This window comes from Zingiber officinale, chromosome 2A, assembly GCF_018446385.1.
Source record: "Zingiber officinale cultivar Zhangliang chromosome 2A, Zo_v1.1, whole genome shotgun sequence".
NCBI classification, from domain to species: domain Eukaryota; kingdom Viridiplantae; phylum Streptophyta; class Magnoliopsida; order Zingiberales; family Zingiberaceae; genus Zingiber; species Zingiber officinale.
In genome coordinates, this window is record NC_055988.1 from 134,366,393 (window position 1) to 134,438,481 (window position 72,089).

Below are 72,089 nucleotides of genomic sequence, written 5' to 3' on the forward strand. Positions count from 1 at the left end.
TAGTCGGCGCTGCTCCATGTGTCGGCAACCACGAATCTGAAACTAGGGCACAACACGATGGACACACGGTGCCGACGCGCGAAGAGATCAGGTTGTGGCAGTCGGCTTCCGGCTAGAGCACGGCGTGGAGAAGGCCGGCGACACTGTGGTTGGCGACTGAGGAGCAAGCTAGGGCACGAGGAAGAAACTAGGACTTGAATCCTCCTTGCTCCTGGCCGGAAACAACCCGAGCAGAGACGTGCTGACGGAGAACCTAGGGCACAGTGAGAGATCGGCTGCGGGGTCTCGGATGCCGGCGGATCGGTCACAGGGGAGAGAGAGTTGGTCGGCTCTTGCTCAGGTGCTGGCGAAGTCTAGAAGATGAAGACTCGGCGCCGCACGGAGGAGAGGATCGGGATGGAGAGGAAGGGAAGAGGAATTAGAAGAGAGGGGATTGGGGAAGAAAAGGAGAAGAGGAGACGACGGTTTCGACGTAGAGGAGGTTAAGGCACACGGAACTATTCGGTGGGGAGAAAAGGAAAAGGAAATCAAAAGAAAAAAAAAATAAAACCAAACTTTTCCTCTTTTAAATGGGTACCATAAACAGACTTTCCCGGTGCTCAATTTTGATCCTCGTAACCTAAGTCATACAAGTTCCGAAAAAATTTCGAAAAAATCCAAAAAATTCCCTTTTTATTATCTGCCCTTTTTCGGTATTTTACATTCTCCCTCACTAATAAAAATTTGATCCCCAAATTTCGTTATCTACCATCAGCAAGTACTAACAATAGATAGAAAGTATAAATGTTGAACGGTAAATTAAATCACATACCTCAAGTGAAAAGGTGGGGGTATCGAGATCGAATCGTATCCTCGAGCTCCCAGGTAGCCTCCTCATCGGAGTGATGCTGTCATCCGACTTTAACTAGTCGAATTATCTTGTTCCGCAACTCACACTCTTTCTGGTCCAGAATCCATACCGGAACCTCCTCATAAGTGACGTTAGGCTAAAGGGGAACTGGCATATCAGACAGCACATATGTTGGGTTAGCTACGTATCTCCTCAGCATAGATACATGAAATACATCGTGCACGCCTGCCAGAGCCGATGGTAGCGCCAGACGATAAGCTACCGCTCCAATTCTCTCTAAGATCTAGAAAGGTCCAATGTATCGCGGAACTAGCTTACCTCTGACGCCAAACCTCTTCACCCCTTTCATGGGTGAGACTCACAGAAAAACCTATTCGCCTATAGAGAACTCCAGGGGTCTGTGTCTCCAATCAGCATAACTCTTCTGGCGGTCCTGCGTCTCTAATATCCTCCGCCTGATAGTATGGACCAACTCTGCCTCATGCTGAGCTCTATGAGGTCCCAACAGATGGGCCTCCCCAACCTCATCCCAGAGGGTGAGTGTCCGACAAGGCCTACCATACAACGCTTCAAACGGTGCCATCTGGATAGCCGAATGAAAGCTATTATTGTAGGCGAACTCTACCAATGGCAAATAGGCCTCCCAACTACCTCCAAAATCCAATACACAAGACCTTAGCAAGTCCTCTAGAGTCTGAATGGTCCGCTCTGACTGTCCATCTGTCTGCGGATGGAAAGCTATACTGGAACGGAGCTGAGCCCAAGGCCTATTGCAGACTCTGCAAGAATCGAGACGTGAACCGGGGGTCTCTATCCGAAATAATAGTCAAAGGGACACCATGTAATCTGATGATGTCCCGGCAATACAGATTTGCCAGTCGTTCCAGAGAATCAATCTTCCGGATCGCTAAGAAGTGCGCCGATTTGGTTAATCGATCAACGATTACCCAAATCGCGTCATGGCCTCGTCGTGTCCTCGACAAACCTACTACAAAGTCCATGGTAATGTGTTCCCATTTCCACTCAGGAATAGGAATCCGCCGAAGTAATCCGGCAGGTCTCTGGTGCTTAGTCTTCACCTGTTGACAGACAAGACATCTAGCTACAAATTCCACGATGTCTTTCTTTATACCGTTCCACCACTAGGAACGCCTCAAATCTCGGTACATATGGGTACCGCCTGGTTGGATCATAAATCGAGAACGATGAGCCTCTTGAAGTAGCTCCTGTAAGACCGGGTGAGATTGAGGTACGCAAAATCTGCCTCAAAAGTATATAATGCCCTCCTCATCTCGTGTAAACTCGGTCTGCTGCCCGGAAGCTATCTGGCTGCCAATGAACTGCAAATGCTGATCACCAGCCTGAGCCTCTCAGATCCTCATCCTGATCGACGAGTGAGCAACCATGGTAACTAGAATACCCTACTATATCTGTCCCTGCTCCTGAATGCCTAACTCGGAGAAATCCTGATCAAGTCTGTAACTGAAACTCGGTGGCAAGCCAAAGCCCCTCTGGACTTCCTGCTGAGTGCATCGACAACCACATTAGCTTTCCCCTGGTGGTAGCTAATGGTACAGTCATAATTCTTCAGGAATTCCATCCATCTCCTCTGTCGGAGATTAAGTTTCTTCTGGGTCAAAATATATCTGAGACTTTATGATCCGTGAGAATCTCAAAGGTAATGTCGTATAGATAATGCCACCAAATCTTCAAAACAAAGATGATGGCGGCTAGCTCCAAATCATGTACTGGGTAGTTCTTCTCATGCTCCTTCAACTGCCGAGAAGCATAGGAGACTACCCTGTTGTGTTGCATCAAAACAGCGCCCAAACCCTATAGAGAAGCATCGGTGTAGAGTACGAATCCGTTCTCTCCAGAAGGTAAAACCAAAGCTGGAGCCGACACTAATCACCGCTTCAACTCCTAGAAGTTGGTCTCATAGTCCGTTGTCCAAGTGAACTTCACTCCTTTCCTGGTCAGGCGTGTCAGTAGCATAGCAATGCGGGAGAAACCCTCGACAAAATGTCGGTAATATCCGACCAGTCCTAGAAAACTGCGGATCTTCTGCACTGACTTCGGCTGCTCCCAGCTGGTGAAAGCCTCGATCTTCTGAGGGTCTAATGAAATACCTCTGCTAAATACCACGTGTCCCAAAAAACCGATTGAAGATAGCCAGAAGGCACACTTGCTGAACTTCACATATAGTTGATGTCGTCGAAAAGTCTCCAATATTATGCGAAGATGTTGTGCATGTTCCTCCTCGGAATGCGAATAGATCAATATGTCATCAAGGAAAATGACAACAAACTGATCTAGATACTTCATAAAGATGTGGTTCATCAAATCCATAAATACCGCTGGAGCATCGGTAAGCCCAAATGACATTACCAATAACTCATAATGTCTGTACAACAGACATCTCAACTAGAGATCCCCAATAACAAGTCTGAAATCTAATCACTAACTACAAATTACCAAAGAATAGATCATCTAATGTGAGAACAACGCTTCATCACAAGAAATACTACATATGTGGGAGCAATGCTCTACCACCAACAAGGCAACCTATATAAGAGCAACGCTCCAACACAACAATCCAAAATATGTGGGAGCAACGCTCCACCACACACAATCCAAAATATGTGGGAGCAACGCTCCACCACAACCATCTAAAATATGTGGGAGCAACGCTCCACCACAATCAATCCATAAGTGAACAAGACATTTAACTATCCAACTAGTGACTGCACGAAATCACTCTATCACATATCACTGTGAGCAACCAAGGGCATCACAATCCAGTAAGCAAATCAAATCCATCGTCAACTCTATCAACATCGTAGTGGGTCACCCACTAATAGGAAAATTAGTTGACAAGTCAATACAACAAATGACATAATGTAGACACTCCACATAAGTAGAATGATCATGATGCTACCCACAATACACCTGGCACATGTGCCCACACAACATAGGTATGATCGACATAATCCTCCAATTAGTACACACCAAACATACTCATAACACAGGTATAAATCAGCGTGATACCTCCCACAATGCATACCGAATCCGTGTGCATATATCAACGTAGGTATAATCGACAATACACCTCAAACAACATTCACCTAACATATATTTACACATATGTCAAGAGTATAATCAACGTAATACTTCCAACAAATCTTAATAGACACGAGTGTACACTCAGAACAATCATAACCAACAAGATACCTCCCATAAAACACCAAACACATGTACACATACCATAACACAGATTTAATCGACATGATACCTTCAATAATACGATCAGACACGTACACCTAACTACATAGCTATAATTCACAAGGAACCTACAATAACCATATCGAAACATGTATACAAATACTACCTGCAATGGACAGTCTACCACAGGACTCCTACCACATATACAATCATATGTATACGCAACATAGATATGAATAATTAGCATATTTAACTCAATCAACCTGACATTCCCTATGCTACCTTCTAAGTTATCCAACTAGGTACATACAGTCAAAAATTAAAGTTCACATGGAATAGGATACATCAATCCTCTATAGACTGACCCAAATCGTCAATGGTATACGGTTAATTCAGTCTTTTCCACGTCAGTACAAAATATGTACTCAAATGTGCTCTAGATACCTAACTAAGCACAAATAACCCAAAGATTTGAACCTCTAAAAATAGAGTATGACAATCCTCTACTGATCAGACCAACAAAACTAAATCAGTCATCTACTAACTAATCAAAAATACCTTAAATCCTCCACAAGCAACTAAGGTATATCAATCCACGACTGCCCAAATCAACAAGTGTAAATCAGACTTCTTCTGACTGATCTAACAAGAGTAAATCAATTACCTATTGATGAAATTAACTAAGATAAAATGATATTCTACTGTCTAAGTCAGCATAAATGTATAGATACTATCCATTATCTAGCTAATAATAGCAAAGGCTGATAAGTGCCTCCATCTCCTAACCAACTAGTAGTAACAGAAGCTAAAACTACTGGTGATATGATATGAAAAATCGTTAGAGACTATAACCCTTAATCTCTATTAAGGTCGACCAAGATCAGTGGCTAACCCATCACATGTAATATGTGCTACAACAACCAGACAGGTACTAAATAAAAAGTGCTAATACATGTCATAACTATCATAGTCAACAATGCCTACACTAGCAGAAGTATATGATAACAATATACCAACATACCTCCTATAGCTTGGAGATATCCTGCTGCTGCCTATTCCCAAAATTCGAAAAGTTACATCGAGAAAACTAAAACACGAAATCCGAAACTCGAGATATAAGACTCGTAAACCGTGCTCTGATACCAAATAAATTGGTATCAGATAAATCTCGAAAATATAGAAACATAGTAAGTATCGTATACCTGGCTCTGATACCACTAAATTTTCATGCCCTAGAAGAGTCCCTGTCATAAGAAATTTCGACAACATCTCCCTTGTACGGGTGACAATATGAGACATATCTACAATGCCCTCAGGGCCACATATACCTCGGCCAACACGGCCGGAATAATAACAATAAAATAACTAAACAACCGCGCAATTATATATGTAGTAGCCCACTCGGCTGTACTAAAACCAAAACACAACGAAAAATGATAGAAAACCAAATACAAACCAAAATACAAGACTGCTAGCCGACTAGGCTTACACAACCATCAAACAACACAAAACACTCCATAACAATACTCCAACGCCAAAACCAGAATATACAATGCTAAGTACTCTTAATACACAAAACAAATAAAAACATAAATGACACCGGTAAGTTTTCAAATGTGACGTGGGAACCGGCAGACAGGATACTCCAAGTGACTCTGTAAACAACCTGGTACCTGAAAATAGTATCCACGGGGGGGGGGGGGGGGTGAGTTTAACAACTCAGCAGATACCTAGTTGACATGTATAGTAAACTATAACAAATAGTAATAACTATGGAGTACAGTCTTCTGGACAAAAGCTGGAAATGCACAATAGAAAAGGCTGAAAAGAACTGTACTCACCAGGGCCTCCTATCAGAATAATCAGGTCGTCAGACCGAGAGTATTATAAATTCTGTATGCATGTCAAACATATGCATCCATCCAAATGTAGCATATAAGTGCAACAAACACAATCAGTAAATGCTTAAATGCGTATGATGCCAATGATGGGTCCTGGTCACCCCTGACGCCAGTCAGCCATCTCACACACGATGGTGAGACCGAGTGGGTAGAGCTGTGACAACCATGCACTCTGCCATCACTACTCCTGATGAGTGACCGAGTGGACGGGATGCTGTCGGAGTACACCTATCCTTCTACCCCAAATCATAAGTGGGGGAGCGCAATGCTCTCATCTCCCGGTGCACAATGACGGGGAGGAATCTTTGACTTGCTACCACGCTGCATCACACTACCCATGAGCGGACCAACGGAGCACTGATAGAGCAAAACTGACGTGCTACCACGTTGCGTCACGCTACCCATGAGCGGACCAGCAGAGCACCGACAGAGATGAAACTGGCGATGTGCTCAACAATAATGGAGCAGATTATCACGCAGCATGCAATCATGCGAATGATGCATGACACTAAGCATGCCAGAATCCTGAACAGCATAGCAATATTCATATATATATAAAATGTGTACCATAGGACAATAATAAGTAAACTTATTATCCTGAAGTGCATAATAAGTAAACAAAACAAGCATGTAACAAGTATCGGGTAGCGACCAACCAAAGTAAAGACGAACATAATCATTACTAAAGGTTATAACCTACTAAACATATCAACATGACATTATAAAAAATAAGTCAAGGTAGCCGCCTCTAATAGGAAGGTCCAATCCAGTCCAAATCCGACGTCGAGATGCTCGTCTCGTGTTAAAGTCCTGTGATACATGGTATCCAGATTTAGCTAATTACATATAAATAAATTAGCTAAATCAAATCCGCGAGAAGCTAACATAAATTCAGATCCAATTATAAACTTTAATTGGATCATCTAACTTCTCAATCGATTCTAACCAATCCATTCGAATTAGGACTTACAATAAGCATAATCAATCATAACATCTTACCCAATTTAGCCCTAATTCAACACATATATCAAATCTCTACCCTTGCCTCAAGTTCCACAGTCGTTCGAGCTGCTGGAATCAATAGCTACTGAATGGAGTGGCTGGTCAGAACCAAGAACAACCCCACAGCAAGTCCTACTTCACCTCACGATCACAATTACAGTCTTGAGTGTTGATCCACAACACACAACACTTGTTGGATACTTCACTGCTCGAAATCAAGAAGAGAAGATTCACTTATCAACACCCATCAATACTACTCAGAAATCAACTACTCAATTTACTAGTTAGGGTAGAACACTTACCTCCCAGACCACTGCTGCTTTGGTCGGATCCAGTAGCAAGAGGAAATCTAGGGCACGCGAACAGGAAATCTCCAGAGATAGTTGGCGCTGCTCCATGTGGCGGCAACCACGAATCTGAAACTAGGGCACAACACGATGGACACACGATGCCGACGCGCAAAGAGATCAGGTTGTGGCAGTCGACTTCCGGCTAGAGCACGGTGTGGAGAAGGTCGGCGGCACTGTGGTTGGCGACTGAGGAGGATCGCAAGCTAGGGCACGAGGAAGAAACTAGGACTTGAATCCTCCTTACTCCTGGCCGGAAACAACCCGAGCAGAGACGTGCCGGCGGAGAACCTAGGGCATAGTGAGAGATCGACTGCGGGGTCTCGGATGCCAACGGATCGACTGCAGGGGAGAGAGAGTTGGTCAGCTCTTGCTCAGGTGCCAGCGACGTCGAGAAGATGAAGACTCGGTGCCGCACGGAGGAGAGGATCGGGATGGAGAGGAAGGGAAGAGGAATCAGAAGAGAGGGGATCGGGTAAGAAAAGGAGAAGAGGAGACGGCGGTTTCGGCGCAGAGGAGGTTAGGGCACGCGGAACTGTTCGGCGGGGAGAAAAGGAAAAGGAAATCAAAAGAAAAAAATAAAACCAAACTTTTCCTCTTTTAAATGGGGTACCATAAACAGACTTTCCCGGTGCCCAATTTTGATCCCCGTAACCTAAGTCATACAAGCTCCGAAAAATTTTCGAAAAATTTCTAAAAATTTCAGAAAATTATCTTATTATTATTTGCCCTTTTTCGGTATTTTACAGTACACACTGCAATAACATGTGAGAAAGGAAGCCCTGATATCTAAAACTCATCGCAATCACATCTACCTCTCACCATGTTAACTATATAAGAGGATGGTGAAATCATTACCTTCATTTTTGTTCTGCTATATAGATGTACTGCATAGTATCAAATTGTTCATCTTCTAATTTCAATCTCCTTCATAGCAAATGACGTTAAAGGACTTACAGAATCAGGCACTTCCTCTCTTTGATTATAAAATAATTGTGAAACTTTCCTTCTTGTGTTGTTTATCAATCATGTTATTGTGAGTTCTTGAGTGCCTTTGAACAATGCATGCATGCTTTCATAACAATTTGTAGTCAGCATTACGTATCTTCTACCAAAAATTGTGCATTTGTCCATTTTATAGATTCAACATTTTGCAGCCATTTATAAGTGTCTGTCTGTTTCCCTAACATCCTTTGCATGATTTGATCATACTAAAAAATTATATTTGCTATAGCTGCAGCCCAAAACAATCCTAATACAGGTCTATCCCGAGTGTATGTTACCATATTACAAGACAGGTGATAGAAATATAATCTATGATGAGCAGTAGAATAAACTTTACTCATTACAGATAATATTCCCTAATGTATGTCAGATATTATTATCATAGTTGATGAATCAACTGCAAGAAATATCTTTAGGTAATTTAGAAATCACTCTCAAGATGACTCACACTCAACCTTAGCAATTGCAAATGCAATTGGCATAAATTTTGCATGACCATCTATTGCTGTGACTATCAATAAAACATACTATAAGAAAATTGGGATATTACAAAACTTAAAAGATAATATTTTTTTGAAAAAACATTATCTTTTTTTACCATGCTTATAGTGAAAAGCGTTGTCTATATTTTTTATTTTTTATTAAAGACAACACTTTTTTAAATAAGTATTGTATCAAATTAGGCTAGCTTGTATTTGTTTGTATCAATCTTCTTTGGAGGGTTGGCCATTATTCTGTATGTTTACATTTCTGTTGGTGTTGTATGTCAAAGGATTTCCTTTGCTTCGACATACAATGAAAATGAAAATAGAGGTATGGTGGTTGGTGGATGATTATATGTTCCATATTGTTTGTTTGCCTCTGGCTTTGTTGGGAGGGCATGAACAACAAAATTTATTCATCAATTGTCATACTCAACTAGAGGCTCCAGATGCTTACGGTAATACTAACTTGCTCATTGAGCCTATAAACCTTCTTTATTACTTTGCAGTTCATTTAGTATGTCACACTTGTATAAGTTAACTTCTAGTTCTATGAAGAAGGCATGATGAATGATCTCTCTATCAATCAAGTCCTGTAACTAAGATTTTCCTAATAATTTGCAATATAGTGGGTTCTTGAGTCATTAGGTGGATGGGAAAATGAGCTTGAATTTTGCTGCGAGCTTCTTGAAGATAATGTTTTCAACAATTTAGCTTGGAATCAGGTAAATATTTTGAGGTTTTATTGGCTTACTGTCTTGTGTATTATATCTTTGTAGTTGTAGCTTTATTGGGCTCCTTTTGCCTTATAGAGTTGTTGCTTGCTAGATTATTGGACCTGATAATTTATAGGTTTGAAAGGGAGCCTTGGTATAACGGTAAAGTTGTTATCATGTGACTAAAATGTCATGGGTTCGAATCTTGAAAACAGTTTTTTGTAAAAAGCAGGATAAGACTATATACAATGGATTATTCTTCAGGATCTCATAGGGTGAGAATTTCGGCACCGGACTATTTTTTTTTCATATATATAATTTATAGGTTTGACTTTGCTGTCAGTGCTTCCATATAATGCACTTTTTGTGCCACTGCCTATGTATGATTCTTTTTGCTTTATATAGATGTTGCTCTCTAGGTTATTTCGTCATACGATTTTAATGTTTTAATGTTCTATATTAACAATATTGGTCAACAATGTTGAAACATGTCTTGTTGGTTGCAGACTGATAGGTTATTTTGTCATACTTGTACTTGCTCAATTTCTAGTTATATCAATCAAGTACATCTCTTATTGGTTATATGTGATATTTAAATTTATGGGTACATGGAGAAATCATTTTCAAAACTAGAAATCCTAGAGGCATTATTAATCTAGCTCCTAGAAAATTATGTGATCAAGATGTTTGTCATTCAGTTTAAACTTGCCCCTGATTTTTTTTTAAAAAATTCCTATAAGTTTTGATGCAATGTTAAAGTTATTGTTGTACGAGAGTACTAAACAGTAGTAAATTATACCAAAATAGCAAACATGCAATAAATAGGTAAATAAAAGAGTAAGATTCAGAAATTGGTATCTTCCGGTTGAAGCGTCGGCGTGTTGATTGTCTTTAGAGAATTTATTGCCGCCCATGGTGCAGAGACTCTCCGGCAAAATCCTCCAACCACTCGCGTCGTCCGTAGGTGCACTCCAAGACGAACGATGCACTCGGACTCAACCTCAGATCGCGGAACCATGCCTCAGGACACACAGAGAGAGGGAAGAAGTGTTGGTGCAATATCCCTCAGGTCAAGGTTGACCTGGTTGACCAAGTTTGAGTCTTGGTTTGAGTTTCGATGTTTGACAATACAAGACTTCGATGAAACGGACAAGTGCAGGTGTAATTGTTCATGTGGGGAGATTGTTGGTGCAATTCTCCACTGATCAGGGCTTGATCAGTTTTGGTTGTAGAAGAGTCAAGTAGGTCAAGGTTGACCGGATACTTTACTGGGAAAGTCCTAACTGAAATGTTAGGCAGAAAGAAAATCCTGGTGAGTAAAGTCAGGTGAAAGACCTAGTGAGTGAAGCTAGGCAGTGAGAAAATCCTGGTGAGTGAAGTCAGGTGAAAGTCCTGGTGAGTGAAGGCAGGTGAAAGTCCTAGTGAGTGAAGCTAGGCAGTGAGAAAATCCTGGTGAGTGAAGCCAGGTGAAAGACCTAGTGAGTGAAGCTAGGCAGTTGGAAGTCCTGGTGAGTGAAGCCAGGCAGATGAGAAGTCATGGTGAGTAAAGCGAGGCACGGGGAAAATCCAGATGGATCTGGTTAAAGTCCAAGTAGGTCAAGGGATTGACCGGATACTTGGCAAAAGGAGAAAAGTCCAAGTGGGTCAAAGGGATTGACCGGACACTTGGTGAGCGATTTCTAGCAGGTTAAGGGTGACCGGATATTAGGCATGATGAACCAACAGGTCATGGTTGACCAGATGTTGGTTTAGGAGACTTTAGACTTGATTTTAGGGAGAAATCATGAGCTGGATCGATCAGCTGATCGATTGGCTCATGCCCAATCGATCGGCCAATCCATGGGGTGAGTCTTCGCGACAACCTCCTCCCAATCGATCAGTGGATCGATTGGGACATGTGCGCGATCGCACAGAACAGCGCTGAATCGATCAGTCGATCGATCCAGATACCCCAATCGATCAGTGGATCGATTGAGAGTTGCGACTTCGCACGGTAAGCCCTGGATCGATCAGCCGATCAATGCAGGCAATTTACCGAGAGCACAGAGACACTCTGGATCGATCAGCCGATCGATCCAAAGTCTCCCCGATCGATTGGGAGCAATCCAATCGATCGGGATCCGACCGTTAGCGTCGATAAAAGTCGCAGGCGTTCGATTCCTTCGAAAAAGAAAAACTTAAGAGACTTACGATTCATCTCCGATCCTCTTCAGCAGCTCTCCACACTTCTTCTCCACTCTACCGTCAGTTCTTGAAGGGTTCTTGGAGCAAGGTTGCTAGTGATCCAAGATCAAGAGGTGGGCAACAACAAGAAGTTAGGGTTAGGGTTTTTACTGCATAACTTGTAAGGTTTTGCTTGTATTTTGTTTCCCTTTCCTTCTTCTTGTATTGAGAGTGTTGTAGGGCTTCTCCGCCTTTGGTAGTTACCATAAAGGAGTGTTATTCATAGTGGAGGGTGTGTGTGTGCGTGGATCCTTGGACTAGTCACCTTTTGTGAGGTGGATATCAAGTAAAATCCATTTGTTAGCGTTGTATGCTTTTGTTTCTTTGTATTTCCGCTACACATCCTTAAAGAAACAAGCAACGAAGCACATGAGCATGCGACGAGCTATTCACCCCCCTCTAGCTACTTTTCGATCCCAACAAGTGGTATCAGAGCGAGGTCGCTCTTCACCGGAATCATCGCCGGAAGGGGCAAACAAAACAAGCAAAGCTAGAGGATGAAGAAGTTGGAGCAAATTTATCAAAGTCAAAGAATTCAAGAAGCTCAACTTCAAGATGCAATTCCAAGATGGACTTGGATTTGACACAAGGGTGGCTCCACTGTACACATCTACAAGCTTCGATCTTTGGAAATCAAGGATCGAAAACTTCTTAATGGTGGAGATAGAGCAATGGTTTGCTCTTATGGAAGGCTTCGAAGCTCTAACTAATTCAAAGGGAAAAGTTCTCAAGAGGAGCAAATGGAGCCCGGAGCAAGTCCAAAGGTGCGAAGCAAATAACAAGGTAACCAAATTATTGGTTAATTTATTGCCTAGCACAATTCTATACAAAATTGGAGAGTTCAAGGATGCCAAGGAGCTATGGAGCAAATTGACATCAATTCATGAGATCCCCTCCACTGCACCAATCCAAGAAAAATCCAAAGAGGGTGACTCATTAGAGCAAAATCAAGAGGAAGAGGAAGAGGACTCCGAAGTTAAGAGATGCTCAACTTCCGAAGAAGAAGAAGTCTAAGAAGCATCATCCTCAAAGGAGTACAACCAAAAGAACAAGGAAGGAGCATATTCCTTGTTTAATGTGCAAGAGGATGAAGAAGAAGAAGAAGCCTCCACCTCTAGTATTGAGGGGGAGCAAATTTCGGTGACACCGGATCAACGAGAAGAAAAAGCCTCCACATCCGGGTAAAAAGAAGAAGAGGATGAAGAAGCTTCCACCTCCATAAGTCAAGCTAAATCAAATGGAGGAGTATCATCTTCGGATCAAGAGGAAGCCTCTACTTCCAAGTCAAATGGAGGAGCAAGTGTCACCCCTACACAAGAAGGTATAAATAGTTCGGTTAAAAATAAAAATCATATTATATGCTTTGAGAGTAGGGAGAATGGGCACTACAAGAGCAAGTGTCCCAACTTGGCCAAGAAGAAGGGCCACGTGGCATCCAAGGGCAGGGAGAAGCCCAAGGAGACCATCCTTGGAACAAAGAAGAGCAAGGAGCACATTATGTGTTTCTCTTGCAATCAAAAGGGGCATTACCGAAGTCAATGCCCTAAGGGGAAGAAGGTGGTCAAAGCCAAAGGAGGAAGCTCAATTCAAGGGAGAGCCTCCAAGGTAAAAAGAAAGGTAACTTTTATTGAGCATACCCCTCCAAATTATGGTGAAAAGCATGCTAGCTCTAACTTATATCATTTTAATGCTATTTACCATGAAAATAGGAGGCATGATAAAGTTAAGAAAAATCATGTAGCTTTTCATGCTAAAACCTCTCAACCTAGGGCTAGGAATGTAGATAAAAATCTAGGCAAGAACACTAAGATCAATAACTATACACCTAGAAATAAAAACGCTCAAGGATTAAATAGAAAACCAAAATCTAGGGATTTATGGGAAGAAAATCAAGTCTTGAGGTCAAGACTTGATAAAATGGAAAAGACCCTAAAAAGGATGGAGAATATCCTAATAGGGCAAAATGAGCAAAACCTAGGGCTAGGAGTATCAAAGCTATCCAATGGCCATAAAGGTTTGAGATACAAACCAAAGGTCAAGAAGAATGTAATTTCCTACCATAGAGTTTCATATAGTTATGGAACAAACCCTAGGTCTAGTGGTCAAGTCAAGAATACTAGGGAGGTCATCCCTAAGAGTAGTTTTGCAACAAATATGACTAAGACTTCTAAGAAGTCTAAGAAAGTCACAAAGAAGGTCACAAGGGAAGCAATCCCTAGAATTTACCTAGAAAATGTGACCAAGGCTTCTAAGAAGCCAAACAAAGTCACTAGAAAGATATCTAGGGAAGTTATCTCTAGTGAATACCTAGAGCACCCAAGGAGCACCAATAGGTTTTGGATTTCTAGGAGCATTTTCTCTACCCCATAGATGGGTTAGAGAGTGTCAACTCTAAGAAGAAGGGTAGTTAACCAAACTTTAAAGAAATTGACACTCAAGGAACATTTTCAAGGTTATCATTAATCTTTGAAAACGAAATGGATTTATGATTTACTCTTTAGAGTAAAATGTGCAAAATCAGAGAAGTATTTATTTTATTTTAAAATGGCACAATTTGGGAAAATATAAGAAATACCAAGTTGGGATTTTGGTATTTTCTTAATGTTACTCTTGTGGAAGAAAAATATGCCAACATTTGAGGAATAAGTTTAATTTCAATTGGCATAAATTAATCAAGAGATTAAAGAAATGTCAAGTTGGGTTTTGGCATTTTCTTGAGGAAATTGGGCAATCTAGGTCTTAAATCTTATTTTAGCTAAGGCTTAAGGATACTTAGGTAGACAACCTAGGTATGTTATTTATTATATATTACCATGCTTTGTTTGCTCATTATATGCCATGACATCATGATTATTTTTGCATTCATACCTTATGATGAAAAACACAAAAATACCATGTCATGACATACATACATCATGTAGTTATAGGAATCTTTCTTTTGAAAGCTATCTCATTTTGATGTATGACATAACATATCATGCATTATTTTTAATTCCTTAAAAATTAAGGACAAATGACATTTATCAATAAGTGACATCCGAGGTGGATGTTCAATATCCATAAAATGCCTAGATAGATATGCATGATCCCTAGATTAGGGCAAAACCAAATTTTACATCTCACAAAGACCCATAATGTGACTTATATGTGTTTTAGTGCACATTAGATACAAGTGAGATGTTAGGATGATGAACAAAAACTCAAGATGTTGATTTAGTGCATTCTTTTGAGTTTTAAGTTCCTCAAAACACATAGTTATGTGTTTTCCCATCATTGGGAAAGTTAATATACAAATCATGTGCATTAAGTGCAAGGAACATGGTGGGATATTGGTTTTGAAAAAAATTTTAAAAATGATTTTGGAAAACCTTGGTGAAGGTTATCTTTTGATAGTACTCACCATTGAATAGTTAGACACAAACTAGAAGAAAACACTAAAGTTTTTGCAAGATTTCTAGTTTGTGTCAATCTTTGAAAATATGATATATTTTCATAGAAAACTATTTTTCCATGATAAAATATACCCTAAATAATGTCTACACAAATTTTCACGATTTTTAAAATTTTGTAGAATTTTCTAGGGGTTTCTGAAATTGGCTGAAATTGACTTTCAGCAATTTCAGGTCTCCAATTGATCACCCGATCGATTGGAGTGCCTTAATCGATCAGCCGATCGATTGAGAAGGTCATTCTCGCGAGCAGAAGCTAGCTGGATCGATCAGTGGATCGATTCAAGCTGGTTTAATCGATTGGGACCCAACTCCAATCGATTGAGGAAGCTGATTTTGGCTGGGAAAGCTTGATTTCAACATTCCGAACCTATTTTAGTCTAGGTAACCATTCCTAAACCCTCAAAATACATTTGTATACATAAAAAGGATGTTTTCATATTGAAAACAAGGATGGATTGGTTAAGAAAGACTAAATTGAAGTTTAAGCTGAGGTTTGGTTTCATTATTGAATTTATGGACCTCAAACTTCTAAATTTGGGTTTCCTAAAAGTTTAGGGATTCCAAGTCATTGTTGGTGCAATGATAGAAGTTCACGACCATGTCTTTAGGGGGAGGTACTTTTTAAAGACATGAAAACTATTTTTTTATACACCTTGGAAGGTGGTTAACCTTCTTTAGTAAAAAATGCTCAAGGTTGAGCATTAGATTACAATAGAGAGTGGATATCTTCATTGTTTAAGTTATAAATGCTCAAGGTTGGGCATTTGTCTACATTGGGGAAGAATGTGGAGTTAAGGATAAATGAAGGGTATAGGACCTTCATTATCGTGTTGATCACAACAAGTGAAGTTGTGAACAACGATGAGCAACTCTTCAGGGGGAGAGTCTCAAAGGGGTGAGTTTTCAACAAGAAGTGTATCAACAAGTGAATTTGTTTGATGTGTGCCAATAGGGGAAGAATGTAGGCTTTAAATAAGGCCTTCATTATCTAAGAGGGAATCTGTCTTCTCAGAGGGAGAATGTAGGTTGTAACTCAAGCCTTCATTACCTAGTGGCATGAAGGAAGTTGAGGCTATGGAATTAGCCTAACTTAAATATGGTATTGTCAAAAATCATCAAAAAGGGGGAGATTGTTGGTGCAATATCTCTCAGGTCAAGGTTGACCTGGTTGACCAAGTTTGAGTCTTGGTTTGGGTTTCGATGTTTGACAATACAAGACTTCGATGAAACAGATAAGTGCAGGTGCAGTTGTTCAAGTGGGGAGATTGTTGGTGCAATTCTCCACTGATCAGGGCTTGATCAGTTTTGGTTGTAGAAGAGTCAAGTAGGTCAAGGTTGACCGGATACTTTACTGGGAAAGCCCTAACTGAAATGTTAGGCAGAAAGAAAATCCTGGTGAGTGAAGTCAGGTGAAAGACCTAGTGAGTGAAGTTAGGCAATGAGAAAATCCTGGTGAGTGAAACCAGGTGAAAGTCCTGGTGAGTGAAGCCAGGTGAAAGTCCTGGGTGAGTGAAGCTAGGCAGTGAGAAAATCCTGGTGAGTGAAACCAGGTGAAAGACCTAGTGAGTGAAGCTAGGCAGTTGGAAGTCCTGGTGAGTGAAGCCAGGCAGATGAGAAGTCCTGGTGAGTAAAGTCAGGCATGGGGAAAATCCAGATGGATCAAGGTTGACTAGACATCTGGTTAAAGTCCAAGTAGGTCAAGGGATTGACCAGATACTTGGCAAAAGGAGAAAAGTCCAAGTGGGTCAAAGGGATTGATCGGACACTTGGTGAGCGATTTCTAGTAGGTTAAGGGTGACTGGATGCTAGGCACGATGAACCAACAGTTCATGGTTGACCAGATGTTAGTTTAGGAGGCTTTAGACTTGATTTTAGGGAGAAATCATGAGCTGGATCGATCAGCCGATCGATTGGCTCATGCCTAATCGATCGTACAATCCATGGGGCGAGTCTTCACGACAACCTCCTCCCAATCGATCAGTGGATCGATTGGGATAAGTGTGCAATCGCACAGAACAGCGCTGGATCGATCAGTCAATCGATCCAGATACCCCAATCGATCAGTGGATCGATTGGGAGCTGCGACTTCGCATGGTAAGCCCTGGATCGATCAGCCGATCGATCCAGGCAATTTACCGAGAGCATAGAGGCGCTCTGGATCGATCAGCCGATCGATCCAAAGCCTCCCCGATCTATTGGGAGCAATCCAATCGATCGAGATCCGACCGTTAGCGTCGATAAAAGCCGCAAGCGTTCGATTCCTTCGAAAAAGAAAAACTTAAGAGACTTACGATTCATCTCCGATCCTCTCCAGCAACTCTCCACACTTCTTCTCCACTCTACCGTCAGTTCTTGAAGGGTTCTTGGAGCAAGGTTGCTAGTGATCCAAGATCAAGAGGCGGGCAACAACAAGAAGTTAGGGTTAGGGTTTTTACTGCATAACTTGTAAGCTTTTGCTTGTATTTTGTTTCCCTTTCCTTCTTCTTGTATTGAGAGTGTTGTAGAGCTTCTCCTCCTTTGGTAGTTACCATAAAGGAGTGTTATTCATAGTGGAGGGTGTGTGTGTGCGTGAATCCTTGGACTAATCACCTTTTGTGAGGTGGATACCAAGTAAAATCCATTTGTTAGCGTTGTATGCTTTTGTTTCTTTGTATTTCCACTGCACATCCTAAGAAACAAGCAACGAAGCACACGAGCACGCGACGAGCTATTCACCCCCTCTCTAGCTACTTTTTGGTCCCAACAAGAAGGAGAAGAGCAGAATGTTCGAGTGATTCTGAACGAGGAACAGAGGTGCAGTATTTATTCACTTTGAAGCAGTAAGCATTGCTTCGCTAGTGAACAAAAGCGTCGATTCCGCGGGATACTACTTCGCCAGCGAACCAAAGCGTTGGTTCGAAGTGCGTCGCTTCCTCACGCGCGGGACAGAACCAAACCTCGCCAAAATAAACCAGGTCGCCTGTAAGCGTGAGACCCACGAGCTGGGGATTTGCACCCCCCCTGCGCGCGATGATCGCGTGCGTCGCGTCCGGTTTATGGATTTCCGACTCGAACCCCCCGAAACCACCTATTTTGGGCTCGACCCGCGCATGCGTGTAGGTCCCCTTAACTTTGCTAAGCAAGGATGGAAGACATCCATATATAAGGTCTTCCAACCTTCTTAGCTTATCAATGTGAGACTAAATACATTCACATATGCATTACCATAACAACTAAAACCAAGAAAAATACTTTGAATTAAACACAAAACTCAACAAAAGTAGTGTTAAAGAGCTTGAGAAGTTGGGCTCAAAGAAAAGTGTCATAGGTCAGTCAGTGAAGGATGTTTTACAAAACTTTGTGGATGATGATCTTGTTATTAGACACTTTTGTGAGTTTATTTCCCTTCATACAATCCAAAAAGGGTTTTGCTTTTGTATAAACTTAACATGAATACAAAGTTAATTTATGGATTATGTGTACATATTGTTAACTTGGATTGTATGAAATTATATCTTTTGCTAAATATATAGTTATATTTTTAAAACGATGGTGGGTACTCATATTTTTGTTTGAGGATATTTATATTTACTATTTGTAAAGTTTGTGGATATTTTTTTTTGTATCTTTTGCTAAAAGAAATTATATTTTAAAAAAGACAATGCTTTCTATTCATTAAAAAAATATTGTGTTTTGCTAAAAAAGACAACGCTTTTTAAGCATTGTAAAAGTATTATTTTTGCAAAAAAAAAGATAACGCTTATTAAGCATTGCAAAAGTATTATTTTTGCAAAAAAGACAACGCTTTTTAAGTGTTGTAAAATTATTGTCTTTGTAAAAAAATGACAATACTTTTTAAGCATTGCAAAAGTGTTATTTTTTAAAAAAATGACAATGCTTTTTAAGAGTTACAAAAGCGTTATTTTTTCAAAAAATAATAATGCTTTTTAAACATTGCAAAAGTGTTGTCTTTGCACAAAACGACAACACTTTTTAAGAGTTATCTTTGAGTGGACTTTTAACAACAGTACTTTTAACAAGCTTTTTCAGCCACATAGATAACACATAAAGAGTGTTATCATTTAGCTTTTTTCTTATAGTGACACTTGGAAATTTGCCACTCAAGTGCTTTGCATCAATTCCTATTACTTTATGAAAGTATGTTTGGAAAACTCTACCACATGCACCAAAGGCCTAGAAATAATGTTGGATATTTTTTTATCAATGCTTATTTTCAATGCAATGTATATTTTAGGGTCTTTATATTTTAGCTCCTATAAAAACCTAGGGACGTTACCATAATCCTTTTCAAAATCACAAATCACCTTTGTTAGAGCTCTTTGATGTGCATTATATACCTTTTTGTATGTCTGAGAAGCTATAAAAGAAGTTGTGCGTGCAGGATGATCGGTTATTCCTAAGTTAAGACCGTACTAGTGTTCATCTAAATATTTTGTAGCAAACAACTCTATTTCTCCCCTTACAATTATTGTCCATGTGTAGTTTTCTCAATTACAAATTGCTTTAACTTTAGTTTTCCTCGAGTCCTTTATTTTGTAAATGAGATGTCTCTTCATAACATACTTAACAAGTACATCTTTAAAATATTTTTAGATTGGGAATACCTATACAAGAATCGATGGTTTTTTAAGTTACTAATATTGTCATTGAGTAGAGTGAAGAATATAAAAGTTAAAAAAAATACATTACATCACTACTTCAACTGAGCGTAGATTACATTATGAAACGTAACAAAAATTTCATTATATTACTATTTCAAATAATTTTTTAAAACTTATTACATATTAAATTTTATATTATCTTACCAATAAAAAATTCATTACTCTCGTCTGCTTCTTGCCTTTGCAACACAACAAGTGTTGAGTTCATTACATAGACATCTTCATTACATAGGCATCTACAACTAATGGAAACACATCTTCAAGGTCACTATATTCATTGAAGATCATTGACAGATCTATTAAATATTTCATGTCATTCGCTATAAATTCATCAATGCAGACATCCCTTCCAATTCATGCTAACATTCTAATGTTGTAATATTCTAGTTGAGTCCATGTATCTTCAAACATTTGTTCCGAACTCTATCATACAACATCCTTAATACTAACAACTTCTTTCAAATTGTATCTATAATTCATACTCTGTAGTACTCACCACATCACTAGTAGAATTGGAAAATGACATTTTACCACCACTGATATTTATGTTTGATGTATCATCACCAAGTCAGTTTTATTTTTATGAATAAATCAATTCCATCTTACGTGAGAGCACTTCATCAAAAAATGAATCCCTACATTATTACAATCGTAAATAACAATCACTTCTATTAAATATATGAATATTTCTATAACACACTAATCAAGTGAAGGAAGTCAATAGATCATCACATGTTCCTAAATTTGTAGTTACATATTTCAAAATTTAACATTTTACAAATAAGCAATTTTAATCTCATAACCACATAATTTATTGATTTATTAAGGGTATCACCAATGAAACTTTAAAGATAAAAAGACAAATAATAAAGTCCAGATGCATACCATTAATAACACAAGATAATCGATATTTTACTAAACCACGTTGGCAAGATTCCATATAATGCTAATCTATGTACATATTATTAATTCATTTATAGATTAGTTGAAGAAAACTTACATGCTATTCACAAGATTGATTAGAGCGTAATTATTATGCACTTTAACTATCATTGTTACTATGATTGGTTTTTCTACACTGACAAAAAATTATTATGCATTTTACGAAGATGTCTCCAACTATAATATTAGTAAGGATTGGGCAATTTGAGATGTTACCATTGCCTACGTGATTTACAGATTATCTAGACTGCTGGTTGATAGGATTTAACGAGTGCTTGAACTTTTTGAAGCTAGCATTACAATTGCTTACACCCAGCGACCAACACCTCATTTGAACCATGTTACAATACAATAACATAGAACTACAAAGGCACTACTTGGAGCGAGGTCTTGTAAATTTCAACTTCGTGGTCAAGAGGGAGGCATGTGGTCAAGAGTAGCTACCTTATGTGAACCGTCGGAGACATAAATTGCAATGTTCGCTGAAGAACAAGCTACACTAAAGCTATATTTGTTTGATTTTCTCTGATTGCCTTTTCTGCATATAATAAGCTAAAAAGTTTGTCGAATATGAAATTCCACTGGAGCAACCATTTTAACCTATGCTTTGTTCCCCATTTTCTATGATAAGAAGCTGCACCATTCTTCAAAAAACATTCAACACCGGCCCGACGTTTGTTAGTTTCTCTCCGTTCAACTTTTTTGCTAGTATAAGATCATCATTCTCCAAAAAAACTGAGAAGACGTGAGAGCAGTTCGGAGTGGTCTTTGCTTCGAACACACGCGAGATTGTTGTGCCAATGGGAGCATGGGTAAAATGGGAAATGAACCCACGCGAGGCTACATAGTTTGGATAATCCCAAAACCACCTACGCAATTTGGGTAAATCGCATAACCAGCTACGGTTTGGGAAATTACCATAAAAAATTTATTTATAAATTCATTTCTAATTTATTTTAAATTTTGTCTCAATTTTTTCTCATGTGTTATATTTTATTTAAGTGAAACGGATTAGTAATTTCATAATAAATCAGTCTTTAATTTATTAAAATTTGAAAAGATTTCAATTTCACTTTAAAAATCTCTCTGAAATCTGTTTTCTAATAGTGTGTACGATCCATTAGTATAAACTAGAGCCGTCAATTTGTGTTGAGCTCAACAGGTTGGTCCGTTCCGCAAAACAATTTAAGCGGGTTGAGTTCGAATTTTATCAACCCAAGTCCGTCATGGACTAACCCACCTAGGCCCGCGACCCGCACGGGTCGGCCCGCGATGGGCTTGGGTTGGCCCGCGGGTTGAGAAACACATGTAAGTTAAGTTTTTTTGCCAATTTATTATCTTTCTTTGTTATAATTTTGAAATAAAAATAATACTTTTTATCCCACATAACTACTCGTTTGTGTTCATTTATATGTAAAATAAATGTTTATGAATACATTTAGTTGATGAAACATTTTTGAAGTAAAACGTTGAAAATATAAACAATTTTAATTTTTTTAAAAAAAATTGATAGGCTCGCGGGTTGGCCCGCCTAACCCGCAACTCACCTTAGATTGGATTGGGTTGGAAATTTCTCAACCCGCCAAGTTGACAGGTTAGCCCACACCACCCTGTCAAATGGTTGGCCCGCCATAGGCCAACCCGTCCCATCATGAGTTGACCCGTTTGACAGCTCTAGTATAAACTATTATTCTATGATAGTTAGGTGGCACCTTATTGGATATCATGTATGTCATTAAGAACTAGTATTGTGGTTTATGTCCATTGAGCTTTGACTTTCATGAGAGAAAATAAAATACTCACTTTGAGACAAAGAAAGCCTCATGAGGTGTATTACATAGGCATACATTAGAGATCTTACATACCTATATAATTTATTTATTACATTTTTAGGAGGCTCTTCTCCAAATTTTATTAATAGTTGTACTTTTTCAGAGCCTTCACTCATATTCCATGATCCAGATAATTTAGACTTTTCTGATGAATAATCCACTAATATCAGTTGAATAATTATAATGACATAGAAAGTTAAAGTGCAAGTAATTAAATACAAATATACCAACAGCTAAAAGTAAAATCTTAAATGTTGGTTGTCAGGACAACTTCTGCGAGTTGTGGAGAGCGTTTCAGTGCAACATGTAAGTAGAAGAGTTGTAGCAAAAAATGGTGTTTTGATGTTGCTAGTTGAAGCTTCTTTTATAGGCCCCGAGCATCTCTACTGAAGCCTATCTAATCCTACTTCAACTCTAAGTTATCCAACTTTGGGCGCCTAGACCACCTCCGGGGGCTTGGACAGCTGACATGGCTACATCTCGACGAAGCTCTATCCATCTTATATCTATCCAATCTTGGACACCTGAACCAACCTCGGACCCCTGGACTTTGATGTGTGTTGACCAAGCAGAGCGTGCCAACTCATCTGCATGAGTGACTGAGTTTGGTCCAATCTAGACGTTTGGACCTACTTGGGGCACTTGGACCTCTAGGAGCCTAGAAGTTCTTTTTCTAGCCAACTTGCAGCTTCAATTTCCTGCACCATAGAGTTAGCATAACAAGTATAATATGAATTAAAAATATTAATTAGATCTTGTCTTACCAAGACTAGGATCAAGTCTTGGTCTCAACTTAGACTTCTAAAATGGATCTAAGTTAGACCAGCGCCTAGGACCCCATCGGGGCTCGTCCTCACTGGATCACTCTCCTCAAGTGCTGACCTCACTTACCATATAGGCTTTCTCAACTCTTGACCAACTAGGTCTTTCTACCAGATGCCCCATCTGAATTTCAGTCAGTTGTTAGATTCTGCAAACCCAACTAGATTTCCTATCAGATATTAACCTATCTAGTCTTTATGCTAGTTTTCAACTGGACTTCAGCTTGGTATTAGGTTCTATCAAGTCTTTCAGTTATGCACACTTAGTAAATAAGTTAAAGCATACAATATATAACTTTAAATCATTTGTCGTTCATCAAAACCCGAGTTTGATTATTAATGCAAATTGTACCAACAACATCTGCCACCAGAAAACCTATCAATAGCATACTATGCATTGTAGAATGTCATAACACAGAAGATGATTATCCCAAGTGTAGATATCCTACTTTAGATTTGGAAATGAAAAGGGAAAGAGCAAAATAAATTCAAAGAAAATGATCAAGAAAGGAAAAATACCCGGAGCTTTTATAGATTAAGGGTTTGCCGAGTTGTTGAAACATATCGAGGGATTGGATCCTAGGCGGATTGAACCCTAGGCAGAGAGGGCGACATGCAACGAGAATGCTCAGAGGAAGGATACTGCTAAGGAGAGGAAGGATACCACCAACGAGTGCATTGAGAATAAAAAATGACGATATCTACTGCCAAGGAGAGGGTACCAATGTCTCAACCGCTAGGGAGAGGGAACAAAGATTTTGGTAGGGAGAGGGAACGAAGGTTTTGGCGGTGGTGAATTGAAGAGGAAGTCCGCTCGGCTGGACTACCCCCGCTCAACAGTGTCCTTAGGACCCGTCGACTCATCTCTTTCCTTGCTTCTTGACAGTCATCGATTATCCCATTTTGACTGGACACGAAGCCCGATCAACAAAACCAATGCTACTTAGCTTTCTTTGTTATCAGAAGATAATTTTATCCGGTTGAGGAGAGCCTGATTTACTTATCTCCTAAGCTAGTACTATCCGCTTGATAGTAACCATTCCACTCAATTATACCTAGTCCAATCGATCAATTTAGATACTTCACATAACTTTATCTTCCAGTTCAATCAGTCTCCCTACTTTGACCTCTTCTGATGGGATCCCTTACCATTATCGGATCAGTATGACTTTCAGAAAAAGTTTCTAAATCTGTCATTCAAATAAATAACAGAAATTCATCCTTGACACGTGCGTTTTTATTTTTTTTTTTAAACGAGAAGGTATAAAGATTAAATTAATTGACCATTACCAAAAAAATGATGAAGCGCTATGGTCACATAATTCTTTTTTAAATGGCGTATTACTTATTAGATATAATAATACTAATTACTAGACATAACGAAGAGCTAGTGAGAATATAAATATAAATTAACAGGATGTGTTTATGGTTCTGTTAGAAATATTTATGTTAAAAAGTGCTGATAAAATAAAAACAAAAACAAAAGAGTGAGAACAAAATCATTCTTCGGTTAAAAAATTGATTAATAAGACAAAATCCGTGATCGGCAGGATTCGAACCTGCGCGGGCAAAGCCCACATGATTTCTAGTCATGCCCGATAACCACTCCGGCACGATCACTAGGTGTCTTATAATCCACTGATTAAATATATAGACATAGGCATTTTAATGGCCAACAGAATTATAGATAACACGATTGTTCTAGTATGCGACTCGGTGACCAGAGTTGGAACTTGGAAACTCTCAGTAAGCCATGAACATGCAGATAGTATAGACAACAAACGCTAGTCAGAAACTTGTAGGAAAATATATGAGGATATTTTGACTAGATGACATGATTTACTCCCCGGCCGGATTTGATGGATTTGATGTCGTTGTGATATGAGGCGTCGCTTATGGAAAGTTTAAGTGGAAATATAAATGGAAAGCTTACACAAGAAAAAAAAAATGCCCAAAATAACCACGGAAATATTCTGTCCTAGAGGCATAGTGCGACAATAACAGAATATGTACCATTGTGTATATATTAGTTATTTATACTATAACGATGGATATTTAATATCCCCCGCTACTAATCAAATGGTGTGAAATTTCTGTTGAGGTATTTGCAACGAAAAGTTAAATTTTTGTCACAATTAGTAATGGATATTTTATATATCCGTCGCTAATTGCTTATCGAAGAGTATCGAAGAAAGTATGATTGCTAATTGAAATATCCATCGTTAATGACGACGGAAATTTAATTTTAAATATCCGTCGCAATTAGTGATGGAAAATTAAATTTCCGTCGCTAAACTCTGATACAGTGGTATATGACTTTTTCATTTTTCCTATTTTTCTTATTTACATATAAATATAATTCACTTTAACCATCCCAAGCAATGATTTTCACAATAAACTCATAATACATAACAACAAAATTCACAACAACTCACTATACATCAACAATTACAACATAACAAACTCACAATACATAACAAACACAACACATCACAAACAATACAACGATTCATATGAACTAAAATGAACAATATATAGACAATAGTAAATTCAAACACAGGTCTAAATCTAATACAAGATAAAGTTTATCATCTTAATCCAATAAGATGATAAGTTTATCATCTAATACAAGACAAGGTAATCCAATACAGTACATCACTATTAGAAATATTATCTATTATGATATTTTCTTTATGACATTTAATTTTAAATGTCATTATAAATAATTTTTAATGGCATATAACCAAAGATGATATTTTTAATATTAAAATATCATTTTAGGTTATTTATGGTGACAGATTTTAATAATATCATTATATAACCTATATACTTATAAGAGTTATATGAGTTAGCGTTTATTTTTTCCGCAGCCGCATCATTTTTTTTTTGCCCGAGCCATACTGTTCCTTCACGGCATTGATTCTTTCTCTCGCGCAATCCCTAATTCTCATCGTCGCCGCTATTCCTCCTGAGCACCAATTCTTTCTCCTCCTTAACTTGCTCTTGCCGTCGCCACTCCTCTCACCCACGCTCATCATCTCTATTGCTACTCCTCACCCTTTTTCCTCCCTAATTAACCCGCTCTCGCCGTCGTCGCTCCTCTCACCCACGTTCACGCATCGTTGTTTGCGCCGCCTCCAGGCACCGCCAGCGGCCGGCCTCCAACCGCCTAAGCATCCTTGTCGCCACCGCCTCTAGCCGCCTAAGCAATATGAAGTTTTATAGATATTTCTTTGTTACCTGATACCTTTTGTTTTTGTGTACTTTTGATGAATGTTTTGTATTTTGAATAAATATTAGTAATTTATTGTGGGATCTTCTAAATGTTTCTATTTAATGTTTTAATAAAATATTATAATTGATATTTAATAATATCATTATAGATTATATAAGATAACAGTTCAACATATCCTTATAAATTATCATTACTAACATATTTTATTATCTTTAAATAAAAATTTAAAATATTTATAATTGTCAGTATAAATTAGTTTAGGTGACATTTATATTTGTCCTTATTTAGATAATAAAAAGGCATGCATAAATGTCCATGAAATATTTCTTCGTGACATTTACAATTGTTATTATATTCCTATATTTAAGATACTTTTGTGGTTAGCATAAATATTTTATAATGACATTATACTATAGAGGGTCTATGCTAATACCGCATTTCAATACATTTTTTTGTAATGTCACCATAGCTTTAGTGTCATTAAAAGTATACTATAAAGGCGTTTATGTGTGTCCTTAAAGACCTTAATTCTAGTAGTGCATCACAAGGGAAGTCATGGACAAAATCATCTCTGGTCCTACATAAAATTTTATTAAGATTAGTTATGAATAAAAAATGTGATGTTAAACTACAAAAGAAATAACTATTTATATTAACCTGATAAGTAGTTTAGCCAGCGGATATTATTTAAAAATACATATATGCATCCCTGAGATAAAAATATGTAAAATTTGAAAATAATCATGGAAATGTATAATACAATTAAAGATGCATATAATTATTAAGTTAAGATAAATGGTACATACCTTAAAAATGATTTATTCCACGAGGGAATTGCCGGAATCCTAGGTCTCTTGGGGCTCCAAACGATGCGGGCGATATATTTGTGAATCCAAAGAGAACGTCACTGCAAATGCTTGCATATGACGAACTAGCGCCTCATTCTAAAGAATGGGGATCCTTACTTATGAAGAATGGGGATACTTACTTCTGAAGAATGGGGAACCGAGACTCGAGAGCCCCGATTGGTACTTTGAGCCGATCAACCTTGTACCTGGAGGCTTGTCCCTGAAGTGATAGCTTGAGCTTTAGAAATTCGATCGAGTTTCTTCTGAGCTTCGCCTTGTATGTTGATTCTTTATAGATAAAGATACTGAGCCTTATAACTCTGGTTAACTTTATACCTGGCTACCCATATGCAGGAGGACGGGGGAATGAACGGTAAAAGCTCATATGTTTGACCGGTTGCCTATTAAGTCATACTCTGAGAGTGAAAGGTTGAATTTGCAGGACCCGGCCAAATATATTCCCAGCTGGTCCTGTGGCGAACAAGTCCTCTCTTAAACCTGAGTGGATAATGGACGATCGGATATACACTAAGTGCCTTAGTTAGGAGTAAAATGCTAGGTTTTTAGGATCCGACGGAAGCTAGGGTCGATCGTCCTTGAATTGGAACCTTAGCGCTCGGTGAGGAGCAAAAGAGGAATATGCAAGCTGTCCTCTCTCCTTAACTTTGATTGTCATGTCACATTGTCTTTGACTTCCATGTCACCCGGGGTCCACGTTTAACATCTCGTATCATCTATGTCCCTCTTGGCCATCGTCTTCTCCAATGACGATAGTCGAGTTAACAAGTCCTTATTTTCATCTGATAATTCTCATACCTCACTAGATGATGAGGAGACACTAGGATGACCCCTTATCCCTGGAGTCTTCATCCACTCATAGATAACTTTGGTCTGAGAGTCAAACCCATAGAGGAATGTCTTCTTCCTTCCACTGATGACATCACAATAAATATCATTAATTACATCGATGAAAAAAGGTTATAACCCCTCTCTCTCTCTCTCTCTGCCAGAGGCTGAGACACCTCAACAACTCTAGCGAATATTACTTTCTATGACAAAATAATAATTTTATTAATCCTCACATAAAATCTATAAATTTAAATTCATAAAATTTATTATTCTTACGTTTTAAATTCATAAAATTTATTATTCTTACGTTGATTACTAAGTATCGACAAATGCCCTGTTATTTGTTTCTTGCATTTTTATTTATTTATTTATTTATTTATTTTACATTTTTGATACTTATTATAATCTATTGAGTTATTTTAAGACTTTGTATACATACTTGATTGTAGATATGCTACAAGTATTGTCTAGTGTTATAATGATAAATTCTTACCAGCACAAACGGCACAAAGGACGACAGACAATTGTAGCACCGAGGAATGAGTCACAGCAGCAGTAAAGTAATAGAAATTTTGGAGGCATGAATTTTGCATGATCGATGGAATTATATTTAAAAAGGATGAAAGCATTTGCATTCTTTCAGTTGCCAGGTGAATTTGCATCAAAGAGACAGGCCGGGCATAACGAATTCACAAGTTGTGCGGAAACATGGGCGCGCTTCATTCTGCAAGCAGATCGGTGAGTTGAATTACAATAATATACGACACCGCCTTAAAGAAAAATAAATGATACAAAGTTGGCGGTCACGTCGGACGCCAAACAAGCTTCGCTGATATAATGAGATTGTTTTTCATGGTAGCAAAGGAAAGGCAGATTAACGTCAAAATTGAGGGAGACCAGGACTAGCAGCAACCGGACCTGCAGGCTTCGCTGTCAGATGGGCAATATAATGGTCAAAGGAATTGGGCTTGTATCCTTTCTATGTTTTCTTCCCACCAAATTTTTGCACGCATCTCCCCGAACTTCTCTCGACTGACACATCAGATTTCAATTATTCAAATACTTTCCGTGTAAAATCTATAAATCAGATAAGCAATTATGAACCTGAATCTGACGCGGCGAAGCTCTCGAGTGCCATCGGACAATTCCCGGAGGGTAATGCACACTCCAGGCTCCACTTGCTCCACCCATTCGGTCACGTCCAAATCGCTAGCGTTACTGATGGAGACGGAGGCGACCTCATCTCTGGACGACGTGGTGGTTCTAGATGCGTCGATCGACGAACTTTCTCCCTTTACGCCCGTGACGACGCCGGTCGCGGGAGCGGCGCCGTAGGCGGGGTTGAAATAATGCGAAAGGAGGAGATGCTGGGAAGGGTCCGGCACTGGCGGAGAGTGGTAAGGTCCTCCTCCTTTAAGCCCCATCGATATCCCACCATGAACAGACCCAGCGACAGGCGGTGGTAGGCCATACGTGTTTCTGATAAGGCCATCCTGACTCCCGAGCCATTGGTGATCGTGTTGTACCACCAGCTTAAATAATGTTTTTTTTTATCGTTTTAAAAGAAAGATAATAATAATAATCGTTATTTAACCAAGTATTTAAAGGAGATCAATGTTGGTACGTACCTCGGCTTCGTCGGACCTGCATGGAGGAGTAGGGAAGGCCTGGCGGCTAAACCGACGGACATTGTATAGCTGCACGACCCGGTCGTAGTTCTCTCCCCACCATCTCTGCGCCTGCCATTTGTCAAACATCTCTCGGCTGCATCGTCGTTTGCATTGCAACTAATTAAGATGAGTAGAGCAATTGATCGTAGAAATTAATTATTAATTAGAAAGTCTAATTACTTGAAGCGGATGCGCTTGAGGTCATTGCCCGCGCCGCCCGGGAGGGAGACGAAGGTGATCTGGACGCCGGGATCAACCTGTGCCGTCCACTCCCTCACCTCGCCTTCCTCTTCCTCCACTGCAAACTCTCCCTCCTCCGCCAGCACATTGTAACTGGAAGATAAGCCACACACAGACACTGAGCTCGAGCTGGCTTCGGCGCGGAGATAGTCGTATCCGCGACTGCCACCGTCAATACAGGATAGTCCATCTCTCTCCCCATGGTCGGGACTATGGTGAAACCTTCGTGTGTGTTTGGCAAAATCCGTGCTTCTACCTTTACAATGGCGATGCGTGCCCGAAAACTTTAGCACCATGTCCTTCAACTGTAAATTAATTAACGCATTGAGATGTATGCACTGATAAATGATTAATAAATCAAATCAGCCTTGATGCTATCGAACAGGATTATTATCACTCTGTGTTAGGCTAGGCCTATTGATAACACTTTAACCGCTGCTTAATAAAGGCAGAACAGAATGGTAAGTGATTTCTAAATGTCCATTAATTTATTAAAGATTCTGGTCTATGATAACTACCCTTCTCTCTCCGGCTGACACCACACTGGCCCATCAGACGCTGGTGTGGCCGGCAAATTAATTAATGCGGATACTCAATGAACCATGGGAACTTTTTTACTTTTAAATCGAACATACTTTATACTCACGAGTAAAACAATTGCCTAGGGAAACTGGGGACACGGGCGGAACTTAACTGAACTGTATATGCGACCAAGTAATTTATTAACATGGCGACGCTGGCAGCTAGCGTCCTGTGATAGGGCGACCTAAGGTCTACCCGGTTGTTGAGAGGGTTCAGCAGATACAGGCCGCTGCACATGCTCTACTAGTAGTGGTACCTTCCATCTAGGGGGGGCCATCGACCTCTACGTCAATATAATTGCATGCCTACCAGACACTAACAATGGTAAAGTGAAGAAAGGAAAAACCCTGCATCAGGCCCTCTGTCGGCTCAATATAAGCTAATGTGGGTGGTAACAAACAGAGAAGCTGCTGGGCATTATATAAGATGCGACAAAACTTGTCAGGTACATAATAGCCAACAGAGAACAGGGCTTTAACGAAACAGCTAAAGACCCAAAGGCAATTTTAATTTACCGTAGGTAGGTCCAAAAGGTAGACAAAGACCCCAGTAAGAAGATCTCTCGCTCTCGCTGCCATGCAGTGAAGATTTATGAAAGGACCACCACTCACTTTATTCCTTACTTTGATGGCCGTCCAAGGGATCTCTTTCCAACAGAGCACTCCTTTCTAAGAAGACAGACCCTAGACGAAATCTTCTACCCACCGCACTAGTTACTTTTCCACTCGGACTAGTGGAATATAACTGATTAAATCATCAAAGTAATTGTTCAGTCTAATATGTTCAAGAATTAGAATGGAGTGGATGAATGAATTAGTATCTGGGCTGGTGCAAATTACTCAAACCACCATATCCAATACTAATGGTTTCGCTTCAGGCAGCAAGTTTGCCAGTAATATTCCTAAAAAAGCACAAATATATTCCTGCCTGCCTACAACCTGCCAAATAACCCACTATTTCCCTTATTCTCTCTCCTGTAAAGACAAAAACTATGTACAAGGTGATATAGGACTCCTGTCAATAAATAAACTAGGGAGGCAGATTATAGACCAACAGTGATTGAAAAGAGAACCTGAGATGTGAGGCTCTTGACCGTGTCCTTGGCAGGGGACGGCCGCGCGGCAGAGCCGTCTGCGACATCTTCAGGCTCGTGTTTGGTGCACGCTATGCAAGCCAGCATCGAAGACTCCTGCCCCTACAAAATAATGCCAATGCAAATTGCCAATTCAATACAAAAAGGTCAAATCTTACCGTTCAAAAAATATGAGATGCTCCCGACAAACTTCTCAGTGATTCCCTTCCCTGATATATCATATATAGATGGGTTCTTTCGAGCGAGCAAGAGAGGACAGTCCATGTCTCGCTCTCCCTTGTTAATAGAAGGCACAGTGGACGAGTTATGATCGTACTATTGCTTATAAAATGGAAAGAAGCGGCTGCAGTTTCCATTCATGTGGCTGGACAAAGAGCGAGACAAGGGATTCTAGCCACTGACACGCGCCCAACAAACTCCTTCTCCTTGCCCCGAAAAAAAAAAGAAGGAAAATCCTTCCCCTGTTTCTTCATCTCTCATTGCATTGTGCCCTCATGAGAAATGGAGAAGTAGTAACAATGGAAAAGATAACTCACCGCGGATTCGTTAAGGGTTTAATTTGTCGCTCCTTGACGCAAGCCTTTGACGACGATCGTTAGAAGATCAGAATCCGTTAATTTCAAAAACTGAGCAAGGATCTCTGAGATGCCAAAAAGATAATGTCGAAGAAACCTGATGGCGGTAACGAAGAACAGGATTCATCAATCCTAACACAAAACTACATCAGGGAAACCGAAAACTGTAACTACCTTTTTGCCTTGGCAGATGTCCTCGCTCCTCGACTCTGACATCCAAATTACCTCTCTCCCCTACAAACGTCTCACCGGAGAACGAACATGACAACGTCAATCGAAGCTATTCGTACTCCGCACTCGGGAAATTAAACCAATTTACCACCACAGTCGCAAGGCGGGTTAGGCATGCAACTGGCTCAAATGAGGGAAGGAAATTAAAATGGCTGAAGAAGCATGCCCCACTTCGCCGGCCTATTTATAGCGTAAGTCACTGTTTAACTATAACCAACGCCTACGCGTATTGTGTTGTCCCTTCCCGGCTGTCAGTCCCACAAGCCTCCTCACGTTAACGGCCGCTAGGAGCTCCGTCAGCACTGCTGCTGCTGGTGGTGCGGCCAACAATATCTTATTTTCGGCTAAATATCTGAGCCGTCCGTCACCCGCATGATTTTTGCGGGCGAGTGGTCTTGTCATCAACGATGGATCCCATCAAATGGAAGGAGCTGATCGTGTCGCACAGACCTTGAAGCGGGCGGGGACTGGGTTGTGTAAGTTGCGACCGTACGCTACGGATGCATCGGAGCGAGAGCGCGGGCTCGCTCTTCCTCGTCTCACCCATTAAAGTACGCTTTTCTTTTACTTTCTTTTTTGCCCGAATGCAAAAGAATGTCAATGGCAAAATTAGTTTACATAAATTTAACCCTTACGCATTAATCTATATGACAGCGGTGCTCCATAACAAATGCATGCAACCGTACGGTCTCCCTCGGGTTAAGTAAAAGCATTTGGAGATTTGACGGATTGACCTTCGTCCTTCTTGAGTTGTCCAATTGTTGCCTTGTTGGTAGTCCGCACCAGTCCTGATTTATATAATAAGGGTTGCTGGAATGCCTTGCTCGCCGTATGTTTTTTTTCTCAGTTTTCATTGGTGAAATTTTCGCCCATAAATTCACAATATATTTTAACTTGTGTCCATGAGCTGATTTTTTGAAAGTGATTTTTTTAAACTTATTTTAGAATTGATAAAGAAACTTAAATTCAGTTTTCAAAATTATTTAAGAATAATTTAAAATAAATTGTTCTTAATAATTATTTAAAATTTGAATTTATATTTAATTGGAATAAAAAATTAATAATGCTTATCTCATGTGACCTAATATCACTGTCCTGATTAGATATAAATAGATAAATTATAAGAAATATTTTTATCCTAGGATAATAATCTTTTGTATAGAAAATATTAGATATTTAACGAGACATTTTACACTTGTTATAAATTGATCCCAAAATTTATAAAAGTAACTAACATGTAGTTACCAACTTTATATTTAAGAGTCTTCAAAAGATAATGTAATGTGCATGAAATTCAAATTTAGAAGTGAAAGATTTATGGTTAGCAAATGTGTACATCAAACCAATAAGAGTAAGACTAAATAAGATTTGATTAATAATAATAAAATAAAATAAAATAAATTTTATTTAAATTTATATAATGATATCGTAAGGGATAAAGCTCAATGATATAGAAATATCTATATAGCTGACCACTTACTAGGATAATTATTGTTGTTCATATATTTATAATTATTGCTTTAAAAAAAATCATCATGAATCAGGAATTGATCAATGGAAAAAAAAATATATATAACACTTGTTCGGTTGACAGAACATCATGTTTGGTCGACTAATCCAGATCTGATCCAACTAAGTAGCCTTGATTTTTGAGTTTTCGAGTTGATTGAACCTCCAAATCAATTGACTAAACCCTAATATTTCCTTGTTAGTCTCATCCAATCAAATAAAATTGTTGCGTGATCCACCTAATCAATCAACTGATCCTTGAGGTTTCCTTCGTAGCGCAATCTCGTCTTATCTGATCCTTTGTTTCCATAAAGGTTTGATCAATTGATCCATGGGATCGGTTGATCGATACTTTGTTTCCTTTCTAAACTTCGATCAAACATAGGTTATGCTTGTCTCTTATGTCTAATCAATCAAACCTCCGAGTTCGGTCGACTAAACCATTCGGTCTACTGAAAATCCTTATTTTTTATAAATCGAGTTAACACAATAGTAGTAATGCTAAATATTATGCTTCGGTCATTCAAATACATTGGTCCGATGGACAGCACGCGGTCGACCGAAAACCTTATTTCGATCACACTTGTTTAGAGTTCACTCCTCCAAAACTTCTTACTATATAAGATTTACTCCCGTAGGGCTTTCCACTACAAGAAAAAAGCCTAACAACAACGGTTTTTCACCGTTGTCGTAGCCCCTTTCGGACTGTTGTTAAATGTCGTGTTGTTAAAAGGGGTGCCTAAAGACAACAGTTTTTAACCGTTGTCTTTGGAGGCAAAGACAACTGTTTTACAACGGTGAAAAACCGTTGTCTTTTCATTCAACGACAACAGTTGTTCACCGTTGTCTTTGAGCGTCTACCTTTAATAGCAGAGTTTTTAACAACAGTTTTAAACTATCTATGACAACGGTGAAAAACCGTTGTCTTTTTTAGATAAAAAATAAAAAAAATTAATACACAATTTTCCAATATTATAAATCATTCAAAATACTAAATTTCAAAATAAAATTTAATATACAATTTTCTAACATTCAAAAATAATATCTATAATATTCTGAAGAAATTTCATAAGCAACCAACAAAATGATAACACTATTAAAACAAAGGTAGAACAATATAACACGAGATTTTCTACTTAGATGTCGGTGAAGAGGAGGGACTGCAACTCCTAGTGCTCCTTAATTTGTCAAAGTCTCTCCATTTTTTTTTGACTTGTCGGCATTCTTCCCAGTACTCTTGAGGACACATATTCGACTAAAGATATATATTACAAATTAGAAACTAAACTGTACACGTGAATCTAATTGCACTGCATAAATGTTACATAACCATAAAAACCATTTGATCTAGTCATTTAACAGAAGTGCAAAAAGCGTTATCTATGTAACATAAATGGTAACCTCTTGAAACAATATAGTGGCTCTTAAAGTCATGAACACGTTAAGGTTTTCACCAACTATAGTAGGAATGGCTGTAGTAATTACCTGAAACAACATAAATATGTTTTTATTTGATTGTATAGTAGGAAGAAAACATTAAGATTTATACTGCTGCTACAATAGGAAATCATATTGCTACTCAGTGTTCAAGCCTATCTATCGCAACCATCAATAAAAACATCAATCAATATAAGGCGCACAAAATTTGATCTCTTGCATCAAGTTGGTAGATCATACCTCAAAGTCTTTACGAATGATTTTGTCCATGTTGCAAAGGGTTAGGATCTTGAATCTGGTTCTCCAAGTCTTGCTGCCTTGTGTCATCTCCATCTTCAACTCCAACAATGTTTCTGGCTTCATTCTGCTGCTGACTTTGATTAAGTTGGACCGAGCGCAAAGTTCTCCTAGCCCTCCATCTTAAATACTCAATGAGCAAAGAGTTCATACTGATTGAAATACCAAACCCAGTAAATGAGGAAAGTAAAATGGAGAACACAGGGCTTACTCCTAGCTATAGAATCAACAAGAGGATTTTCAACTTCTGTATTAAAAATTAAACAAAAAATTTGGGCTACCAAATCCATCTGACGAATCGCATCACCTTACCACACTATAGAAAACATGAGAAAAGAGGATCACAAGTGCAAATTGGAACGATGCATAGGCCCAAATGTAGCTCTGGCTCACTGTAAATAAAACACTCAAATTCATGGTTTGACATAAAGCATTGTAAAAAATACAGATTCAGTACAACAATGTGGCAATCACACACAACGCTATTAAGGTTTGTTGTATGATAAAAAAAATGGATACTGAATATATGAAAGCTAATAGAAAATATTGGAAGAACCTGAAATTGCAAAACCATAGGAAGAGAAAGATGAATTACCCATCGTTGAAGCTATCATGGATGCGAGAAGACCTAGAACACAAGCAAATGGCAAAGATATGGCAAGAGCATGGGGACCCAATTCACTAACCTGTTAGAATAAAGTTTTAGTTGAAAGTAAATGTAAACTCATGAGACTAAATTGAACAAGTGCGTTGGAAATCATTAAAAAATCAAAAAATAATAATAATACAAATTGTATTTAAAAGTTGAATAATCTTACTAAGAGTTGCTCCAGGAAGCAGAAATAGGCAAGCATGCTGACCATGACAAGAATAGGGACGTCCTGCAATACCTTGTCATGAAAATGAAGAAATATCAGTTAAAACTAACATATACCCAAAGGTCAAAGGCATATATCGCCACAAGATTAAGCCAAAACCTGTAAATTGTTAAATAATGATCTATTGATTATAGTAATGCTTTTATTAAGGTACAACTTGCAGGTCAATGAGAAATTTCTAATATATTTAAGGCATAAAAATACCCAATATAATAATGCAGCATGGCATTATGGTAAATTAGTATAATCCTTCAGGAAAGAAACTTCCTCGAGATGTTGTTGTATAACCGATATAGCCAACAAGACCATATATAACATTAAATTGGCAAAGAAACTTCCTCGAGATAGTTTCAGAAGAAATAGATGATCTGAAATATCCGCCAGACCAGATCTTCATGCTGAACATAAATCATAGCAGCTTTAGGATTCTTAGAATAAGACAGTATTATTATCTTCCTCCTGTGTTCTACATTATGAGAATATTATGAAATATTTTGGGTATGCAAAATCAAAAGCCTAGGACCTTTTGGTACCAACAAAACTGAAAAAAAAACAATAAAAAAAAATTGCAGTTTAATCAAGTTGCAAAGAAAAGATTAGGAAGGAGATTAGAACAAGAGAATGTTAGCTATTTTTTCATCCATTAGCAACAAAAAAAAAAGATGCATTTTATATAACTCACACAAAAAAAAATCACTTTACGAAGAAGATTAGAACAAAGAGAAGATTAGCTATTTTTTCACCCATATCAATTGATCCTGTCCGAGCACTGAGTCGACGGACGCTGGGGACGTGACACGCTTCGCTGCCTCCGACTGGTGGTGTAGCCCTTCGACGAACCTGCAAGGAAGCCGAGCCGGGAGGGGTTTCCCGGCGACGGCCCTCCGACGCTTAAGTCAGGCAACGAGAGAGGCAGAGTAACGAGGCTACAGTAGAGATGTGTGCATACCTTCGTCGATGTCTGGGGTCTTTATATAAGACCCCGGGGAAGCGCAGACACGTTTTCCAATGCGTGCACGCTTCCCCAAACATATCTTAACAAGCCTGTGTCAGAAAAGTACCTCTGGCGCAATTCCACAATCGTCCGAGCATATCCCGGATGTGAAGGTGGAAGCTTCCACCGTATGATTCTGTGTACGGCTCGGTCGCCAACTATGCTGCTTGTCGGCGGCAGGTGTCTCGAGGATGATGTTATCCCCTGTCTCCTTTGTCCTCTTGCGTTCCTTGTCTGTTCCGGGGCCGAGCGAATCGGCCGCTCGGCAGGCATATTACTTCTGCATCGGTCATATGCTCGGATGAGACTGCTCCTGCCTGTGCTGCCTTGTGCACCGGCCAAACGGACAGCCCGCTCGACCCTTGAAACCTTTTTACCTTGAGCCTCAGAAACCCGACCCCTAGTCGGGTTGTCTTTCATTCGGTTCGGAGGATTCACGGTCGGTCGGCCTGCGGGGCCCTGTCGGTAGGCCCGCTCCGTCCGGTCGGCCGGTCTCCGGGTTGACTATCTTGACCTTTGACCTCCACGTGCCGTTGACCCCCCGCCGACGAGGGTACCCCGTCCTTATTACCGGATCACATGCCTCCCCTTCAAGTCTAGTCGAAGGAGGCGGCAAGTCCGACTGACTAGACTATGAATTTGGTCGAGCGACATTCACTTCGTCACTCCCGAAAGTGTATTTACGATCGGCTCTAGGAGGCCCCCTCGGCCGATCGGCGAGTTGATGGCTATGCCTTGTAGTTTTGATCTCCATTTGTTGCTTGTCGTGCTACTGTTTCGGGGGCGGTCGGCATCGTCGGGTCTCCTCGAAATTCGTGTCAATCCTCATTAAGTTGCCCACGCGCGAGTAATGACGCTCATTAAATGCTGTCCAATCGTTGATCACCACTTAGCATGTCCGTCGTCATCGTACGGTGGGGGCGTAAGCTTCGATGGGACATATGTCGGTTCAAATGCGACGGTCCGATGTCCTCGCTTCTTTCGATGACCTGGATCGGACGGCTGTGGTGAACCGAGACCGGGGTTTATGAAGCGCCGACGCTGACCCCCCTTCCATCGCTCTTGCCTTCGCATTTTTGGTGCTCCCTCTCGCAAACATCTTTCCGACGTTCGCTCGCCTCGGTGCTCCGACGAACCTTCGACCTTCTCCTTCATGCTTTGCTCTCAGTAAGCTTTCTCCTATCTCTATTTTCTTCTGTTTTCTCCCTTATGGTAGTCTTTGCATTCGTTCAGTGTAGTTTCAGTCTCCTCCCTCAATCCTTTTATTTTTCTTTCCTCGGTCCTTCCTTCCTCACTACTGTTCCGGCGATAGCTAGCACCTCGCAGCCTTCTGATCCTTCTCCTGGCCTATGGTATATGACCATGGTTAGCCAGTTCGATGAAACTGACGCAGGAGGCTTCCTTAGCAAATTTGAACTGCCTCCTGACCATAGACTAGTTATAGCCACCTCTTCCGATCGGCCCTCTAATCCGCCGAGCGGCACTGTTTGCTTCTTCCGCGACCAATTTATGGCCGGTCTGCGCTTCCCTCTACACTCTTTTATCCGGGAAGTTTGTAATTATTTCCGCATCCCGCTCGGCCAACTTGTCCCCAACTCTTTTAGGTTGTTGTACGGCGTAGTAATCCTCTTCAAGCTGCACGACATTCCCTTAGTCCCCAGAATTTTCCATTACTTTTACTACCCAAAACAGTCCGAGTGGGGTACTTTTCTTTTCCAGTTGCGGATCGGTCTCGTCTTCTTCGATAAGATGCCGACCTCGAACAAGCACTGGAAGGAAAATTATTTTTACCTTCGCTTTCCGGAACTGCCATCCTTTCGCACCCAGTGGCAGACCACCGTGCCGAGCCAACCTAACCTCGGTAAATACAAGAGCCAGCCGGACTATCTTCATGCGGCCAATCTATTAGCTGGTCAGAGGTTCAACATTAACAAGCTACTCCACGAAGGGGTGTTGTATATATTTGGCTTGAGCCCGATCTGAATGAAGCTCCCGAGCAGCATGGCTAAGCACTTCCCTTGTCTTTTTTCCTTTTGGTCTAACTGATTTATTCTTCTATTATGCAGCTGACATCATGTGGTGCGCCAAGGTTGCCGAATGGCTGAAGTTGAAAGCCGCCGAAATGGAAGCCGTGGTAGCCAAGGAGATGGCTGATCTAGGCATCGCGCCAGTCGGCTGGCATGAAGACGAAGGCACTCCAACTGAGGCCCGAGAGTCTGCCGATCAGGTCACCGCAACTGGAATGGCAGGGGATGCTATTTCTTCGGCCGATCAGCAGCCTACATCTGAGGACGCGGAGCGGTCGGCAGGTGATTCCCCACTGATAGTACGCAAGCGCCTCCGGACGACCATTGCGCATGCTAAGCCAGTGATTGGGCCAGTTGACGCCCCCTTAGAGACGATCGACTCGCTACCTGCCGCGCATGAGGCCATTTCTTCTGATCGGACTCCCTCCCAGCTCGACCAGCCAGCAGCTTCATCTGGAGCGCCACCCGTTAGTTCTGTGCCCCGGGTCCGACTTCGGCTCAAGCGCTCGGACATTATTTCTGCGCCGATCGGCGAATCGTCCAGCCGAGCCATTTCTTCCCAATCGGATCCGAGCGGTCGTCGAGTGATCCAATTCGTCCTCCGTCTTCCCACCGAGGAGTTCCTTTTGGCGACGGATCAGCCCAGTGCTCCCGAGCATCAAGTTACTATTCAAGGGCCGCTCGCCAAGACATGGGAAGATGCGAGGGGTCGGGTCGCCTTGATGACTCCCGGTCAGCTAGCCGACAGCCATATGCAGCAAGCCACCGGGGTATGTTTCCTAACACGCTATTATGACGGCTTCACTAGGTTCCTGACATTATCCCATCCGAACGCAGCAATGGGCGGAGAACATTGCGGTCAGCAATCGTCTAGCCGAACTGGAGGAGGAGTTGAAGAAACTCCAAATTTCTGGAGGGGCGCCGGCTAAGGGGCCCTCGTACGCCACGCTCAAGTCCGAGCTGGCCAAAACAGAAAAACTGCTAGCGGCCGAGCGGCACAAGTCTTCCGGCCTGGAAACCAGGGTAGCTGGACTTGAGGTCCAAGTCAAGTCCCATGACCACCAGATCATTGTGGCCACCAACAGAAAAAATAGGGCCGTTGCTGATCTGGACGCAATGAAGGTGCAGGTTCGGGTGCTGGAGCAGCGCGTCACGGAATTGACCGACCTGCTATCTGCTGAGAAAGAGAGCCGATTTGCCACTAAAGCTAAACTGCAAGTAGATCTGAAAGATCTTCAGGAAGCTCTCGACACCTCCCGAGCGGCGCTGAAGGAATACCAAGACGGAGAGTCCGACCGCTTCGAGGTGATGAGACGGAACTACCTTCGATCGGACGCGTTTGGTAACAAGTTCAGCGATCGGCTAGTCCTGTCCTTCGAAGAGGCCATCCGGGCGACAATTGTCTACCTGAAAGCCAAGGGCCATCTCCCTGAGGACACCGCTATTCCTCCTCGAGACCTGGCCGGCCTGCTGGAAGCTGTTCCGGAGCCCATCTTCGAGCCCTGGAGTGAGGAGCGTTTATGATTTTCTTTTAGTATTTTTTGTAATTCTTCTGATCGGCTCTAAGGGCCTGACTTTTAATGGAGATATCCCGCCATTTTATTAGCTTACTTTGTCAATACTTATATCCTCCGATCAGATCGCGACCTACTATCGTTCACGTCTCCCCCTTTTCCTTCTCGTTAATCGTTTCTCGTCTTGCCTTGCTTTTCGAAGGGTTTTTTTAACGAAGTATCCTCTATAATGGGGCCGCTCGGTTGGACATCTCCACGTCTTTAAATGGAATTCTCTTTTGGTGTTTGCAAGTACCTTTGGTCACTCGGTCGATCGACCTTTTGGCTCACAGGCCGACCTTTTTAGCATCTTCTCGCTGATCTACCCAGATGGAAGCACGTTATTATTTTCTTGTCCCTATGGCCAGGGCCCGTCGCTTGCTAGTGTTTATCATCGAGCCGAATCCCGCATGACTTGTCGCGTCTGCGCAAGACAATTTTTAGGCCGGGGGGGGGGGTTTATAGTCGCCGGTTCGACTCTAGGGTTTAACGTCGGAGCTCGACGGTCTTCAAGCCGGGGGGTTTATAGTCGCCGGTTCGACTCTAGAGTTTAACGTCGCCGCTCGACGGTCTTCAAGCCGGGGGGTTTATAGTCGCCGGTCCGACTCTAGAGTTTAATGTCGCCTCTCGACGGTCTTCAAGCCGGGGGGTTTATAGTCGCCGGTTCGACTCTAGAGTTTAACGTCGCCGCTCGACGATCTTCAAGCCAGGGGGTTTATAGTCGTCGGTCCGACTCTAGAGTTTAACGTCGCCGCTTGATGGTCTTCAAGCCGGGGGGTTTATAGTCACCGGTCCGACTCTAGAGTTTAACGTCGCCGATCGACGGTCTTCAAGCCGAGGGGTTTATAGTCGCCGGTCTGAGTCTAGAGTTTAACATCGCCGCTCGACGGTCTTCAAGCCGGGGGGTTTATAGTCGCCGGTCCGACTCTAGAGTTTAACGTCGCCGCTCGACGATCTTCAAGCCGGGGGGTTTATAGTCGCCAGTCCGACTCTAGAGTTTAACGTCGCCGCTCGACGGTCTTCAGGAATGAGCTTTTAGTTCAGATAATATACGCCCGGTCGAACGACACGGGGTCTTCTCCATCGAGCCTATGGCTCGGATAATATACTCCCAGCCGAACGGCACGGGGTCTTCGCCATCGAGCGTTTGGCTCGGATAATATACTCCCGGCCGAACGACACGGGGTCTTCGCCATCGAGCCTATGGCTCGGATAATATACTCCCGGCCGAACGGCATGGGGTCTTCACCATCGAGCACTCGGCTCGGATAATATACCTCCGGCCGAACGACACGGGGTCTCTGCCACGGCATCATTCTGCTACCCGCTTTGTGCGCCAGAATCATGCCTTTGCTTTGTTCTCATAGCTTTCATTCCTGCAACCAAATAATACATTCGAACAAAATATTCAAAATATATTACATCAGTGCACCTTTCATCCAGCCCGATAGGGCTGGAGGTGGTTTGCGCTCCACGGCCTCTCTAGCCTTCGTCCATCCTCATCTTCCAAGTAGTAGGCTCCCGATCGGAGCTTCTCGATGACTTTGAACGGTCCCGCCCAGGGAGCCTCCAACTTGCCTACGTCCCCGACCGGCTTGACTTTCTTCCAGACCAAGTCGCCCACCTGGAATGCTCGAGGAACCACGCGACGGTTGTAGTTCTGCTTCATTCTCTGCCCGTAGGCCATCAGCCGGACGGACGCCTTGTCTCGCTCCTCATCGATCAAGTCCAATTCTAGCTGCCTCCGCTCGACATTATCTTCGTCGTAGCTCTGGATCCGGGCGGACTCTACGCCGATTTCGACTAGGACGACCGCCTCGCCTCCACACACCATATGGAAAGGTGTTACTCCCGTTCCCTCTTTAGGGGTTATGCGAATGGCCCATAAGACTCCCGGCAGCTCGTCCACCCAGCTTCCTCCCATGTGGTCGAGCCGAGCCCGAAGAATTCTGAGTATCTCCCGGTTGGCTACTTCGGTCTGACCATTGCTTTGGGGATACGCCACCGACGTGAAGTGCTGCACAATGCCATACCCCTTGCACCATTCCTCGAACTGATTTCCGACGAACTGTCGCCTGTTGTCCGACACGAGCCGACGTGGAATGCCGAACCGACAGATGATATTTTGCCAGATGAATTTCTTGACCATGTGCTCGGTTATCTTGGCCAATGGCTCAGCCTCCACCCACTTGGAGAAGTAATCTACTGCCACAAATAAAAACTTCCGTTGCCCGGTCGCAATAGGGAAGGGCCCTACGATGTCCATGCCCCACTGGTCGAACGGGCAAGACATGGTGGACGCTTTCATTTCCTCCGTCGGCTTATGCGAGAAATTGTGGTACTTCTGACAGGAGAGACACGTTGCGACGGTCCAAGCGGCGTCCTCATGTAGCGTTGGCCAGAAGTATCCGGCCAGCAGGATCTTCCTAGCCAAAGATCGGCTGCGCGGATGACCTCCGCAAGATCCTTGGTGGACCTCCTGGAGAATGTACTCTGTATCTTCTGAGCTGACGCATTTTAGCAGCGGTCGGGAGAAAGCCTTTTTGTAAAGCTGATCTCCGATGAGAGTGAACCGACCGGCCCTCCTCCTTAGTAGCTGAGCTTCATCTCGATCGGACGGTGAGGCCCCTGAGCGTAGAAACTCCATGATGGCTGTTCTCCAATTGCTTGGGAATGTGAGGCCTTCCATCCGGTCTATATGCGCTACCAAGGATACCTGTTCGATTGGTTGTTGGATGACGACCGACGATATCAAGCTTGCGAGCTTGGCTAATTCATCTGCTGCTTGGTTCTCCGCTCGGGGTATCTTCTGGATCACTACCTCGGTGAAGCCGGTCTTGAGTTTCTCAAAGGCCTCTGCGTACAATCTGAGTCTTGCATTGTTTATCTCAAAGGCGCCCGTGAGTTGCTGAGCGGTAAGCTGGGAATCCGAGTGGATCACGACCCGACTGGCTCCAACATGCCGTGCGGCTTGCAGTCCGGCTACGAGGGCTTCGTATTCCGCCTCGTTATTGGTTGCCCGATAATCTAGCCGGACGGATAAATGCATCCGCTCTTCCTGAGGCGACAGGAGCATGATCCCAATTCCGCTCCCAAGCCGAGTGGACGATCCGTCCACATATATTTTCCATGTAGCTTCAGGCTCGGGCTTTTGTACTTCGGTCATGAAATCTGCCAAGGACTACGCTTTGATCGCCGAGCGGGGTTGGTATTGGATGTCGAATTCGCTAAGTTCCGTTGTCCACTTGATGAGTCGTCCGGAAGCTTCAGGGTTCAGGAGTACCCTTGCGAGTGGGCTATTTGTCATCACAATAATGGTGTGCGCCAAAAAGTAAGGGCGCAACCTCCGAGCGGCGAGTACCAAGGCGAAAGCCAACTTCTCAAGACCGGTGTAGCGAGACTCAGCATCTTTTAAGATATGGCTTAAAACGTACACTGGCTGTTCCTCACCACTCGGCCTTACTAATGCTGAGCCCACAACATGCTCAGTTGAAGATAAATATATGCGGAGCGGCTCACCTTCGGCTAGTTTCGCCAACACGGGTAAGGAATTCAGATAAGTCTTCAATTCCTTGAATGCCCGATCTCACTCCTCGTCCCATTGGAACTTGGTGGCTTTATGGAGAATCTTGAAAAATGGCAAGCTCTGGTCGGTAGTTTTAGAAATGAACCTTGACAGCGCCGTTATCCGACCGGTGAGACGCTGTACCTCTCGGAGATTTCTGGGAGGCGGCATGTCCTGCAATGCTTTTATCTTGCTGGGGTTCGCCTCTATACCCCGCTCGGTCACAATGTAGCCCAGGAAGCGCCCGCCTTTTGCCCTGAACAGGCACTTCTGAGGGTTAAGTTTGACGCCATACCTTCTCAGCGTTTGGAAGGTCTCCTCCATGTCCGCGTAGAGATCGGCCACCCGGAAGGACTTGATAAGTATGTCGTCCACATACACTTCCAAGTTACGTCCGATCTGCTCCCTGAAGAACTTGTTCATCAGACGCTGGTAGGTGGCTCCTGCGTTCTTCAGCCCGAACGGCATTACATTGTAGCATTAGGTGCCATCCGCCGTGATGAAGCTGACCTTCTCTTGGTCTTCTCGGGCGAGCGACACTTGATGGTAGCCTTGGTATGCACCCAGCATGCATATCAGCTCGTATCCGGCCGTGGAGTCCACCAGCTGATCTATCCGGGGAAGGGGGTAGAAGTCCTTCGGGCACGCCTTGTTCAAGTCCCGGAAGTCGATGCAGACTCTCCACTTGTTGCCCGGCTTGGAAACCAGGACCACATTTGCAAGCCAACTCGGGAATTGTACTTCCCTTATGTGGCCGGCCTCCAGAAGCTTCTCTACCTCCGCCCGGATGATTACATTTTGCTCCGCGCTGAAGTCCCTCTTCCTTTGCTTCACCGGACAGGCGTCCGGTCGGACATGAAGTTTATGTTGCGCTACGCTCGGCGAGACCCCAGGCAGCTCATGGGTTGACTAGGCGAAGACGTTGCAGTTTCGCCGCAAGCATTTGATCAACCTCTCCTTCTGCTTCTCCTCCAGATTGGATGCTATGAAGGTGGTGGCCTCCGGTCGGGAAGGGTCAATCTGCACCTCCTCTTTTTCTTCATAAATTAAAGAAGGTGGCTTTTCAGTAAAGCATGTACCTTGACCCGCGACACTTTCCGAGCGGACTTGGCTTCGGCTCGGACCATCTCCACGTAGCATCTTCGAGCGGCCAGCTGGTCTCCCCGCACCTCCCCTACTTGATCTTTCACCGGGAATTTAATCTTCTGGCAGAAGGTAGAGACGATCGCCCGGAACTCGTTGAGAGCCGGTCGCCCCAAGATGACGTTGTAGGCAGAGGGAGCATCAATCACTATGAAGGTGGTGGTCCTCGTCCTTCTGAGCGGCTCCTCGCCCAACGATATAGCTAGTCGGACTTGGCCGACCGGTAAGACTTCATTCTCCGTGAATCCGTAGAGGGGGGTCGTCATTGGCAGTAGTTCGGCTCGGTCAATTTGTAGTTGGTCGAAGGCCTTCTTGAAGATTATGTTGACCGAGCTGCCTGTGTCAATGAAGATGCGGTGAATAGTATAATTGGCTATTACCGCTCGAATGATTAGGGCGTCATCGTGTGGGACTTCAACTCCTTGGAGGTCCCTGGGCCCGAAGCTGATCTCGGGTCCGCTCGCCCTTTCCTGGCTGCAGCTGACCGCGTGGATCCTCAGCTGCCTTGCATGTGCCATTCTGGCTCTATTGGAATCTCCGCCGGTCGGGCCCCCGGCGATGATGTTGATCTCTCCCTGCGATGCGTTGCCCCTATTTTCCTCCTCCCGAGCGGAAGGTCGAGGCTGTTCATTTGACGCTCGGTGGTGGGCTCCGTGCTGTTGACGATGATGTCGCTCAGGGGATCGCCTTTCTATCCTTTGCACAGGGCTCCGTTATCGATGTTGCCGGTCTGGCGAAGGCGATCGGCGGTAATAGCCCCTTGGTGCAGGATGAGCAATTGGGGGTAGGCTCCGACAGTCGCGGGTATTGTGAGTGGCCGACTGATGTAGTGAACAAAACATCGGGGTCCATACCTTCCCCTTGGGCTTAGGTCGATCAGCCGCAACTTGCTGAACAGCGTGCGGCCGAGTCTGCTGATGAGGACGGACGACTTCGGCTCGCGGTCCTCTAGGCGGCTGGTGACTGATGGGCTGCTTCCGCTCGGCGGGAGCTGGTTGGTCGCTCTGGGCTTCTTTTCTTCTCGCCACCTGGGCTTCCTCCACATTGATGTATTCGTTGGCTTTATGCAGCATGTGGTCGTAGTCCCGGGGCGGCTTCCGGATGAGCGAGCGGAAGAAGTCACCGTCCACAAGCCCTTGCGTGAACGCGTTCACCATTGTTTCCGAGGTGACCGATGGAATGCCCATGACCACTTGGTTGAAGCGCTGAATGTACGCTCGGAGCGGCTCTCTCGCGCCTTGCTTGATGGCAAACAAGCTGACGCTTGTCTTCTGGTGGCGCCTACTGCTTGCAAAATGATGGAGGAATGCCGTTCGGAATTCCTTAAAACTTGTGATGGAGCCGTCCGACAGTCTTCGAAACCACCGATGCGCCGATCCCGAAAGCGTGGTGAGGAATACTCGGCATTTCACACCATCTGTGTACTGATGCAGAGTGGCGCTGCTGTCGAATTTACCCAGGTGGTCGTCCGGGCGGTTGTCCCGTTGTACTCCCCGATCGCAGGGGGCACATAATGCCTTGGCAATGGATCGCGAAGGATGACATCTGAGAACTGCTGGTTGGTCCGCTCGGGAGATGCATCCGACCGGGGCGCCTTTCCTTTTCTGACATCCCGGATGGGTGCTTCGTCCAATGAAGATCCCTTGTCTTGGTTAGCCTGTGCTACCTCCGAGGGCGTCTAGAACAGAGCTCGATGAAAAGGTATTGGGGCGGGCGGCGCCCCCATCTGAGTGCCGGCCGACCCCTTGTTCTGCCCCCATATTGAGAGCTGCTCCTGCCTGTCTTCGAGAGGCGCTCGACCCCCCGAGGCCGATGTCGCCTGCTGCGTTGCTCGCTCGGCCTGACCTTTCTGCTGCTGTCCTACGATTTTCGCTGTTCGCGCTTGGACGAGTGCTTCAAGCTCCTCGGGAGAGAGCGTTACCATAAGTTGACGTCCAGCTTCTTCCATCTCCTCGACTCGGATTCAGGTGCGTTCCCACAGACGGCGCCAATTTGATCCTGTCCAAGCACTGAGTCGACGGACGCTGGGGACGTGACACGCTCTGCTGCCTCCGACTGGTGGTGTAGCCCTTCGACGAACCTGCAAGGAAGCCGAGCCGGGAGGGGTTTCCCGGCGACGGCCCTCCGACGCTCAAGTCAGGCAACGAGAGAGGCAGAGTAACGAGGTTACAGTAGAGATATGTGCATACCTTCGTCGATGTCTGGGGTCTTTATATAGGACCCTGGGGAAGCGTGGGCACGTTTCCCGATGCGTGCATGCTTCCCGATGCATGCACGCTTCCCCAAATATACCTTAACAAGCTTGTGTCAGAAAAGTACCTCTGGTGCCATTCCGCAATCGTCCGAGCAGGAGAATATTATCGATTTTATCACCCAAAAATTGCACTTTGATCAACTAATAAAGAATTTCAAGAAAAAAAATACTGCCGCCAAACAATTTTTAAGAGTCAAAAACTCAATATCACAAAGAAGATAACCAAGCAAACGTTAAGAGGAAGAAAGTTCAGATAAATCTCTCAAAAAGGAAAGCAAAAGCTGAATCAGGACATGAGGGTGCACCCACAAAATATTACTCCAAAAATCTCCATCAAGAGGTAGAATATAAAGCTGATGAACAACCATGCACTGCAAAGAACACTTGAAAAACTGGATCCTAACAGAGGATTGAAGGGACTATGAGGAAGAGGAAAAGGATTACCTGCTGGATGATATCAGTGGTGACTTGATTCGAGGAAGCGTAAGCTGCCATCATATGCATCGTCGAGTAACTCTTGGCTGGTGGTTATGTATGCGGGGAGAAGAAGTATCACGGCGTCGATAGGCGGCGAGGATCAGCGTCGGGTTGGGAAGGAGGGGAAAGGGGAATCGGCAGTGGTGACCTAGCCTCACGCAAACAAAAAAACTCTTTGTTCGTGAGTTTTTTTTCGTGAAGTTAAAAAAATTATTTTTTTTTGGGATTCAACAACATTCAATAGACAACAGTTTAATAAAACTGTTGTATATTATCATGTAAGCAACGCTAAAAGACAACAGTTTTTTAAAATCGTTGTCTTTGACATACATTAGACAACAGTTTTTTAAAAATCGTTGTCTTTGACATACATTAGACAACAGTTTTTTAAAAACCGTTGTCATTTAAAAAAAATTATGGTGAACAACAACGGTTTTCAATAAAACCGTTGTTAAATGGCAAAAAGACAACAGTTTCTCGAAAAACTGTTGTCTATTAGGTGTGGTTAAATCTAAAATTTCTTGTAGTGTTCCTTTGCCAAACATTAGATTATCCTTGGCAAGCTTGGGCTACTTGCCTTGGTCAACCTTGATCTATCAGGACTTCTCACTTTCTTATATTAGCCTTAACCTGTCAGGACTTCTCACTTGCTTAGGTCAACCTTGAATTATCAGAACTTCTTCCCAAACTGCCAAGTATCTAATCCCACTTGGACTTTTCACTTACTTCAAGCATCTAATCAATCTTGACTGCTTGGATACTTTTACTAACTTGGTCAACTCATGTTGATTTTCAAATATCAAAATTTTGGAGGCTAATTGCTTCAACAAAACTTTTAAAAAAGATTTCTTAGAAAAGAAAAAAATCAACTCTCCTTTTACATATACATCAAAAACTCTCAAAAAGATTATTGCTCATGTGATCCAAGAGGTGCCAAGAAAAGTACCACTGCATTTAGGGTTTTTAGAAGTGATCAAGGCTTTGTAGAGTGCTTGTTCTTCTTATTTAACTTTTATCATTCACCTTATTTGTGTATTATTGTAAATATAGGATTATAAGAGGATTCTTTATCCATGGAGGATTTATGAGAAGGAGAAAAGTTGTAGACTTACACCGAGAAGTAGGCCTTAGAGTTGGAACTTAGGGTTCAGAACCAAAATAAAAACTCGATATGTTTGCTTCTATGCTTGTTTGATTGTTTTGTTTTAAATATATTCCACTACTTACTGATAATTCAAATAAACACGTTGGTCAAGTACTATTAACCGCCCTCTAATACACCTATTGATCCTACTATAGGACTTGAAAGTACTTAGAGAGGGACAGGGTGAATATTATTCATCTTTCTTATTCACTTTTATGGCGTATTCTTTCTTATTTATCAGAGTTAGTAGGCAACCAATATAATAAAAACAAAGAAGATAAGAACATAACAATTACTTGATTCACACCCTAGGGTGATACTCTATAGCCTATATAATCAGTTTAAGTCCTATATTCTTTTCTCCTTTCTGAACACTTTCTAGAGGCGGTAAAAACTTTTACAAGTTCAACCAATTACATGCACAAGTAAGATAAAAGCGCCTATACTAAATAATACAAATAAGATTTTGTTAATCCTATCCAGAAGTACTGAGTGTCAGGACATTTCTCTTGGTGCTTCCCTGGTCGCATAAGCATAATGTTGAAGGCCTTTTTCGAGAACAGAGCGAGAGGATTGAATGAGAATTGAGTATTGAATCATGAGCCTTTGTCTCCCTTTTATAGAGTCAAATATGCCTTTTTTGATTGACCTAAAAATCCTTTCGATTGATTGAAACACCGTCAAACCTTATATCAAGGCCAAGCCTTTCGATTTCTATGTTATAAGTTTTTCAATCGATTAGACTTTTTATCAATCAACTAGAACTTACAGTGGTCCAAACCAAACTCAAAAACAAGTCTGATTGACCAGACCGATCATCTAATTGATTGGACCTACTTAGGTCCAGTTCAGACTGACTTAAGTCTGGTCCACTTCGAACTTGGTTCAACTCTATTTAGTTGTGTTTGTTTGCTCTCCAATCTTGCTTCCAGCTCTAGTTTCTTGCAAGAGCATATAAACACCTACAAATAAGCAAACCTTAGTCTACCTAACAAACTGCTTACTTATCTCTTACTCAGAGTTCACTCCTCTTAGTCTTGTCACTATCTAGGGTTCACTCCTCTAGATTTTTTCCTTTACTAAGTATCCAATCACCCTTGACTTATTCGGACTTTGCCCCTGTCAAATATTCAGTCAACCTTTGACCTACCTAGTCTTTTCCTTTGCCAGACATTCGGTCAATCGTGACCTACCTGGTCTTTTTCCTTACTAGATATCTGGTCAACCTTTAACCTGTTATATTTGAGAGTGTCCTAAGACAATCATCTTAGAAGTTATATCATTTATTTGATAAATAAATTTACTATTTAGGTGTACATTCTCTATGTATATGTGTCACGCCCCGGAGGAGTCCCTGTCCGAGAAAATTTCGGCAGCATCCCCCCTGTACGGCGGACAATCTGAAACTTTTCTACATCCTCATATACCTCAGCCACATGCGGCTGGAATAATAACAGTAATAAAACACATCAAATAGGCATTCCACGCAGTTTATATAACAAGTAAACAGAACAATAATACTCTGACTCGAAAGCAACCCTACTCAACACACTCGTAAAGCTCAAATCCGACAAACTCACATCTTCTGCCGTCCAGGCAGGCATGTAGTAAAACACATCGAATAAAAAATTCATCGACAAGTACAATCCATACGATATCCAGGTAACAAATAAAACCAAGTGTAACCATGGTCAAATAAGAAGCAAAACAAAACCAAAAGATCCATAAGTCTTCGGGGTCTTCAGGAGACCAGCAACTAGAACTCTCTCCTGACAGCATCATCCTGAAATATAACAACAATGGAGGCGGGGTGAGTCCAACACTCAGCAGATACAATTGATATGCAAAGTAAGGAAATAACACCTAGCACTAATCATGCGTACAGTCTCCTGATAAAATAAAGGTAAATGCAAACCAAAGTAAAACAGGAGAGAAACTGTACTAACCAGGACCTGGGTATCAGGACAAATAGTTCGAGTGGTATAGAAATCCTGTATGCATGTCAAACATAGGTATCCAAACAATATGCAACATATAAATGTAGCAAACACAAACACAAGCAATAAATGCATCATGTATATGATGCCAATGTCATGGTCACCCCTGACGCCAGTCAGCCAACTCACAACAAAAGTGGGACCGAGTGGGTAGGGCTGTGACAACCGTGCACTCCGCATCACTACTCCTGATGAGTGACCGAGAGAACGGGATGCTGTCGGAGTACATACATACTCTACCCCAAATCATAAATGGGGGAGCGCAATGCTCTCATCTCCCGGTACACGATGATGGGGAGGGATCTCTAACGTGCTACACGCTGCGTCACACTACCTCTGAGTGGACCAACGGAGCACCGGAAGAGCAAACTGACATGCTACCATGCTGCGTCACGCTACCCATGAGCGTCAACAACGGAGCACCGAACAGTGATGAAACTGGCGATGTGCTCGACAATAATGGAGCAATTTATCACACAGTATGCAATCATGCGAATGGTGCATGACACTAAGCATGGTAATATACTAAACCAGTCTATGGACATATAATGATGTGCACCATAGTAAATAAATCATATCAAAGTACACTGATCAAATAAGGTATCAAACCTAGGTCTTGAACATCGTGAAGCATGGTTATATCACTACCCCTATGAGCATGTGTAATCAGGTACATAATAACTCGAAATGCAAAACAAACAATCAATCAAGCAGGTAACAGGTAATCGGGTAGTGATTAACCGAAAACAAATGAGGAACATAATTAATGCAACTTGTTAATTTCACTACTATGCATATCAAAGACAATAAGTCAAAAGTACCCGCCTCCAATCGAAATGGTCTAATCCGACAATCGAGATACTCGTCTCGCGTCAAAGTCCTGTGTCACAAATAAAAATATATTTTATTTAGCTACAACCATATAGATAACTAAATAAAATCTTTTACACTAAATTAGGGCAAAACCCTAATCCATAAACCTCGACCAACTAGGGTTAGCTTCGTTAACCCTAATTACATCATTTGATTTTAAATCAACCAAATCTCACCTAATATAACTCTATCACCTAACCATATAATCCAATTAAAACATAATTCAATATATATATCTACATGAACATTTCTTGCTAACATAACTTAACACAAAACTTACCAATTCGAAGACTTCTCTGTTGGCTCACAACATAGGATGGTCGCTGCTGTAAATCAAAGGGTTGCTGCCCAAACAAACACATGTTAGGCTCACACACTAGCTCAATATCTCAAGATTGCAAGATGAATCAAATTGAAGCCTTACATCTTATACCCAAAACCTTCTGTTGATCCTCAACTGATCAGAAAGACCAAAAATATCGGCGGTGGAACAACACCTCGAGTAGGTGGTTGAAGCTTCGTCGACGATGGCAGCAGGCTTCTTGATGGTCGGCTAGGTCAAGCGACGGCGGCGTGGGGATCTCCATAGCAAAGGGACAATGGGCGCCGATGGCCAGCTAGGGCTCGTGGTGGCGAAAATCAGAGGGCTCTCGGTGGCTGGCGGCTAGGGCACAGGAAATTAGCCGGCGACGAGAGCTCGGGTGGCTAGCGATCAGCCGCGACGCTGTGGCGTTAGGAGTGGGACGTCGACGCTAGGGCAGAGGGGAGTCGGTGGCCAGCAATCGGGTGGTGTCGGCGGTCCAGTCGACGTCGCTGGAAGGGAGAAGGAACCGCCGGTTAAGGAAGAATGGTCGCGAGGGGGAGAAGGCGCCGGGAAGAAAGGAGTCGGTGCTGCTCGGCCGGAAAAGGGAAAGAGATGGGGAAACTGAAACATGGGCCGACGTCGATCGGAGAGGAAGGGAAGGAAGAACCGTCGGTGTCGCATGGGTTAGGGCAGGCGTCGGGTTCGGCAGGGGGAGAAAGAGGCAAGCACGCGGAAGAGAAAAAAAAACAAAAGGGAAAAGAATAATAAAAGAAAAAGAAAAATAAAAACTTTTCCTCTCTTAAATGGGTAAACTAAACAGGCTTTCCTGGGCCCCTTTTTTTTTCCCCCGTTAACTCATCCGTACGAGCTCCCAAAAATTTTTGAAAAATCTTCAAAAATTCTGAAAAATTCCACTTTATTATTCGCCATTTTTCTGATATTTTACAATATGATTTGATCTTAAACTCAACTAATGGAGTACACAATACAATGCATAGCATAAGACATATTATGATTGGATCACAATTAGTGAGTATCTCATCATGTCTAATTATATACTTATTAAAATATTTTCTTCTCGATGAATTGATGAGAATGAACATCATCAATTCTATATGTCTAGCATATGTTATGCTCTTTGGTTTATATAAGTAGTCTGTCCTCACTAGTTGGAAATATTGAGATATTGAGAGTTAACATATGGATGTTGGTTAAGGATAACTAGTTCATTAGATGTGATCTTCTATGAGACTTCATGTGGTTCGATATATATGAATAAAGATCTCATTTTTAGGAGACATATACCCTAAGGTCCCTTGTTAGGATTATTACTTATAAGTCTTTGGCCAAAACATTACACATCAAGAGGATGATCTTCTTGGATATGTGTTTGAGTAATTTAAATCCATAGGACAAACAACTATTACTTGGGCTAGGTGTGACATAGTCAGTCTAGTGGGGGCTGACGTATAAACCATGTCCTGAATCAAGTGTGTATAAGATGGGTGAAAGGAATGGACGCACTAATAACCATAGCTATTGAAGGGTTTAGAATTATTCTGGGAGCAACTATGATTTTCTAGTCAATTAGAAGTCATGATATACTATTAGGTGTCACTCATTATTGATTCATAATTAATGGTTAATTATGAATGATCAATATAACAGAGAACCTATTGAGTCACATGAACTATGAGGATTTGTGAAAGACTTAAAACAAGTTTGACGATTGGATTCTCATATTTAGAGAGATCAAGTCTGATAGGATGAGGCAAAGGGTAAATATGGAAGATATTTATTGAATTAGAAGCGATGGCGGGCTATACCTCTTGTAGGCGAATTAGATTCATTATAATTTTGTAATAAACCAAATTGGTTTGGTTTAGTTATGAACCAAAATTGATTTAATTTTAAACTAAGATGGTTTGGTTTTAAACTAAGCTTATTGCTAATGCATCAGGTTGGTTTATTAGATATGAGTTTGATCTTGCTTATCAAACTCTGATGTAGGCGTATAACCTCCATGAGGATAAGAAAATAATTCATTGAAGAGAATAGGTTTATTGCTCTCCTCTACCTCTCTTGTTGCCGCCTACCCAAGGAGCCACCACAGGCCACCCCAACCGTCGACCTTCCAGACACTTGTTACCGATTAGCCACCCCGCTGCTAGCTACCATCCCCTGGCTCAAAAGCCACCGATAGTAGCTCCTAAGGGCGCTAGATAGTAGCAAAAGGTTGTTGCTCCTCACTTTGTGTCACCAGGTTGCCCTCACTGCCTGGCACAAAGTTGAGCCGACATTCCTCTCCCAAATCATGTCGTCTCATCTTTTTAGCTAGTATTGAAGCAGAGATATCATTTTTGACTTAGAGAAGTCGTCTTGAAGGTATCTCGGTATGGATATCGATAAAGGTAATATTTATAATGATTGCTAGTTGAGGTAATTTTCACTAATCGTCATTCATTAGGCATAATCACTAATCAAAGATTTTTATTCTACAATTATGTCTATACGTGTGTATAAGTATTCCAAATTAGTTTTGATATGATCAACCAAGTCAGGTTAGGTTCTGTTGGTATTTAACCCCTGTGTCTAAGTGTGCAGGAACTTAGGAGCACAGGAAGTCGAGTGAAAGATGTAGCCAGCGAGAAGGACGTACCGCACGGGAGAAAGCTAATGGGCTCAGGGCATCCGAGGGACGAGGTGCCGCGAAAGAGTATATGGGCGGACGAGAAGGAGGTGCACGGTGTTTCCGAGGGATGAGACGTCAGAGCAGAACATTGCTCGAAGGCCGGAAATGGGTTCGGGTGAACCCTATTCTGGATGGTCGAAATCACTCAAGCAAGCAAAGCCGAAGCTGGAGCGGAAGACCCGAACCCAAGCAAGCTGAGCTGGAGCAAGAATTGGGACCAAACAGTTAACATAATGTTAACTTAGGTCCGGATACTTGGATTGACTCTAGGCGCCCAGACGGTCTGAGCGCCCAGACTTGTCTAGGCGCCTGAACCAAGAATTTTATTCGGATTATGTTAAACATGATCCATTACGACGGAGATAAAATTTTATCTTCCTCCAGACGTCTGGAACCCTTCCAGGCACCCGACCAGGGCTATAAATATAGCCTTGGTCCTAATGGTTCTATATAATACTTGTAAATGCTTCTAGTTTGTTCTACTACTTGTTTGTGAGCCATCATCGCTGTAAGAGGCTTCTCCACCTGAAGGAGACTGTTTACTGAGCTTTTAACTTCCTTAGATTAACAACCTCCCAGATTGTAATCAAGTAGCCCCTTCATGCCTCTACTCTTAGTTTACTTCTTAAACTTATTTTATGCAAGTGTTAGTTTAATAAAACTATAAAGTTCGAGTAAAGTTCATTTTTCTTTGCAAGGCTATTCATCTCCCCTCTAGTCGACTGCCAAGGGACCTACAGTGTGAATCCTGTGATGTGTGTGATATGTGTTGTAATAATTTAAAAAATTATTATGCTTCCATTGTATATTTTTTTGAAAATAGAATTTAAAACGTACATGGAGACACTCAACATGACCTACCTAATTATTTCCCTTGCCAAGCATCCGATCATCCTTGACTTGATTAGACTTTTCCTTTATTAGTCGTTGGTTTACCTTGACCTGACTGAACTTCTCACTTTCCTAGGTTATTCTTGACCTGTCAGGACTCCTCACTAGATCGCCAAGAATCTGACCAACCTTGACAAGCTTGAATTTCTCCCAATTTACTTCTAAACAGCTGGTTAACCTTGATTTGTTGGGATCAACCCTTAGTAAACCTTGACCAAATACAAATATATTATCAAATATTAAAATTTTAGATGTTAATTGCACCAACAATCTTTTTTTTATATATATTTTATAATACATTTAAGTTGGGCTAAATACTTAACATAACTCTTCAAATCTTATGACAAAATTGAAAAATAAAAATTTCTAACTTAAACTCATCTTCGACCCCTTTTGATATACATGAAAAAACTATCTACTTTGTGATTCCAAAAAAAACCTCCTTAGGTTTTTCACCAATTATGAATTTTCCTTAGTCAAAATAACCTCCCTTTACCTCTTGAAACGACCATTTATTTTTTAACATGTCCTTTTCAAAAATAACCAATTAACTTTGTGAGAATTTTTACGATTGTAAAATGATTTATTTAAAAACTATTTCATGGTCTTTTTCAAAAATTATTTTCGAAGTCAATATTTTCAAAGTAGATAAGGTCTTACAAAAACCTTTGTCAAATTCATTTTTAAAGATTTTGAAAATTATTTTTCAAAATATTTTAAAATGCATTTTCATATTTCAAAACCATAAGTAAAAATGATATTTTCAAACTTATTTTTAAAATATAATTTCAATATATTTTGAAAGAATCAAAATTTTCAAACAACTTTAAAAAATATTTTTTCCAATTTTCAAAGCATTTTGAAAAATCAATATATATATTCAAAAATAATTTTGAAAATATTTTCTAAATAATTATTTTAAAGAAAAGAATTTTGATGAATGAAAATACCTTTGATTTTTTTAAAAAATTATTATGACAAACTCTTTTTCAAAATATTTTGAAAAACATTATTTCTAAAGATAGGTCTTTTAATAGGGTCTCCTCTTAACCTAACACTTTTTTAGGATATCCTTGTTAACTATGAGGATAGACATACTATTATATACCCCAATTATATATATATATATATATATATATATATATATATATATATATATATATATATATATATATATATATAAACGAATATAGACAATTTATTAGAATTTTCATAATTTAAAATGAATTTATAGACTTTTTTTTGGGAATCGGTTAGAATTTGGGAAAGTCTCTTTGACCTATCTATTTAAATCAGGAGTTGATTGAAATATAAACCTAAGTTTAGAAATTAAAACCTAAGTTTTAATTAAAATTCTCCCCACAATAGCTCACCTCTCCCCAACTACTGTACGCGACTCGCCTGTGATGCCTCGTCGCATAATCGCCTGCACGCTCCATGGCCACCGTATCAACCACCGCGTATAGTAGAATGTCTCGTAGTCGTTGGCCATTGTTTGGCTTGCCCGATCATGCGCCATTGTCAATCAATGAGTAATAGTAGTGTTAATTTGATTATATTAATCAGAATTTGATTGTTAATTAAGGTTGATTAATTATCAATTAATGGTTATTAGGTTAACAAGTTAATTTAATTAGATTTATATTGATTAAATCATATTAACAGTAAGGTTTAATTGAACCTATTACTAACTAGGTTTGATAATTAATTAAGTTTAATGTATTGATTAATTGATAGATTAATTAGGTTTGATAAATGCTGATTAATTTATATTTGGTTATTAATAAATTGACTAATTAAATAATTAGATTATTAATTAATTAAAAGATTAATTAATCAAGATTGATTAAATTATTATATTGATCAATAAAATAATTAATAGGTTAATTAATTAATTAATTAATAGAAATAATTAATTTGTTAGAAATCCTTAGATGCTTTTCGTGCCTTTACATGTAGATTTGAGCTAGAGACAAGCCCTATGACTTGAAGATCAAAGGATATTCTATGTTGAGAGGTGGGTAATTCTTCCTTTGACTTTTTTAGATCTCTGATGCATGATTATTTTTTATTATATATTGATTAGATAATGGTTCCTTGCTTATCTTATATCTACTCTATATTATTCTTACGATTGACATTTTATTGCTTGATCTTATTTTAGTCTACTTGATATCTACGTAGTTTCATTGCTATCCATGCTATTTATTATCATTTATATTTATGCTTTTATGTTAGTAATACTATATCGTAGCATATGTAAAATATTGAACTAGGTTACTAGCTCGATATTTATATTCATGGCTATATGTTAGTGATATCATATCGTAGTGTAGGATATTGAATATCTTATTAAGCCTTTGTCAATTATTTAGTGTAGGGTATCAAGTATTTAGTGTAGTGATACCTATACGTTAATAAAATCATACCATAGTGTAGGGTATCAAGTATCCTACTAGGCGTTTGTTTGTTATTTAGGCTTGTACTTATACGTTAGTGAGATCAGATCGTAATGTAGCTTGTAGCACATTATTCTTGGATGGATTGTGACTACTTACTTGGTTATTATTACTTTGTATACATATACATCTTGACAACCCATAAGTCTCATCCATGATAGAGTGCTTCACGCATAGTTCGTAGCTAGATAGCTACCTACACACCCTGTTTGCCTACGGGATCCATCCATAGTAGAGCATTTCTCCAGTAGATAGTAGTCATTTACATACTTTGCAACTACAAGAAAATCCTTAATCAACAACACTTAAAAGACAATGGTTTTATACCAAAATCATTATTTTTTATGTTTTTACAATGATTTTATAAAAAAAAACTATTGTTTTTATGTTTTTACAACCGTTTTAACAAAAATGTTATTTTTGAGCTTTGTTTTTTTAATCAAAGACAACAATTGAGAAAAACTGTTGTCTTTGAACTGTTTTTTGGAAGCTATGACAATGATTTTTGAAAATCATTGTCTATGTGCACTTTTTTTGGGGTTACGACAATAATTTTTGAAAATTATTGTCCATTAAGTATTGTTGAATATTGTTATTTTTTCCTTCGCGATTTTTTCCCCTTTGCCATTTTTTGTCACCGCGCGTTTTCTTTCCCTCTTCTCGAATTTTTTTTTTCTGTCGTGTCTCCCCCCCCTTTTCTTTTGCCTTTCCAGACCCTAAGCATTTCTGTCCACAATTTCTTCACATTTTTATTTCATGATCTCTTCACGCTGTCAAACCCTCTCTATGTTAGGAATCCCCTCTCTGTGAACTCCTCTCTAACTAACCTCTCCTCCGAACTCCTCTCCGCCTAACCCCTCTATGTTGAATCCCTCTCTTGCTAAACATCTCTGCTAAACCACCCACCTTCATTCCCTCTTTGTAGCAGGCTAACTCAGCACTCTTCGTTCCCTCTCTGTAGCAGTCTAACTAGGAGAGGGAATAAGCAACCCCTTCTACGGCCACGCTAACTTCTCAAATCCAAGTAAGCAGCTCCTTCTCTTAGTTTATCAAATCACCGAAAGCCATGGAAGAATAGGATGCTAATCTATGGTTTTGGTATTGCAGGTGCAAGTGGCTGTGTTTATCTTGCAATTGCTAGGTAACCATTTCTTGAGAAAATCTTATAGAGGTTAAAATTTTATACCTTTATATTGTCATGTTGATTCAAGATGTTCATAACTACTACGGTAAAAGAGCATATGAAAGATGTTGATGAAACTCAAGATGACTAAGTGTGCATTGGATTACTCTTTTCTAGTTAGATAAATTAAAATTTCTGTATAAAGTACATTTGTTTTTTTTTCAATAAGAGTCTTGGCGGGTCAAGACTGTAAGCATGGTTGCTTGAGATAAATTTCTGTCTCTCCTTGTGATGTACCTATTATATTAAGTTATACTACTAATAACCTGATTTTTTTTGTGCTTTGTCTTTCCTTTGGATGAAGATTGACGAAGAAGATTTCAAAGAGGAGAAAAAATTCACATATTGCATAATGATGACCCGGAGGAAATGTTGAAGGTAGATATAGTGAAGTTATGCATTCTGACAAGTGTATTCAATTTATTAACAACCTCTAGGTTGTTTGAACTACTACAATTTTGTTTCTTCCATTTTTCTTTTTGAGGATTTTGTATCATCCTTTCTTTCTTTGTGTGAAAGTGAAAAAATATTTTAGAGGACCAAACAATATTCTAGATCTAGAGAAATAAAGGTCCTCAGACTAGGAGCAATAATAAATCTAAATAGGATATAAAAGTATACAAATTGTCCAAAACTTAGATACACACCATATGAAGTACACTCAACGTCATTTAGATATTTATGTTTGTTAATAAGAATGGTCCATTAAAATTTTAAAGTTGGATAGAATTTACTTAAGCTTGCAGATTGAGGGTACAACAATAAGATGGATCAATGTTTCTTATCTAATTGAATATGACCCATAGACATTGACTTATAAGATGGATCTCAAAGTTTAGATTTCACATAAGAGCAAAAAGGAGATGAGAAAAGAAAAAGGAATTGACTTTTGATAATCCTAAACTCGCATCCAAATATAAATTTATTTTGTTATCCAAGTTTGCTTTTCATTATCTTACTAAAAGACAAAAGTTCCATGAATAATATAGTGATTCTATTCCTAGAATTTGACTATCCCTTTTTAGCTAAAACTATATTGTTAACAGATAAACAAATTGACAAAGTTTTTCCACACTCCATTACAACGAAATAAACATGTCTATATATTTACATCATCCAAGCTAAAATAAGAATGACAATTATTTGGACTAAAATAAGAAGGACTAAAATAAGAAAGAAAGTTAATGCGTCATTAATTCTGCACGATTCTAGCCTAAATCAATTCTTATTTCTTGATATACTAACACTCCCCCTCAAACTCAAGGTGGAATAGCAGAAACCAACTTGAGTTTGTGAAGTAAACGATTAAACCGTCCAGGAAGATGAGCTTTAGTGAAAAGATCTGCAGTTTGGTCTTCGGAAGAAACAAAAACAAGTTGTAAAGTGCCACGTTGCAAATGTTGTCGAACAAAATGACAGTCATTCTCAATGTGTTTAGTTCGTTCATGAAAGACATCATTATGAGCAATTTGAATCGCACTATGATTGTCACAATGCAAATTAGTAGGAGAGGAGTGTGTAACACCCATATCTTCAAGTAACCAACGAAGCCAAAGTAATTCTGAAGTAGTGTCTGCAAGAGCTCGATATTCAGATTCTGTACTGGATCGAGATGTGACTGTTTGCTTCTTACTGCGCCATGAAATGAGTGAGTCCCCCAGAAAAAAACAGTAACCAGTTGTAGACCGACGATCAGTAGGATCGCCCGCCCAATCAGCATCAGAATATCCAGACAGGATTAATGAGGAATGAGCAGAAAAATAGAGTCCATGAAAAAGCGTTCCCTTGACATACCGCAGGATACGAAGAACCGCTGTAAAATGAATGGTTCGTGGAGCAGACATGAACTGACTGACTATGTGCACAGCATACGCAATATCAGGGCGAGTCACTGTAAGATAAACCAGACTACCGACAAGTTGTCGATACAAAGTAGAATTAGAAAGAAGTGTTCCATCAAATGGAGTTAACTTAACATTGGTGTCCAATGGTGTAGATACAGTAGATGAATCTGTGATACCAGATCTAGAAAGTAAATCAGATGCATATTTTGCTTGAGACAAATAGTAACCGTCCGAATCAGAGGTTACTTCAATACCAAGGAAATAGCTGAGAGATCCCAAATCTTTCATCTCAAACTGCTGACTGAGATAATTCTGTAAATCAGAAATGACCGAAGAATCATCACCTGTAAGAATCATATCATCCATATAAAGTAGTAAAAGAACAACTCCCTTATTAGTACGGCGAGTAAATAATGCAGAATCATGAGAACTAGACGTAAACCCTAATTGTGCGATAGTGGCACTGAACTTTGCAAACCATGCACGAGGAGCTTGCTTAAGACCATATAGAGCACGTCGTAGAAGGCAAACTTTCTGTGGAGGATGAGAATACCCAGATGGCGGATTCATGTAAATTTCTTCTTCTAAATCTCCATTCAGAAAAGCATTTTTAACATCCATTTGGAAAAGAGGCCAATGTTTAACTGCAGCAACAGCCAAAAGACTTCGGACAGAAGTCAATCGAGCAACATGAGCAAATGTTTCTTCATAGTCAATGTCATATTCCTGAGTATAACCTTTAGCAACTAAACGTGCTTTATAACGCTCAACAGAACCATCAGAGTGAGTTTTAATCTTGTAAATCCATTTACATCCAATAGGAGTTTTACCTAGAGGGAGATCAACCAAATCCCAAGTATGAGTTTTCTCTAAAGCGTGAAGTTCTTCAGACATTGCTTGCTGCCAAAGTGGATCAGTACTAGCCTCACGGTACGAGTGAGGTTCGTGCAAAGAGACAATAGTAGAAAAACAATTATAATCTCTAAGGTGATGAGGAGTTTCTCTTACCCGACTGGAGCGACGAAGTGGAGGAACAAAATCTTCAGAGGAGGCAGATTCTAGAGATGCAGGTGTAGTGGAGGGATCAGACACAATAAGCTCATCAGAAGAATCTGTCGTCGGAAATGGAAATAATTCTAGTGAAGAGTCAGTGAAGAATGGTTGAGAAGTATCAAATGAACTGTGAAATTTTGACAGTGTAGAGAACATAGTATGTTCCCAAAAAGTGACATGTCTAGAAATGCGCAGTCTACCAGAAATAGGATCCCAACAACGATAACCTTTGTGTTCTGTTCCATACCCAAGAAAACAACAAAGACGAGCACGAGGTTCTAGTTTAGTGTGTTCATGCGGATTAAGGAGGACAAAGCAAGCACAACCAAAAACTTTAAGACTCGAGTAATCAGGTGCTTTACCATACAGTTGCTCAAAAGGAGATACATTTTGAAGGATTGGAGTAGGTAGACGATTAATAGTGTAAACAGAAGTAAGAGCAGCTTCTCCCCAAAATTTTTCAGGACAAGACGCAGAAAGAAGTTGAGCACGAACAGAATCTAGTATATGACGATGTTTGCGCTCTGCTCGACCATTTTGCTGGGAGGTATGAGGACAGAATCTCTGAATAATGGTTCCTTGTTGTTTGAGAAACTGAAGAAGAATGAAATCTTGATACTCCATTGCATTGTCAGTACGAAGGATTTTTATAGGACAAGAAAATTGAGTCTTAATCATATTAGCAAAGTTAATATATGTTTGAGGTAATTCAGATCTATGTTTGAGAAAATAAATCCATGTAAACCTAGAATAGTCATCGACAAATAGAACATAATATCGATAGCCATTCACAGTGGGAGTAGGGGCAGGACCCCAAATATCAGAGTGAATTAAACCAAAAGGAGTGTCACAGATAGATTTATTGTTATTGAAAGACAAGGCAGATTGCTTTGCTAATTGACAGTGTAAACAATCAAAAGACTCAAATTCAGAAAGCCCTAATGATCTACTAGAAATCAAGGATCGAAGTTTATTAGTAGATGCATGTCCTAGACGAAGATGCCACTGATATATCGAGGGGAAGGTTGTAGAAGCAAAGATCTTTCGTGATACAGGAATGTGAAGAGATGTAAGCTCAAATAATCTTCCCACCTTGCGTCCCGTTCCAAGAATCTGACACGTCTGAAGGTCCTGAACCTGACAACCCAGAGGAGAAAAAAGAATAGTAAGACCAAGATCACACAATTGACCAACAGAGACTAAGTTTAAAGCTAAATTAGGAACAAAATAAGTATCGGGAAGAGATAAAGTAGAAGTATTAATTGTTCCAGTATGAGAGATGGACATACAACTACCATTAGCAGTTTGGATAGTGGGAAGAGAACTAGTTGGAGTCGGTTTATCCAATAGAGACAATTGAGAAGTCATATGATTACAGCAAGCAGAATCAAGGAGCCAAGAATTACCTGGAGTGACAGGCAGTGGAGGAAGGAGAATAGGAAGGTATCACCTGTTTGAGAATAGCTTCAAGATCACCAACAGTAACAAAGGGAGAAGAGGACTCATTTGAGGAAGCAGCAGCAGCAACAACAGAAGAACCAGACTTTAAGGAATACTTGGATTTTGTCCAATCTCCTTTAGGACGTGATGGGCGAGTTGGACAATTTTCCAAAATGTGTCCATGTTTATGACAATATCTACACTCAACGGTTGGGCAATTAGCAAATGTATGGTCAGAGCTGCGACAATTCTTGCATAAGACAGAGCTTGATGTTGAGCGGGGCTGAGTGATGGCAAGAGCAACTTCTGATAAATGAGGCTTGACTAAACAGAGACGAGTTTCTTCAAACAAAATTTCTTTAACAGCAGTATCCAAGGTGGGTAGAGGATCACGATGTAGCAGAGCAGCACGCACTGATTCATATTCAGGACGAAGGGCCATCAGAACTTGGATAAGATGAAGATGATCATCACTGATTTTGGCTTGAGTCAACTGATTCCATATAGGTTGCACAATGGCGAGAAAATCATTTACTGATTGTCCTGACTCTTGCTTGAGAGTATTAAGAGTGGTGAGCAGTTGATAATAGTGTGCTAGACCAGTAGTTTTGTATCGATTTGCCAAGAAATCCCAAATATCCTTTGCAGTATCAAGATCAGCAAACTGAATATGAATCGATGAAATAGAAGTGTTGCAAAACCAAGTAATAATTTGATGATTTTTGCTATCCCAATCCTCAAGACGTTCAGCATACTTAGTGTCACTTTCATTGATCTCACGAATTGGTTTAACAATATCACCAGTAATAATACGCCACAGTTTTCGCCCAATTAAAAAACTTTTAATGCGTTGAGACCATAATGTATAATTAGAACCATTCAAAATCGTAACAATAGGGCGAGAAATTTCCGATTTGTCCATATCAATTTGCCCAAAACAAGAACTAGACATAGGTACAAATAACTAACCACAGCAATCGATCAAGTCACAAATTAATTGTGAACCAAGGCTGAAAACTATTGAGAAGATCTTGAGTGAACCAAGGCAGAAGCAAATTAACAGCACGCAGATTTAATTTGCAATGGCTCTGATACCATGTTAACAGATAAACAAATTGACAAAGTTTTTCCACACTCAATTACAACGAAATATACATGTCTATATATTTACATCATCCAAGCTAAAATAAGAATGACAATTATTTGGACTAAAATAAGAAGGACTAAAATAAGAAAGAAAGTTAATGCGTCATTAATTCTGCACGATTCTAGCCTAAATCAATTCTTATTTCTTGATATACTAACATATATTTTGTGTTAGCAACTTCATGAAGCTGCATGTGGCGTGAAAATTTTGAGAATCCATTTGCTTGGCATCTTATTTGCTAATCTTCTTAGATACTACTACTTGTTTGATTTGTCATATGAACTTTATACTTTCATAGCTATGTTCAAGAGCATTTGGCTTTCTAATAAAAATTTTGTATAGTAGAATTTGTTGTGTTGGCTGTATGTTATATTGGCTATTGTTATTCTATTTTGATGAATTTTCTCATACCTTGCTATTTGCCTATAGAATTATGTTTTTCCAACTGGTCTAATTGCAACCATACAATGCTTTTTTAGATCATATATACTGTAAGGAAGTACATTGTTCTTGGTGGTCCCAAACACCTACCTTTTACTTTCTATGATTTTCTATGCTCTTAAGGTTAGTACTAAGTCTTGTATGTCTCTGCAAATTCAGGAGTTCTAGGAAACCTTTTTTTTTTTATTGAATTCCATTTCCATTTTTGTAGACATAGCCTGCATAATTGGTTCTTATCTTATTACAATTAGTATTCAATTTACCTAAATTACAATATAGTTAGTAATGTTGTTAGCTTAGCTTGGGGATGTCTAAAATATGATTAATTAATGCACAAGAAAGTATAATGACATATACCGATTTTCCCATCTTATTTTTGTGCAGAGATGCTCATTTCTGAACGTACTGTGTTTGACCATAGCTGATCATTTTGAGGTATGCCTTGTTGTATTCAAGTTACAATATTAAAGTTTGATCATGGCTGAACATTTCCATAATTTATATGATTGTCTTTACAAGATCTGATGAAAATTTCCTTTATTTCTATTCCATTCTTTGTGGTTATAGTTTGCATTACCCAATTATGGAAGGGTTCGCCTAACAGCAGGGGTTGTTGCTATCAGCCATTACAAGCCCTAAGTGATCTAGATTAGTGGTTTTGCTCTTGCTATTTGTACTAATGTGTTTTGATGATCATATCTAATCCTCCAATTTTTAATTTGTTTATAGTTTGCCTCTTTCCTTAAGCAGATCCAGGAAACTAATGGCTGCTTCATTTAGTAACTAATGGCTAGTTACTTCATTTTTTATTGTTACTTGTGGGAAGCTACTTGCAAACTAATGGCTGCTTCATTTAATGGATGATGGCTGCTTCCACTATTGTGTTTCTTTTTACAGTTGATGAACTACCTTGTTTAGTTAGTACATTTTGATAATACTGGTTCATGATTAAGTATTGGTTCATGTTCTGCCATCTTCCACTACTTTTTTCCATTCCAAATTGACAATTGTTCAAAAAATATACTTAGGTCCTGTAAGATTAGGCAACAAAATCTATTAATTGTAAGAGCAATAAAATCTATCAATTGTAAGAGGTACTGTTGATGAATCAAGAAGTTGAGAAAAGTTTGTTGTTGGGGTCCTTAGGTTCTACCATTTGCCACTACTTTTTTCTTCAGCATATTTTACTATATGCATAACTCATAGCATAATAGAGCAGTAGTCCCTAGTGTTATCCTTACAACTTCCTATTGCAATGACGTTCTATATCATTTGATGGTTTTACTATTTTGTGGATGGATTTTTTTCTCCAATCTATGCTCAACTTAGGATAACCATATTTGGTATCTTTACCAATTAACTTTTATAATTTCGTATAGGAATGTTTAAAGTATTTTTTTACCATTACTACTGATATTTCTATATATTAATTCAATGTAGTAGTGCTTACTATTGCAAGAAAGTAAATTTGTGTGCTAAATCCATAGATTAAGCTATCATTGATTCATTTATGGTAAACATTATTTGTTCTTATTTTCGGACATGCGGTGACTGCAGCAGCGACACGTGGCATTTCCCCATTGGTCCGTATTTAATGAACGCCATTAACAGGCGTGGACGCGTGCTCGGCCTTGATGGGGGCAATTTGCATGAATTCCCAAGAGATTTAGGTAACGACAGCGTTGATCGCACGCATTCGAAGACACCGAAAGAGAAAACCCAAGTACAAATACGCGAAGCGCCGATCGGCTTCAAGGATCGGTCCTATGGCCGATCGACACTCTTCGGCAGACTGACCAAAGTCCATCCAGTATCATGGCCGATCGGCCAACTAATCTCTAGACTTTTTCTGTCCAGTCAGTCGGACTTGCAGCCTCCTTCGACTAGACTTGAGGGGGAGACATGTGATGCGGTGATGAGGGACCCACCCAGTGGAGGGTCATTGCCATGGTGGAGGTCAAAGGTCAAAGTCAAGGTGGTCAACGCTCATATATCACCGGCCGGTCAGGCGGCCCACTTGCCCGACCGGGATAGAGAAGGCCCGACCAAATATCATCATGGCTTGGCCCTTCACCGAACTTTTGACGCTCAAGAAAAAAGTATCGACGAGGCACACGTCGAATGGTGAGCCCACTCGGACTTACATCAAGTCTCGGAACCAGCAAAGCGGAGCACCGACTAAATAGATTATATTCAAAGCGGACCTCAGACAGTGAAAGGATGGCCGAGCGACTATCCCGCTCGGCCCAAGGATGATAGCAGTCGAACGATTGATGGTTGGCCGGGCCCCCCCCCCCCCCCCTCGTTCGGCCTAGTAACGGACAAAAGGATTGGAGGATCTGGCGATATCCTTCTGGGAGCTCGTGCCATCGACAGACGGCATAGTCGGCGGCATGGTCAAACAGGGGATCGTATGACGGATGCTTCCACTGTCACGTCAAAGATATGCTCGGATCGCTAAGGTATGGTGTCAGGGATATTTTTCTGACATGTCTTTTCAGGAAAAATTTTGAGAAGTGTGCACACCTCGAGAAGCGTGCACGTGCGCCCCCGGAGCCCTATATAAAGGGCCCCAAGCTTTAACGGAGGTATGATAGTTTTCACTGTAGCCACACTGTTACTCTGCTTCTCTTACTCCGCTTCTTTGCTTTGACACCGCCAGTGACTGACTTGAGCATCGTCGGGAACCCTTCTCTGGCTCGGCACTGACGCTGCTGTGGTTGCAGGTCCCTCTAGTTCGAAGTCCACGTACGATCAACAGGAGCGCCACGCCCCCCAACATCCATCGTCTCGACTCTCGGACAGGATCAACTAAGGATATAAAGGTTTTGTTGGTTAAGCTGGACTTGTATCCGAGTCTGGACTTGTTGTACACAGCTCTTTGTGATCCAAGTATCATGTCGAGATACTTGGATCTTGTTGTAAATTTCTTTAGTAATTGTTTTAGTTCAACTATTTCTCTTTTCAATCTGAAATTGTCCTCCTCAAGTTTTGCAACTTGAGTTGGGATTTCATGTTGAATCAGCTCAGTCTTTGAATTTGATTTTATTGTTTATTAAGTTTTTAATTTTCTTTTTTAGTTCATTTATTTTATTTTCATAGTTAATTAATTTCCTATTTAATCATGCAATGGTCTTAAAAAACTTTCTCCTTAAATTAGAATGTACCTCATTAGAACCTTCAAAAACGAGTGCGGACTCGTGGCTCGACTCGGGTTCGGATTCGTCTTTTGATTTGCTCTCCGATTCTGGTCTGATTCTAGTCCGTATGCCATCAACGTGAGGTAGTTGGTGTGCTTTGGTTCTTTGTCGTCTGATTCCTCCGTAGATGATTCATCCCAAGTTGCCTTAAGGGCTTTCTTTTTCTTCAGACTCGAGCAGTTGTTCTTGTAGTACCCCTTCATGTTGCATCCAAAGCATGTCACGTTCTTGTTGTTAGAGTTGGAGGTAGAGTTGATCTTCTGCAAGTCCTTGTTGGTAAAGTTCTTCTTTCTCCTAGTGAACATTTTTCTTACCAAGTTCACTAGGTATTCTTCATCATCTAAGTCTAGGTCAGACTCAACTTCTGGTTCCGGCTTAATTCTTGATTTTCCTTTTGACGTTCCTACAACAAGAGCAATACCTTTCTCAATTTTGGCGTTAGTCTGTTTATGTAGCTCTAATTCATAGAAAAGTTCTTCTAATTTCAATTTATATAAATTCCTTGAGATTTTATAGGCATCCACGATGGATGTCCACAATACATTTCGAGGCAAGACATTTAAGGCATGCCTGATCAAGTCTCGATTTTCCATCTGGTGGTCAATTGCGTGAAGTCCATTGAGGATATCCTTTATCCTTGCATGTAGTTGACTGGCAGTCTCACCTTCTTGCATTTTAACATTAAATAATTTATTTAAAAATAAATCTCTCTTTATTACCTTTACGTCGTTGGTTCCCTCGTGCAATTCTATGAGCTTGTCCCATAGTTCCTTTGCGTTTTCGTGTGGGCCGACACAGTTCATCTTCTCTTTCATTAGCCCGCACTAGATTGTGTTGAGGGCCTTGAAGTTGATCTGGGCCTTCTTCTTCATTTCTAAATTCTAATTTTCTAGATCTATTGGAATTTCATAGTTGTCGATGGGCATCTTATATCCTTTGGTGGCACTGAATCATTGGTTGAAATCGGTCTTCAGGTACCCCTCCATACGCTTCTTCCAGTATGGTAAGTTGTCCCCGTTGAAGAGTGTGGGACGAACAATGTTGTATCCTTCATTTTGTGCCATTTTAGAGCTGTAAAACAAAACTAAAGAAAGGTACCAAGACTTGGTCTTGGATTAGCAGAGTTTGAGAAGGGAAAAAATATTTCGAAGAACTTGAGTGGTGTTGCACCAGCTTCAAGTTAAAACCGAATGAGAAAATATTATCTAAGTAAAAAAATTTAAAATAAAAAAAAAGATAAATCCCCTGGCTTGATTGGTGGTTGCACCAATTCAGAGCAGAACTTGCTCTGATACCACTTGTTGGATCGTAATGCACGTGAGAGAGAGAGAGGGGGGTTAATCATGTGTCTTTAAAAAAAATGGTCTTCTCAAAAATTAGTACACAACGGAAAACTAAAAAGAATGAGAACACAAGAAAACACCAGCAGTTTTACTTGGTTCATAGCCTTCAGCGACTCCTACTCCAAGACCCAAGTCCCGCGGATCTATCGATGGGTAATCCAGTTAAAGCCTCTTATGGTACCTCCAAAAGAGGAAATTGAATACAAGAAAGATTGGAGAAGTGTAATAGACTACACTTTCCATTTGCATAATTTAAGTATAAGAAAAACTTGTTACCGAAATGTAAGAATTGAAATGGCTTGTTCGTGTGTCGATGTCGATCTGTCGGCTACGATCAAAAGTCCTCAGAGCAATCATCAAGCATAGCAGCTTTGTAGTAGAGTCGTAGCAGGAGCCCGAAGCAGTCGGAACCTTAAATGGACGTGTAGTAGCTTGTATATGTGTTCTGTATTGAAGCTTCCTCGAGACTACCTTATATAGGGCATTGAGGGTGTCTTCCATCCCCATTGAAGGTGCCTCCAACTTGAGAAAGTTGATCCTGAACAGTCCAGCCTCTATCCGTGACTTCGTCCAAATTTCATCCTGCAGAAGGCGCCTTCCATAGCCATGGAAGGCGCCTTTGATGAACAGTACAAAGGCACCTTCGGACACTGTTCATCCAAAGGCAAATTTACTCCTTTTCCTGCAAAACAACGTTAGTCCAATAAACCAAGTAATGACCTGCAAGACAAGTATTAGTACATTAATAATGAGTAGTAGTAATTAATTCCTGTCCTCCCAGGACCAGCTATCCGATCGGCCCATTGACCTAGTTGGACTTCTCACCAGATATCCAGTCAGCTCGTCAACCTATCTGGTTAACTCTTGCATACTTGGTAAAGTGGTTAGATTATAATTATACCTAACTTAGCTTATTTGTCATTCATTAAAATATGAGTTAGACTTTTAGTGCAAACTACAACAACACTTGCTTCTTATATAAATTGGCATCCAAGAACAATCAAAGGAGTAGAGGTGTGCAATGGTGATCAGTGTGTGCATAGTGGAGCGACGGTGGGCAAAGGGAACATCTGTCGAGAGAGATTTGGCTCGTGAAACTTAAAGGGCTTTCCGGTTTCATCCGTGATCGTGCTTCCAACAGTAGTAGCATCTTCGCCTGTGGCTT

General features: G+C 40.7%; 2 protein-coding genes and 1 non-coding gene across 4 annotated transcripts; all 3 read right to left on the minus strand.

The window, feature by feature from the left end:
* Nucleotides 1-24,994: 24,994 nt before the first annotated feature.
* Nucleotides 24,995-25,076, minus strand: TRNAS-AGA. The gene has a single exon. It is a non-coding gene; the product is annotated as a tRNA-Ser (tRNA).
* A 3,967-nt stretch (nucleotides 25,077-29,043) lies between these two features.
* On the minus strand, nucleotides 29,044-32,935 carry LOC122042376 (protein Brevis radix-like 2). Of its 2 annotated transcripts, none has more exons than XM_042602470.1 (7): nucleotides 32,723-32,935; nucleotides 32,510-32,613; nucleotides 31,953-32,075; nucleotides 30,239-30,603; nucleotides 30,017-30,152; nucleotides 29,493-29,920; nucleotides 29,044-29,420 (listed from the first exon to the last, which is right to left on the minus strand). In XM_042602470.1, the coding sequence occupies exons 3-7, from the start codon at nucleotides 32,058-32,060 to the stop codon at nucleotides 29,342-29,344; spliced, it is 1,116 nt and encodes a 371-aa protein (XP_042458404.1). In that variant the 5' UTR covers nucleotides 32,061-32,075; nucleotides 32,510-32,613; nucleotides 32,723-32,935; the 3' UTR covers nucleotides 29,044-29,341. The 2 variants fall into 2 exon arrangements, with proteins under 2 accessions (XP_042458404.1, XP_042458403.1); XM_042602469.1 differs by having other exon boundaries at nucleotides 32,510-32,645.
* A 2,925-nt stretch (nucleotides 32,936-35,860) lies between these two features.
* LOC122044007 lies at nucleotides 35,861-36,921 on the minus strand (the record flags this gene model as incomplete). Its single annotated transcript, XM_042604557.1, has 4 exons — nucleotides 35,861-36,239; nucleotides 36,335-36,414; nucleotides 36,618-36,708; nucleotides 36,841-36,921. Coding segments are annotated over 4 exons (516 nt in total), but the record flags the coding sequence as incomplete, so codon positions are not given.
* Nucleotides 36,922-72,089: the final 35,168 nt, after the last annotated feature.

Bases quoted from the DNA above. Each gene is read 5' to 3' on its own strand.
- LOC122042376 (XM_042602470.1), bottom strand. From the start codon at position 32,060: ATGCTGGCTTGCATAGCGTGCACCAAACACGAGCCTGAAGATGTCGCA. The intron at 30,604-31,952 runs GTTCTCTTTTCA...ATTAATTTACAG, and splicing joins TCAAGAGCCTCACATCTCAG to TTGAAGGACATGGTGCTAAA. The intron at 29,921-30,016 runs GTACGTACCAAC...ACATTATTTAAG, and splicing joins GCAGGTCCGACGAAGCCGAG to CTGGTGGTACAACACGATCA.